Source organism: Molothrus ater, chromosome 9 (assembly GCF_012460135.2).
Source record: "Molothrus ater isolate BHLD 08-10-18 breed brown headed cowbird chromosome 9, BPBGC_Mater_1.1, whole genome shotgun sequence".
In the NCBI taxonomy this organism is placed as follows: Eukaryota; Metazoa; Chordata; class Aves; order Passeriformes; family Icteridae; genus Molothrus; species Molothrus ater.
Window position 1 is genome coordinate 2,185,758 of NC_050486.2, and position 53,208 is coordinate 2,238,965.

Here is a 53,208-nt window from a genome sequence, read left to right on the forward strand (position 1 = left end):
GAAATCTGCAGCCCAGAAAGTGTTTCCACAGCTGATGGTGGCCAGTGCTTTTTCCAGCTCAGGGAAGCTGCTGCCAAGAACAGGACAGCTGCAAAAAGCACAAATGCCTCCTAAGCAAGGCAGCAGATGCCCTGGGGCAGCTGCCAGCAGCTTTTCTACCTGCCTTCCTACTTCAGAGAAGGACATTCCCTGAAAAGCCCAACAGTTGCTTTGACTTTCAGCCTGGGCCAAGTGGGACCTTCATCAGCTTCTCACCTTGCCAGCTGCCATGAAAGCAGCCATGGCAGGTGTGAAATTGCAGGTGACTTGCTTGCTCCTGGCACTCCAGTGCTGTCATTTTTGGCTTCTGACAGCCTCTGAGTGGGCAGGATGAGGGGATCACACTGAATTCATGGCTTCTGGAGCAGGGCTTGGGCCATGGAGCACTTGGGGAGAAGGAAAAGGATTAAAGGGGAGACAGGAAACACTTTGGGCTTATTTCATAGGATGATTTCTGGGAAAGGAGGGGCTGCAATCAGGCAGGATGAATTCACTTCAGGATCTTGAGAAATCAAGCTCAGCCTGGCCCAAACCAAGGTGAAAATGCAGCAGGAGAAAGCAATGTCCCTGCTTTACCCCATGGTGTGTCAGTGCAAACAGCCCAGATAACATGAAAATCAGACATGGTGGAATGCTGTCATTGCACAACCAACCAAGATATCCATGGGGAAATGGTACAGTTTGAGCAGAAAGGCACTGGGGGTTGTCCTGGAAAGTCCCATCCTGAGGCTGAGAGCAAGGGCCCTCTCCAGTCCTCTCTGCATTTCTGCTGAAGGCAGCAGAGAAAAGCTCTGCAGGTGAGGTGGGAACTGCTGGGTCACTGTCAGAGCATGCAGAAGATCTCTGCTACTCCACAGCAGATCACTTTTGATCAATGCAACCCCTGGGAAAAAACAGATGCAGCAGAGGTTCTTCCATTCTGTCCTCTAATCCTACAACTGAGTTTAAAATCTGCATTTTTCAAACCTACCAGGCGTACAAAGTATCTTGCAAAGTAACTGCAACTGCTTACAAGTGTTGGGCTCTGCTGAAAAGAAACCAGACACAGATCCTCATTTTCTCCAGACTGCTGCTTGTCCAGTTTGGCTGCATTAAATTCAGAAGTGGTTCCTTTAGTCGCTGACAAAAGTGTTTCAAATGCTGCCAGACAAAGCTAATAACACACGCACACACCCCCATGATGATCAGTCAAAGCTTTTGTTCTGTTGCTTTTGTTTCCTGTTTCTTTGCATGTACACAGGGCACATTTTGGTTCTCAGCCCATTAAATGGTGAATGAACCCTCACAACATCCTTCCCTGCCTCCTAAGTGGGAGAAAGTCCTGCAGGTCTTTTTCAGGCAGAAATGGGTGATGGAGGCTGCACAGACATTAAAAGCACTTCATTCATGTTCCTGCATGAGCAGGGGAGATGGAGATGGTTGCAAACAGCAGGTACTCTACTTCCATGAAACTCTAGAAAGTGATTCTGCCTTAGGGAATGCACTGTGCAAGGATGAATCACCTGGAGGGGTTTTAGGAACGTGGGCTCCCGCAGATTTTAAAATGAGCAAAACTAACTCTTGTCACAGACATCTTTTATGGAAAATCTTTTCCTTAGGATTTTTCCTCCTGAGAAGCTGAGAGGCCTCAGGAACAAAATGTAACCAATGGTTATCTGCTGCTGTGGAATGCAACAGGTGCATCTGGGATTGGTCCATGTTGGATGTTTCTAATTAATGGCCAATCCCAGTCAGCTGGCTCAGACAGAGAGTCCGAGCCACAAACCTTTGTTATCATTCTTTGCTATTCTATTCTTAGCTAGCCTTCTGATGAAAACCTTTTCTTCTATTCCTTTAGTATAGTTTTAATATAATATATATCATAAAATAATAAATCAGCCTTGTGAAACATGGAGTCAGATCCTCATCTCTTCCCTGATCAGAAAACCCCTGTGAACACTGTCACAAACTCTGAAGAGCAGATTTCTCCTTGAGCTTACACCTGGGAGAGAGAGAACTTGTCAGAGGATCCCAGAAACCAGGATTTGAAGAGCCCTGAGGAGTTGGCTGCTACAAACCCCTGTCCCAGGCTGGGTTGTTCTGCAGGTGGGAGCTGCTGCTGTGCCCCCTGTGCAATAAGCAGGGGCTCTCTGACAGGAACCTGGGTGGCTCCCACTGCAGTGGCACCCCATGTCTGAAAGGATGTTCCAAAGCACACCAGGGATGTGGGAATCGGGTGCCAACTCCCACTAAACCACATCCCAAAGTGCCACATCTACACTTTTTGTAAATCCCTCCAGGGATGGTGACAGGAGGATGCAGAACTCCTTAGAGGAGAGCTCTGGGGCCTTCCCAGGAAGAGCAGAGGACCTGTCCCAGGGAATGACATGTCCTATTGTCACCCCTCTGCCTTCTCTTTCTGCTGCTTGATGGGAGGCCAGACAGGCCTTTGCTGTGATCTGGGCCAGCCATCCTTCTGTTCCCATGTCCCCAGTGGGAAAACCTAAGCTTTGAGGGTGTTTGGATGCTGTGGGAACAGGTGCAATAGGGGGACCTAAAAACAACAGATCAGAAAACATATGGGCCTGCCCCAGCCCTTAATTAACCTAATTGCTGTAGCTTCCACCAAGGTCTGCATGTTTTTCTAGTGTGGTTTCTGGTGCAGGCCAGCTCCATTCCCTGTGACAGAGAGCAGACACAGAAATGCCCTCAAGGGCATTTCCTTCCATCCCACAGGGGCCCTGTGTGGAAACCAGAGCATCAGGAATATTTCCCTGTCTGCTCTGGGGTGTCCTGACCCCCAGGGCAGCACTGACTCTGACCCTCATCCATGGAGAAAGTTTCCCAGACTTCAAGATAGACTGGAATCCACAAAAGTGTGCAATAGATTATAGAGAGCAGTGTAGGTGTATTTCTCTGGGTGAGAAATTGAGGTTTTGGGATTTTTAGTCTGCTGTGGATGGAAGCAAGATGGAGGGCACAGGGTGTCATCCTGGGTTTCTTCTTCATGCTTCTTCTTGCTTCTTCTCCATGGGTTTGGGTGGCATTTTGTAATTGGGCAGAAAAGTCTGCATTGCAGCTCTTTGGGATCAGTTATTGGTTTAAAAGGGAAAATAATCTGTTGTATTTGTGAGGTGCCCCGTGGCAGGAAGGAATGATGAATCTGACTCCATGTTCTCAGAAGGCTAATTTATTATTTTATGACACTATTTATATAAAAGAATACTAAACTAAACTATACTAAAGACTACAGAAAGGATACAGTCAGAAGGTCAAAAAGATAATAATGAAAAACTCATGACTCCTTCTAGAGTCTCAACACAGCCTGATCCTGATTGGTCATTAAGTAAAAACAATTCTCATGAAACCAATGAAACAATCACCTGTTGGTAAACAATGTCCAAAGCAGCAAAACCCAGGAAAAGCAAATGAGATAATTATTGTTTTCCTTTTTCTCTGAGGCTTCTCAGCTTCCCAGGAGAAAATCCTGGGCAAGGAGATTTTTCCAGAGAATGTGATGGTGACAATAATCCAGGTGTCAGTTCTTAATTGGACAGTTTAGTCTTAAAAGACCTTTTACCAAGAGATTGTTGGCCATTTTGTGCCTTCTAATGAAAAGCTGCTGAACTCACAGTAGTGAGACTGTTTTACTGGTAAGAAATAATAAACACGTGAGTCCAAACATGAACTATCATCTCAAGTGCCTTCAATCCAGACTCAGAGAAACCAACAACTGGTACCACCACAGCCCTGTAGGGCAGACCACCTCCCTAAAACCCAGCTGGTGGGCCCAGGGTGCAGGTTCTCCACAGCTCACCACTGCCACAAGGTGCTGTGGGCTTCTCTGGAGAGGAGTCTGGGGGCAAGGAATGGCTTTGGGGAGCTCACCAGGGTTTGGGGAGCTCCCAGGGGTTACCACAGCCCAGAGCTGGGGCTGCTCTGCGTGCCCTGTGTGAGAGGAGGAGGCTGCCTGATTGCTGCTGCAGGGCACTGACTCACTCAGCCTTATGAATGTATTGAGCCAGCTCACCTGCATCTTCCATGGCACACTGAAACCACTGGGTATTTATGGAAAGAACAAAGTGCTAAAAGAACACAAAATGGTTCAAGAGCACAGCTGGGCTGTAGCGCTTTCTTCACGACTTCAGAGCTAGAGCAAGGGTAGGCAAGAATCTTTACTAACCTCTTTTGTTGCTCAGACAACAGCAAAGGGTTTTCTCACTTCAGAGTCACTCTTCCTCACTGAAAGTATTTGGAGAACAAAATCATTGCTAGTTTGGTTAAACATTTGTCTTTCCGTGACTCTGAGTTGTAAATAAAGCCGTTGTCCTAAAAATCCTACAGATAACTAAGTTTCCTGAGGCTCAGAGATATCCCCTAACAAGAATCCTTGTGCTGGGCTGCAAACTGGAACGTGCAATTGGCTGTCCAGATGTCTGGCAGGGAGCAGCCCAGGCAGCCAGACGGCTCTTTGCAAGGGAGCAGCAATTCCCACTGATGTGCTGCACTCCAGCAGAGCCTCAGCCCTGCTGAAGCTCAAGGGCTGGGGATGTGAAGCACAGCAGAAGGAGCTGCCTTGAGAGGTGCAGAGAGAGAGAGAGAGGAGAGTGAGTGCAGTGTCTGATGCAGGCACATCTTGTCTGGCCAGCCAAGCCAAATGTTGATCACCTTTGCATTCACCGTGCTGCCCAAAAAAGCAAATCAGACGTGTAGTAGTGTTGGCAATCTCTGTAGGAACCTCCTGCCTGCCAGATTCTCTCTCCCTGCCCTCCCAGCAGGTGCCAGCTGGGTTTTTTTGCTTTCTTTCACCCTATGATTGTGTTTATCATCAAAGCCAGCCCAGTCAGGGGATGCAGAGCCTAAGGGCTTACTAAAATTAGACCTGATCTTTGGTCCTGTTTGCAAGTGGTTTCTGGGCGCGGCAATGCCTGACACACAAACTGGCCAAAATCAGGGTTTGCAAGTCCTAAGTGCAGCCAGCTCTGTTTGTGTCCCTGTTTGCAGGTGCAGCTGTGCTCGTGTCCCTGTTTTGCAGAGCCCTCTGGAGCAGCTGTGTGCCTGTTGGACAGAGCAGCAGCATGCAGGCTCGGCTCACAGAGCCCTGTGAAATAAATCTCAGCAGACAAGCAGGCTCCACTATCCAGCTACCTGACACAGGGGGAGCACAGCAGAGCACAGGGGATGCAGTTTGGACACAATCACAGCAGGCTCACACAGTCCCCACCACTCAGTGCTGGTGGCACACATGTCCACTGTGGAGATCTCTGGGAACAAGCAATGAGCGAGATGTTAAGTCCCAATTAAGTTAATGGGGCTTAAACAAATCTTTCAAGTTGAATGTAGTGGTTTGTGTTTTAGTGGATCTGTACCTTGCTAAAGCTTCCCTCCCCCCCTCCATCCCACAGAGCTACTTAAACAGGAATTATGAACAGCAGTTTCAGACCCCAAAGTGCAGCTGGAAGAGGTGTTTGGAATACCTGTACAAAATACCTTCAAAGAGGTGATGAGAAAGCAACAGAGGCAAGGAGGGAGAGTAAAAAATGTGCTTTGTGCCTGTTTTTACACTTAGCTCAGAGTGGTTTTTGAATGAAGAGGACATGTGGATGTTGGGTCTCTGGTCTGGCTGATTGCCTAAGGTGCCAGGGAAATCCATGCCCAGTTGACAGGAATGAACAGGACAGGGATGGAGCACTCTTTTAAGGATGTACTTGAGAGAGCTGAAGGGATTCAAATTAAAAATAAATAAAAAGAAGTGATTTTCCATTCTTTATTCATCTATCCTGGAGCCTGAAGCCCCAGAAGCTCCCTGTGAGTTCCAGGGACAGGCAGGGGAGATCCTGGTGTCAGCCCTGACACAGGCTGCTCCTGGACTGGTTAGAAGCTTTCTAGGCCAAACCCAACCCCTCCAATTTCACCTGACAACAAATGGACAATGAGATCTGCTGAGCACCCTTCCAGGAAGCTTTGCAGGGCAGGCTTTTGTTCCCACTCTGACTGTAAAGGTCTACAACCTCCCATTTGATGAACAGACAACAGCATTTTTTTCCCCTCCTAACAAGGTTTCCTTAGAAATGGATCCACTGCTGAATCCTGAGTCTGCCCAGCATATTCTGGAGGACATCTGGTGTAAATTCTTCATTATTAGATTACATTAGTTGCAGCAATAATCATTCACATGGGATTATTACATCCAAGCTTGTCTCATTGCCTTTATCCTTTCACACATTGTCTTTCCTGGTTCCCCTTCAAAGGGCTGCTGTGAGTCTGTGTTGGAGCAAGAAATTAACTTGTTAGTAATTTATGCATCATTTCCTCCAGCCACATGTATTAGGGCAAGATCAATAAAACAGAATAAGGAAGCAGGTGGGTATTGTCACCGTGGGGCTGAAATAATTCCTTTGGTATCACTGTAAACCCTTCCCTGGCACATGAGAACCCACAGTCCTGTCCATCTCCAGGTTGTTTGGTTGGACTGCACCAACAGGACGTTGATTCAGCTCTTTTGTGTGCTTGGAGAGTTCATGTCCTGCTACTTCTGCTCACAGCCACACCAAGTGCCTCAAGTGAAGATTTTTATTGAGAGAACTGTGTTTTTCAGCCTTTCTTATGGCTCCTGTGGTGGAATCAAAGCTGTGCCATGTCACACTGGAGATTCATTTCTGGAGCAGCTCCATGCCCTGGCAGCTGCTGTAATGTGTTGGGTCTGAGAAAGGGAAAGAGGGATCTGAGCACCACAGCTCAGGGCTCAGCAAATCTCACTGCTTGTGGGCTCTGGGGAGGAAAGCCAGAGTGGAACTGAAAGTTCACTGGCAGATTTGAGGGATCTGGAGTCCCTGAGCAGCGATCTGACTGCTGGGCAGCCCTTCCTGGCTAAAAACAAAATAAAGAAAGAAAAGAAGGAGTTTGGATCCATCTTACCCACAGCAGTGCAAGGACATAAGAGGGGCAATGCTTGTGGCTAATGGAGCACACTGAATTCCTAAAGAGGAGTCTCTTTTCTCACCTCCTGGCTTCAATCCAGACTGCCCTGCAGGGTTTCAGCTCCATGAGAACTTGAATTTGAGGAATTCCTTGCAGTTTCAGATTAAGAATTTCCTGAAAATGCAAAGCAAAACCAAAGCAGCGATTTGGCACCCTTGGTAGCTCTGCATGCCTGGACTCCTGTGGCTGCCTCTCCTGCAGGACATGTCCTGGCACTTGGCACTGATGTGGCTCACTTGGCTTTGGCAGTGCCCTGGCTGCTGATCTCAGCCCTGCAGAGGCTCCAGACCCTCAAAGTCTCTGGGGGGGGCAATATCTTGAGACCACTCTGCACTTTGGAACCTGCATGTTTTGCTGCTGCAAAGGTGGAGAAATCTAGAAGAGGGAGGGGGTTAAAACCCCCCAGCAGGTCTGGCTGGCACCAAGAGGAATTTTTGGTGGGGCTGGGCTGGGCAGCACACAGTGCACAGGATGGGGCAGTGGAGGCAGAGCAATCTCAGGTGTTGACACAGCCCGAGGGGGAGCACAAGGAGATGAGATACCAAGATTATCAGTTCAGACAGGGGAGAGGAATGTTGTTTGCCTGTAGCTCTTCTCCATCAGGACTGGCAAAATCCAAACACGAAGATGTCTATGCAGGGTTAGAGAATGTAACAGAGATAAGCGAGCACAGGAACAAAGCCAGGGGCTCTAAATTCAGCACCAGAAAAACCGGTCACAGCACAGGCTGCTTGTTTTCTGAAAGCCTCCTGGAGACAAGGGTCTGTCCAGGTCACCTGTGAGAGTGTACAGAACATTGCTGCCTTCACACCTGCCCCCATTGTCCTCAGACAGCTTTGGTGAGGCAAAACCAGCTCTGCTTGGTCTCCACGGGAGGCCAGTGGTGATGGGGCTGACACTGCCACCTCCTTGATGCTTGTTAGCAGATTGAGTTGGTGCAGATGAGAAAAAGCAGTCAACTGGCAGGGGGAAGGAGGAAGGCAGGACTGAGGCAGATGCTCAGACCGTATGGATGGCAGTTGTTGGCTCGGTTTCGTTCCTTTAGGAGCTGGGATTAGAAGAGAAGTGGCTTCCAGGAGACACTTTGTCAGCAGAGCTGCTCTGGACCGACTGCTTGGCGTGGCAGGGCCCTTCCCAGGCAGCCCAGCCCTCCCCAGCCCTCCCCCTGGCATTGCAACATCTCCTGCTTTCCAAAGAGACAGGAACCCAGAGAGCAAACACAGGAAAGCCCAGCCCCGGTCAAGGTCTGGGAGGTAAATTTGTAACTTTGGGCAGATTGGGAAGATGCTGCTCTGGAATATGTAAATACTCCTTTCTCTCTCCAACAGCCCAGAGCTGCTGAGGGAGCTGACCCCAAACCTCCCTTCATGGTTGAGTCTGCTGAGGAGACAGGACACAGGTTGGAAATGCAGCCGGGCATGCAGGCTCCTTATTCCCTGGAGACAGGATCCTTCCCTCACTTCTGTAAGTCCTGCCCTGACCCCGGGCTCAGCTGTGGGCTGGGAGGCTGCAGGGGACACCACTGAGAGCCTTGCCAGGGGCTCTGGGGTGTGCCCAGCCTCCTGGGCATGCTGCTCCTTTGGCCAGCAGGGCCAGCTGAGCAGAGCCTTTGCAGGACTGGAATTTGGGTGCAGACTCTCCACTGCAGGAGAGTCCAGACACTGGGCAAAGCTATTTAACAGGAATGGTGGAGGTGTGATGGCACAGATGGGCTCAGGAAGGAGGTGGCAGCTCTGTCCCTGAAGGTCTCTCAGTTGGGGCAGGGAGATGGGCAAGCTGAGCTTTTGTTCCTCTGTGTTTTTTCCAGACCTGTGAGTCTGTGTTCTCCTTCTGCAGCATAGGAAAAGGAAAGTTTTCAGGGTGTGGAGGGGGATACTGTGTTTATTGATGACATAGGCTAAAGGAGTTCTGGCTCATAAAGGGTAAAAAAAGCTCAGGTGGCAGCTACTCGTAGAGCTAGTCAAGAGTTTTCCATGAGAATAATACTGAATAATAGTGATGGTTCACTAAAAACTGAACCTCTCCCTAGATAAATATTGATTCTGTCAAATATATTAAATATGTGTGTGTGTGTGTACAGAGAGAGAGAGAGAATTCCACTGGAAAACTGTCTTAATGGCCTAATTAATTTCAGATCCCTTTGAACCTGCTCGGGGGTTTGACCTGATTCAATGTGTTTCACCACCTCTGCTGCATATGAGCTTTTTGGAATACATGTGTATCAATATTCTGACCAAAAGGAATATATTTACTTGCCTTTGCATATTTCCAAGTCACATGAAATATAAACCAGCTACCTCTGTTGCTGCTTTATTAGTAAATATGTCACATATCCATATCAATATCAAGCTTAATTAGGATCAGCAGGCACACTGTTTGCCTGATTCCTATATATCAGTGGAACTGATCCAGTCAGATGCAAAGTAACCTTTGCACAAGTTCTGAAACGAACCTGTGTTGGGCAGATGTGTAGTAAAGGACAGAGAGAAAATGATCCTCTTTTCTGTAGCTCTAAAAACCTGCCAGCCTACTTTCACCTCTCAGGATGAAGGAAGGCAGCACAAGATCCCTGCTTGGTGCTCAGCCCCAGTCTCAGTTTCAGGCTTAGCCCCCAGACTCTGCTGTTTGGGAGTGATCCACAGAGGATTTGTCACCAGCTGCAGCCAGCAGAGCCCAGAGATGGAGTCCAGTGTGTGCTGCCCAAACCAGCTGCAGGTACTCCCAGCCTGGCCCCTTCCACTCTGTGTCTGTCAATTAAGTGAGCATCCTTCCCATCCTGACTTTTCCCAGCTGACCTTTTTAAGCTCAGTTGCATGTTCTTCCCCCTGACAGCTCTGAAGATTCATTCTGAATGCTGCAGAGGCAGCTGGTTTAGGGGAGAGGTCTGCAACCTTTCCCTTCCTCAGAGAGCAGCTCACGCACACCCCAAACCAGGGCAGGGAGCTGGGAGATGCTGCCTGTGCCTGTCCCTACAGACAGAGAGCTGGGAGCTGCCTCTTGCACGAGAAAGAAATGTCTGTGCCAAGCTCCCAGGGAGCTGGGAGATCACAGGTGACTGTGGGAAATGGATTTGTAGAGAATTCTGAAAGCTTGGCAGAAGGCTCACATAGTGTGTATGCCATGGAATGGGACAGACAGTGCTGAGAGAGAAATGGAACTAGAAACAAGTTTCAAAGGATGGTTTTGTAAATAAGACTGATACTTTGGAGAAATAGGACTATGAAAGATGCATTGTAGTAAGACTTACAAGGGATAATTTTAGATTATTTGCTTTAAGGCATCTACAGTAAAAGCTGATACACCAAGAAATGCTTCTAGTGTATTGTAATTAAGAAATAATTGGCTTCTGATTGGGATGGTGTGAATTGTAACACCTGTATTGTCACACCCTTCTCACTGAGACTGAAAAAGGAATAAAAGTTTTTAAAACACGTCTCAGTTGCCCCATCTCTGGGTCAGAAAATGGTTCAATCTGCCATGGAACAACAGGAGCAACTCCTGCTGCAACTTTCATGTCACTCCAGTGACCTCTGAGGGAGAAGACTTTTCTCACTTGGCTACTCCTTGCAGTGGAGACAGAACATTAAAAGCACTTTAATTAGCTAATGAGAAGGTTACTCCTAGGCCAAACCTGAAGTGTTGTAGCAGGCATCACTGCAGTGACAGTGGAAAGGGTGGGAATGTGGTTTTTTGCAGATACTTTTTGCTTCAGCCAAAGCCCCAAGGACTTTTTTTACCCACAGGATGAGGCTAGAGGGTGGTTTGGAATTAGATTTCTCTCACCTTGCTGTAATGCTGGTTTCTTCCCTTGCTCCTGCTGCTTGCTGGGGTGATTCAGAAGCTGAGCTGAAAGCCTTCCCCGTGTGCCTGCTGTGATGCCTGGCTCTGTAAATCAGACTGGGACACAGTCTAGCCTGGGCTGAGCAACATCCTGCTGCCCTTGGGAGAGGCAGGAGCTGTCTGGAGCAGGTTCCTCTGTGCCCTCTCCTGTGTCCAAGGGCCAGTGCAGCAGCTCTGAAGGACCAGGATGCCAATGCCTGCTCTGTCCTTGATGTCAGTGGTTGCTGAGCACAGCTCTCCCCTCAGATGAGCCCTTCTGCCCTGTGGGAATTTTGGGAAGCTCTTAGCTCCTTGTTACAGGTTTTTAATGGGAAGCCTTTGATAGAGTTCTGGCAGAAATTGTTCTCACCTTGGCCTGCCTCTTCTGAGCTTTCTCAGAAACATGGCTGCATCCTGAGCAGCACATTTTGGGGCCAGTTTTGGATGGTCCATTTCCTACCTGTGAGGGGTGGCAGAGGTGACAGTGGCCTTGTGGGGAGGCCAGGCTGCCTCCACTCCCAACTGGCAGAAGTCCTGTGCTGTCAGTTTTACAAGGGCTTTTTCTATATTTTTTGTTATAGCTCATTTTACCCTGGTTCTGTATGCATTTCTATCTAGAGTAAAGCCTCTGTTTTGAGTGTTTGGAGGAAGAAAAACATTACACTGCAAATCCTGTAGGAGAATCTGAGTTCAGAGACTGAGACAGGCTCAGGGGTGGATTCTTCAGTCGTTGGCACCAACCCTGCTGGGCTTGAGGGCACAAAGCCGAAGTGCACAAGGAATCTCAGTCTCCTTCTAAAAACAAACAAAATCCGAGTCTGCCATCCCTCAGCACCCTGGGGACTACATGGTGGGTCTGCTGCAAACCCAGGGCACATGAAGCTGCCTGGGAGTTGGGCTGTTTTGAGGTGCAGGCTCACTCCTTTCTCCTTGGGTCCATTTCTTTGGGATCCCCGGTGGAAAGGAAGGCAAGGGAGCAAAGAGGTCTTGTCTGGGTGCTGAGGGCTGTGCTGGCTGGTCCTTTGCACAGGAGCCAGCAGGGTTACAGGAGAGCACAGCACTGTTTTGGGACTAAGGCTGCCCTGATGACAGAGGAGAGCACAGCACTGTTTGAGGGAAGGCTGCCCTGATGTTAGAGGAGAGCACAGCACTGTTCTGGGACTAAGGCTGCCCTGATGCTACAGGAGAGCACAGCATGTTTTGGGACTAAGGCTGCCCTGATGTTAGAGGAGAGCACAGCACTGTTTGAGGGAAGGCTGCCCTGATGTTAGAGGAGAGCACAGCACTGTTTGGGGGAAGGCTGCCCTGATGCTACAGGAGAGCACAGCACAGTTTTGGGACTAAGGCTGTCCTGATGTTAGAGGAGAGCACAGCACAGTTTTGGGACTAAGGCTGTCCTGATGTTAGAGGAGAGCACAGCACTGTTTGAGGGAAGGCTGTCCTGATATTAGAGGAGAGCACAGCATGTTTTGGGACTAAGGCTGCCCTGATGTTGGAGGAGAGCACAGCACAGTTTTGGGACTAAGGCTGCCCTGATGTTAGAGGAGAGCACAGCACTGTTTTGAGGGAAGGCTGTCCTGATGTTGGAGGAGAGCACAGCACAGTTTTGGGACTAAGGCTGTCCTGATGTTAGAGGAGAGCACAGCACTGTTTTGAGGGAAGGCTGTCCTGATATTAGAGGAGAGCACAGCATGTTTTGGGACTAAGGCTGCCCTGATGTTGGAGGAGAGCACAGCACAGTTTTGGGACTAAGGCTGCCCTGATGTTAGAGGAGAGCACAGCACTGTTTTGAGGGAAGGCTGTCCTGATGTTGGAGGAGAGCACAGCACAGTTTTGGGACTAAGGCTGTCCTGATGTTAGAGGAGAGCACAGCACTGTTTGAGGGAAGGCTGCCCTGATGTTAGAGGAGAGCACAGCACTGTTTTGGGACTAAGGCTGCCCTGATGTTAGAGGAGAGCACAGCACTGTTTGAGGGAAGGCTGTCCTGATGTCTGGCTGGCCCTGGAGGGCAGCGAAGGGGTTAAAGCTCAGCCGTTCTGCCCAATCAGTCTGGCTTGCCTGTAATAACCAATTAACCAAGTGTAATTGTGCAAATCCATATGTGGCAGTAATTACCAGAGAGATTAATGGATTCCTTCCTTTCGAAGCAGACCCCACCGCAGCTTGCCAGCGTCCCCCCGCCACCCCAAAGGGCTGGCAGAGGGGGCAAACAGGGAGCTGCTCCTTCCTGGACACTCTGTGATGAAGCCAAGCGGACAGGGAGGCCCTGTGGGGACTGCCCTGTGCTTGTTTAAATAACCCTTTTCATCTCCCTGCTTCCCTTAGGTCCAGCTCTGCTCCCTGCCTCCTGAGGACAGTTCGTGCCCAGCCTGTCCAAGCCCGGGCTGCCACGTCCCTGCCCTCCCCATTGTCCATTCATTCCCTGCTCCCTGTTCCCCTGTTTAGCCCTAATTGCTGCAGAATATGGAGCCTGTTTGCCCTCTTCTTTTGTAGCTTTGTTATTTTAGTTGCAATGGGTAACCCAGCAGACTGTTAAAGGCATACACGAGGCAAGGAGGGGACAGCAGGGCGCTGGGGGCAGGATTTCAGGCCAGAATGTGGGGTTGTGTTTGGGGCAATGGCAGCCTGCAGCCAGGCTGGGCCTGCAGACACATGCTCTAGGGTGGGTTTTCTTCAGGATATGTGATCAGGGAAGCCAAGAGTAACCCTGGAGCATGTGAATGTTCCCCCCTCCTTCTTGAATGTTATGGTTCTTGGCTTAGGTGTTATGATAAGGGTTATTTTTCAGTTGAGTTTTGTTGTTAGATTTGGTTTTGGTGGGGTATTACGTTTTTAAGGATATGTTTTTAAGGTTTACAGTGGTTTTTATGGGTCATAGCATGAAGTAGAGGGTAGGTTTTTAATTCTGTTTTGGTGGCTTTTATTAGTGTGAGTATGTAATGTTTGAGGTAGTGTCCTGTTTTAAAAATATTTATAATTGCATTATTGTTTATTAATGCTCCTAATGCTCTGGGGGGTGAAACAGGGCAATAAATGCTGCTGAGGGAGGAGGGGGAGCATTTGTGGACCTGTCCCCTGGCAAATCACCACCTGGGCAACACAGACCCCTCCACAGCTGCACCAGCACCTTGAGCACTTGAGATGCAAAGAGCCCTGCCCCAGCCTGGTTAGACTCAACCCCACATCATCAGAGGGAGCTGGGAAGAGCTCAGCCCCTTTGCTGGGCTGGGCCATGCTCCCTGGCCCTGACAGGGATCTCGTGCAGAGCCCCAGCCCGTGGGGAGGGCTGCTGTGCTGGCTGGCATTGTCACCATTGTCACCATTGTCACCGGCTGCACGCACAGGGCCACACGTGCCCCGGGGCTGGCTGTGCCTGCTCAGCAGGGGATGGGGCAGGTGGCTGCAGTGGGATGCCAGGGAGTGGTCACATCACATCTCATGTCAAGCATCCTCCCTGCCTTCCTCTCCAGGCTGAAAAAGGGATGCTGGGGTTTCAACCTGGGTCGGTGAGTTTATTTGTTTGGTTTTTGTTTGTTTGTTTGCCCTCTGTATGTAGGCTGGGAGTTGGATTTGGGGTAGCTCTGAGCTGTGTGGACCAAGTGAGAGCTTGTTCTGGATGTAAAAAGCACTCAGACAGAGACAGAGCCAGGCCAAAGGTCTGCCCATCTTGAAAATGATGGATGCATCCAGGGAAGACAGGAGCAGAGTGAGTCCTTCCTCCAGCAGGTACCCACCAGCAGCCTGAGCTGCTCAGCATCTCCCATCACTGATAACCTTGGGGGTCCAGGACAGCTGCCCCCAAATCTGTGAGGATATCTGCACAGACATCCCTGCAGAGCACACCTGGCTGTTCTCTGGAAGCCCTGGCCCCATCCACTGCCACACAGATGGTTGTCAGGACCCAAGACATTGCCTCTGGCTGCCCTGGGTGATTCCAGACCCTGGCAAGGGGCTCAGAGACCTTGGCAGGGAGTCACAAACACCTGTGCCTTTGATTTTAGCCCATGGAAACAATTACCAACTTTGTGTGAAGGTCTACAAGCCACAAGAGTTTGAGTAGAACGATAGTGAATTTGTCACAGGGTGAAAATGTAGAATTTTGGGGATTTAGAATGGGGGTTCAAGAGGCAAGATGGAAGAATCTGGGCATGTCCTGGTCTTCTTCTTCTTCTTCTTGCCCTCAATCTTCTGCTGTGGTGGTGACACTTTTGGATTGGTTTAGAGTAGAGACAGACTGTCTAACATAGGTGATGGGTATTGGAAAATTATTGTAAATAAAGTACACAAAGTTCTTATATAAAAAGCCAACACTACCCCAAGAACAGGGACTGTGCCACAACCCAACCTGCTGGACAGATCTCAGCGGGTCAGAGAAGAATGTGACAGATAAGAGAAAATAAACAACCTTGAGAAGCAGAGCCAATGAATCTCAACTTCTTCTTCAGTCATGGGACTGGTAAAGAAAAGACTTTCTGATACTTTGGAGATCACCTCAGCCACAGAACCCCAAGAGATGGTGACAGATGTAAATGACCTTTTTCTCACTGCTGACTTGTTGCAAAGGCCAGGAATTGGCTGCTCCCAGGGAGTGGCTGTGCAAGGTGCTCATCAGAGACACAAGCAAGGCTCTTCTCCAAGGAGGGTTCCAGATGATGGGGGAGGTTCTGGGAGATTCTTCCCTGAAGGTGATGGGAAGGCACAGAAAGGTGCAAATTCCTAGAGGAGTGGGAGAGGTGGAGAGCACTGACTGAGATTCCTCTTTTGGGTCTCCTTGCTTGGGGTTCTGGGAGCCAGGCCACACAGATTGCTTGGTTTCCACCCAGAAGAAGGCACCAGGGCTGCTCTTGGCCATTCCAAATGGGATTGTTTTGTTTGCCAGAGAGGTGTGTCTCCTGGATTCTTTCAGCTCTTCCATTTCACCTACCCATGGCTTCATCAATACTGCTCTTCCCTTGCTGCTGGCTTGTCCTGGGTCAGAGGTTATGTGTGCCAAAGCATGGCAGGTAAATGTGTTTCCTGGTCTGCTCTGCTTGTGGGATCTTTCCTTTCTGGACAGATTCCTGGGGGGATTCAGGGAAATACTCAGGCACTGAGGGGTGTATCTTGGATAGTCTGTGGAGTGCTTGAAGTGTTGGCTCCTTGCTGCCCTGGATTTCAGGTACCAGGGATGCCAGATTTAGTAGATAGGTGTGATTTAAAAGCCTCATGACTTAAATGAACCATGGAGATTAATTTGTGTGGATATGGCTTGGCTCTTAAATGCCCAGAGTTCCTGGTGGGAACACTCCTTACCCTGTGCTGACTCCCAAACTGTGCCTGGGAACTATCTGATGGGAAGTGCCAGTCTTTGCAACCATCAGGACAGACGGACATCCTGGGACTGTGCCCTAGGACTGGTGAATTCATCAGCCTTTCAGGGTGTGCTGCTGGTCTGGAAAATTTAAGGCCTGAAAAGAGACTGGGCTCCAGATCTTTCAGCTGAGATATGTCTGGCTGGCAGAGGAGGCAGCTCTGTGGAGAAGCTGATCTTCAGGGCTTGCTTTAATAAGCTGACTTAAGTCAGTGCACATCAGTGCAGTGCCAGTTCCTGACTCTGCCCACATCATCCCAGGTCATTTCTCTGCTTCTGCTGTGTAGAGGCTGCTCCTTCTGCTCAGAGGCTCAAAAGGACAGGGCCAAAATGTGTGGCTGCTGCTCTTTTCTCTCCCTCTCTTTTTCCTGAGAAGGGGTTGAGGGGCAAAGAGCAGATATTGGACAGCAAATGTCATTCCACATCCCTGCAAATTCCTCAAGTGCTCACTCCTTTCTGTCATGTGTGGTGTGGTCTGTCCCTGCCTTAATCCTGGGCTGCTCCTTTCTTTGGGGCATGGGGAATTTTGTCATGCTCCCACAGCTTTAAATACCAGTGGGTTTTCCATTTGGTACAGGGGAACTTGTGGCTTTTGAGAAGAGAGGGATTAAAACATCTTCTGCAGGGGAACCTTTCTTGCTGGAGAAGGTTCTTTCTTTCTTTCTTGGCTGAGTTTCGCGTTGTGTTTCTCCCCCTTTGGCTGCCACCAGAAGGTGAGTCCTGGGGGAATTCAGCTGCTGGGACAGATGAGAGTTGTGTGTCTGTGGCAAAGGGGAGGTTTGGTCTCTGCATCTCAGACAGACTGGGCTGGCAGAGCCTGCTGGAATTGGTTGCACCTGTAAAGAGATAACCTCAAAATGAACCTGTTGCTTTTCTGTGAAATGGAAATGTCTGCATGGCTTAGAGGACAGGCACAAACTACCAAGAGTGAGTGGTTTGGGCCACCAGTGGAGGCAGAGACAGTGAGGGCTGAGCTCTTATATCCCCCTTCTCCTCTTTTTTTCTGCCAGTTCATGAAGGGATTCTTTGGCTTTGCTCATCTTAAATACATCTTTTTATGCCTCATTGCTTGGGTTGTGCTTTATTTCTTCCACTTGCCATGCCTGGGCTGTGTCTCCAGATCCAGTGTTTGTGGAGAGGCTGTGTGGGCACATCTGCACCAGAGCATGGACATGGCTGCATCTCTGGGCAAAGATGGGCTCTGGTTTACTGGCTGGGGGGATTTGGAGTGGGGCTTTTACTCCCTGATGATTCAGAAGCATCACAGGTGTGAGCTGGGGGCTTTCACAGGCAGGGCTACTGGATTGGGGTATTTGGAGCAATGGAAACTTGTTCCAAGGCTTGCCTGAAATTCCTGAGTGGAGTTCAGGAGACTCATCCCCAGGAATCCTGTGTCATTACAGAAACAGATCTTTGTGCATGAGAGGAGACAGCAAAGCTTTAAGAAACCTGCCTCTCCCTCCTTGAGGGAAAACCACTTGGGTTTTAGTGGTATTTGACTTCCTTCCCTGCTCTCAGAGGATCCAGTGGACAGGAAGAAATCTACTGCAAAGGGGGTTAAATGTGCCAATGGCACCTGCAGAAGTGAAGTGGAGGTGGGATCCAGGTGAGCTGTGTGAGGAGCTCCAGGAGCTCCAGGATCCTGTGAGAGGGGCAGCTTCCCACTGTGGCTAACAGGAAATGCCTCAGTGACTGGAGCAAGGACTAAACTCCAAAGGCAGCTGCCTGAGAAGGGCTGACTGGAGCTGTGCTGTGGTGATTTGGTGGATGTGACTCTTGGGCCCTTGGTCCAGATCTAAAGCTCTTGTGGCCATGTGACCCATAGTGCTAATTTGGCATAAATGCCCTCTCCATCCTCAGATCTTTTCAAATTATTGTAATGAAGCCAATTTGATAAGGCAGGCTTTATCCTGGGCCAGATCTGCTGGCTGCCAGAGAGCAGACTCTGTTGGAGACATGTGAGGAGAGACAGGAGTGATTCAGAGAAAGGTGGAGCCCTCACTGTGGCATTAATGTGACAGTGTGCAGTCAGAGAGGCTCACACCTGATCCAGGCAGAGCTCAGTGCAGAACCCCACTGTCAACAAGTGTGGTATTTTTGGGGTTCCCAGATGGAGGAGGAATTGAGAATCTGACTCCATGTTCTTAGAAGGCTGATTTATTATTTTATGATGTATATTATATAAAAGAATACTATACTAAAACTATACTAAAGAATAGAGAAAGGAAACAGACAGAAGGCTACAAAGAATGATAATGAAAACTCATGACTCCTTGCTGAGTCTGACACAGCCTGACCCTGATTGGTCATTAAATAAAAACACTTCACATGTTGGATAAACAATCTCCAACCACATCCCAAAGCAGCAAAACACAGGAGAAGCAAATGAGATAATATTGTTTTCCTTTTTCTCTGAGGCTTCTCTGCTTCCCGGGAGAAGAATCCCGAGCAAAGAGGATTTTTCAGAAAATATGATGGGTGACAAACAAGCTTGAAGCTGTGGCTTTTCTTGGAGAGAACACGAATCAGAAATCCAAAAGTACCTGCTGAGCTCCCCTCTCCCCTGGCAGGACCCAGAGGGACCTGGGATTAGATGTCTTATGATAGATATCAACCTTCTGGGCTTTTGGGGCTGGCCTGCTGTGGCTGGGACCTTGGGACCCATGGCTGTGCCCTCAGCCATGTGAAGTTGTTCCTCTTGGATGCCTCCAGCCTTCCTCCCCTGAGAAAGGAGCTACTCCAAGCAGAAATAACCCCTCTTCCCTTGAACTCCAGGACAGCCACGTTTGCCTGTCAGGTATAAATAGACCATTTGAGGCAGCTGGATGTGATGGAGATTGACAGGTTGTCTCCAGAGTTTTGCACTTGCTGAAGCAGGAGGAAATGTAAAAGCATCAACGTGGGGATGCACAGCATGAGAGCAGCAAGCAAAGCCCCCCAGCTGCACAGCAGGCTGTGCCACCTGCCAGGGAGGATGCAGGTGGGGGCCCTTGGTGGCCCTGAGCAGGACACTGCTGTGACAAGACCTTCCCTAGCCTGTGGTGAGCCATGTGAGGTCCAGCAGATGCCTTTTGTGTCACCAGCTCAGCCTCTGGCTGTGGTGTTGTGAGGTTCTTAGGACGAGGTGAGAGATGAGAATTTGACTCCAAGTTCTCAGAAGGCTGATTTATCATTATATCATATCATATATTTTAAAACTATACTAAAGAAAGAGAAAGGAGATATCAGAAGGCTGGATAAGAATGAATAAGAAAAACTTGTGACTTCTCAGAGAGTCCAACACAGCTGGCTGTGATTGGCCATTAATTAAAAACAATTCACATGCTGGGTAAACAATTCTCCAAAATCACATTTTAAAGCAGCAAAACATGGAGAAGCTGAGGCTTCTCATCTTGCCAGGAGAAGAAATCCTGGGGAAAGGATTTTTCAGAAAATATCACAGTGATATCTGGCCAACAAGTCTGCTCACAGAAATCCAGGTTTCTTTTTTCCCAGCAAAAAGAGAATGAAGAATAGAGCAGGATCAAGGTGGGGAAAAAGGAGTTGATAGTTTTCCAGAAGTTCTGTAGAGACAGGTATGGGAACCAAGTTTCACTTAGGTAGTTTGTTTCTTGGTAGGCAAAGAAGCCTCTGAATCAGTATTTATTGATGGCTGAGGGTTGCCTTTTTAATTTTTTTAAAGTACTTGTCCCTACAAGCAATAATGGAGGGTTAACCTGGACAAGTGACATCTTCTGTTGAGATGCTCTGGCTGAAAAATGGTTGTGGGAAAACTGGGAAATTGCATGGGCTGTGTCTTTCAAGATTTCTCTGAGAACCCTGGTTTTGTGATTTTTTTTGGTTCAGTTTCTTTTTTCATCAGATGAGGAATTCCTGGTCAGGGTATAGTTTTCTTTGAAGGAAGATGACCTAACTGTTTTTAGGCATTTTTCAGAAATCTCAGCTTCACATCATGTGAACAACAGGGTCAAAGATGGGCTTGTGTTTAAATGACAACCTGTGTGTTCTCAGGTGTTCTGAGTGGAAAGTTTGCTTGCAGGGTGGTATCAAGGAGGTAGCAAGTGAACCTTTTTTCACCTGTCCTTTGAATATCCCTTGCTGAACACCAAATGACTTGTCAAGGTGAACTTAAGAGCTGAGCGTTCTTTTCCCAACAAAATCTTTTCTGGACACAGGGCCCTTTTGTCAGAGACCTGCTTTTGGATCTGAGCGACTTCAGCACTTGCACATAGAAATCCTCACTTCATTCACTGCTCATCCAGCCTGGAATCCTGGTTTTACAGCACAAGTTGCTGTCCTGTGGACAAGAGAAATAAGGTGCTTCCCTTCAAGTGTGAGGGATGGGGGACTCTCCAAGCTGGAATGCTGTGGTTCCTTTTTTGTCTCTCTGATCTTCATTCCAGGAAAGGTAAAAAGTTGGAGTGACCTGTCTGAAAGCAAGGAGGGAACTGTGAACTCCCAAACTCTGAGCTTCCATCCTCTCAACCCCACCACTGCTTCAGGATACAATGCATGCCCAAACCCCTTTGTGCTGCAGCACAAATCCCCTGCATCACAGGCTTGCTCATTCCCCTGCAAAAAAAAAATAAAAAAATTCCCAACCCCAAGCAGCCCATGCTTTTGGGAAAGTATTATTTTCCAGAGGATCCAAATGGCCACTTCTTTGGATCCACCTTCCCAGGAATACTTTGTGCATGCTTTTCCATGACGCTGCTGACCTTTCTGCTGGGGCAAGGGGGAGTCTCTGGGAAGCACATAGGCAGCGATTCTTCACTGGCACAAAGGCTGGGATTGTTGGCAGCTTGACGCCCCAGAAAGTGTCTAATTGACTCTGCTCTCTCTAGCTGGGCTCCCAATGGATTTTCTGCCTCAGGATATCTCATGGTTATAGTGGACCTGTTGTTTTTGCTGCCCTGATGATATTCAAAAGTGCATTGTTGGAGCAGGGAGCTCCAAGAGAGGCAGAGCCGCCTGTCGCCCCGCGAGCCGCGGCCAGCAGCGCCACAGGGCCACCTGCCAGCCTCACCCGGGGGCTCCAGCCTCTCCTGGAGCATCCCCTTGGCTCCATGGGTACAGCTGACAGGCCTAAACCTGCCCTTGCATCCCAGGGAGTGGCAGCATGGGAATATCTCTGCTGGTTTAGTGCTCTTTGTTCAGCCTGATGCCTTGGAGTGGCCACCCAGAGCAGAGGCTGGGCAAGATTAAGAGAGCAAAAGTGGGAATTTATTAAAGGCCTTCTATAGCTACACTGTCACCATCATATTTTCTGAAAAATCCCTTTGCCCAGGATTCTTCTCCTGGGAAGCTGAGAAGCCTTGGAGAAAAATGAAAACAATATTATCTGATTGCTTCTCCTGTGTTTTTCTGCTTTGGAGATTGTTTATTCCACAGGTGATTGTTTGATTGGTTTAATGTGAATTGTTTTAACTTAATGACCAATCACAGCCAGCTGTGTGGAGGCTCTGGAGAAAGTCAAGAGTTTTTCATTAGTATCTTGTTAAGCCTTTTGTAGTATCCTTTCTCTATTCTTTAGTATAGTTTAGTATAGTATTCTTTAATATAATATAGATCATAAAATAATAAATTAGCCTTCTAAGAACATGGAGTCAGATTCATCATTTCCTCCCTTTGTCGGGGGACCCTGAAAATACCACACTACACCTTGGGCAGTCAAAAGTCTCCAAGGGCCTACACCCAAGATGGACAATGGTCACAAGTTTTTCATACAGTTATAAGTTTGGTCCATTTACATATCAGGGTTTAATCCTCCAATTACAGCTTCAGGTAATGAAGACATTTACTCCAAGTTTGCCCCTCCACTTCACCATTGTTTACATCTCTCTGGGCTTGAGACAATAAGGTGTCCTTGAGTTTCAGGCCCAGAGAGGAATTGTTTTGTCTGAACAAAATGGGAGAACAGCAGCTGACAGGCTATGGGGTTTTAGAGTTATACACTAAAGCAGCCCAGGATCTGAAAAATAGAAAAGCTAAATCCTAAGGCATCAACTCCAGTGCATCTCCAGTGTGGGCTTGGCCCAGATGCCTTTGGGGTGGGCAGAGGCCTTGTCAGGTATCTCTGTCACCTTGCACAAATGCCTGGGAGTGCTTTACCTTCATCTATGTCAAAAGACCTAAGTGCCACCACCAGTGGTGCCTGTCTGAGGAGGTAATTCCCTGCAGGATTGGGCAGCTGGGCTCCGCAAGCAGCAAAGCTGCTGGAGGTGCTTAGGCAGGCGTAAGAGGATTCAGTGACACCACTGATTAGTGTCCAGGGCCTCATTAGGGTGCTGGTAATTGCAGGTCTCCCAAGGTTTAAACAGGCTTCTTTAAATCTGCCCTCAGAGGCTGCGCTTGGCTGCATGGCACGGTGCTTTCTGCAAGGTAGGCAGTGCCCTCCCTCCCTGCAGCAGCCTGGCACTGGGGATGACATCCCCTGACACCCTGGGGATGGCATCACACTGGGTGGGGCTCAGGGAGAGACAGGGAAGGCCTGGGGAGAAGCAGAGAGCAGGCTGTGCTCCTGCAGGTGTGTTCATGGTGCTGCTGTTTGAATGTGCTGCTGTCAGTAATTGCATTAGCCCGGAGGAGCTCTGGGCTTAATTTCATTAGCTTGGTGTCTGTGGTTATTGCTGGGCACAAGGAAGGGCAGGGATGGATGGGGAAGGGCTGATGCAGCAGCTCCCTTCCTCTCCATCTCCAGGGAGGCACCTTGCTTTTGGTGACTTGTGCCTGTGCCAGGCCAGTGCCATGGACCAGAGCAACACATGAGGTTGGCTCCATCCACTGTGCCAGCCTGGAGAAATCCAGTTTCAAGTCCCTGCTCTGGCACTGACTTCCTGTTTGGCCCTGAGTAGGTCACCTGGTGTCTGTGTCACCCTCAGAGGACAGCAGGGAGGAGAATGGGCATTTTGGCTCTTGGGGCACTCAGCCTGGTAGCCCTTATTGCACCTCATTAGCCATGGGAAGGGTGCCCCAGCTCCAACACCAGCACCCCACAGGAAGTGGTTTTCCCTGGAATTCTGTCACTCTGGAGCAGTGTGGCAGGAGGAAGATGAATGCTGTGGGATTATAAGAGCTGCAACCTTTTAATTTGGTCATATCTATGGCATCAGTATATACATAGACTGCCTTTGCCTTTAAACAAAGATGGGGTGGGGCTTGATGGAATTCTTGAACATATTTGGGTTTTTCCTAGTTCAAGGAAAAGGGACCATATTTACTTTCCAGCTTTCCTGGTTCTGGTGCAAGGTGAGATAAAATTATTCCCCTGTAGGCCTTTATGCAGTCAGGCTCCAGAGACCAGCATCCTAAAGGCTTGGTGGAGCAGTACTGGTGGAGGAGTTCTTTGAGATGCTGTTCCAGCACACTCAGAAATACTATCTACAGTACAGTGGCCTTGGAAAGTTACCTGGGAGGTGAGTGAGTGATCCCAAGACAACATTAGCATCTCGGCTGGCTTGAACAGTTCTGCTTTGTCAGAAGTCCTGCTCTGACTGATGCCCCCCTGTGTTGCTGCTGGATGCCCCCTGGCAGCACTGAATCCCATCTGGGTGCAGCATGGCCATGGTTTTCCTTCCTAAATTAACAGTGGCAGTCATAATGCCTTCTCCTTTTACACAACAATGAGGACAGGCAGGGGAACAAAAAGCATTTAAACTCTGAAGCTGTGAATTGTGCTATTCTACAAGAAACTGAGTGGCTGCCTCTGTAGGGTCCTGCAGTACTGCTTAAGAGAGGCTGGGCTGGCTCCTAGAGTCTGTCTGTCACAGACTGACTTGGGTGCAGGGACTGGAACTTCTCCACGCTCCAAAATCCATGGTGGCCTCCTAAATTAATTGCCTGCCACTTGATTTGCCTGAGGAAAGGGCCTGGAGGGGCTTCCTTGAAGTTGCTCTGTGTGTGCATGTGTTCTGCAGTGCTAAGCACTCACTAACCCAGATCTGCTAAAAATCAATAAAGTAATCCACTTACTGCTTGGGACTGCCAACCTTTTTAAGGAGCTCAGAGCTGTTTTGTCTTCTTTCCTCTCCCAAAGAAAGAAAAGACCTGTGGGGAAGGGGGTGCTGACAGAGCTGGTCTAAAATCAGGCTCTTTGCTCTGGGCAGATCAATAAAAATAATTCCCTACTAAAACTTCATTAGCATGGAATTAAAGCTGCTGAGATCCCGCGTGGTGGGTGAGAATAAATGGTACAGCTAAACCTCGGCACGGCTGGTGCTTAGAACACAAAGCTGCTCACACCTCCCCGTTCCCAGGGCATGCAGCTGCCTCTGCCCCTGCCTGGCAAGGGCACAAACCCTCCTGTCCAGCCTGGGGGCAAGGAACAAGCCAGGCTGGCATGGCAGGGAGGTGGGACTCTGGCAGGTGGAAGCGAAACTGGTGTGCAAGAGTGGATTTGTGTCAGAGCAGCATCTGAGTCCTGGGTGCTGGTGGGCACCTGGGGACCAGGGGGACAAGGCCACACTGCAGCTCTACATGGGTGCTGGACAGGCAGGCTTTCCATCATGCCAGAGCTTTCCCATGACACCAGATCAGAGAAACATCCCTCTGGCAGGCTGCACAAAGTCCTTCTCTCGTGTGGAAGTTTTGGGTCTTATTGAGTGTGTGTTTGTGTGTGTGTGTGTGAAAAATCACTTCTTTTGAAAGCAGGTTGTTTGCTAGACTTTTCTGATTGAAAAATGTTTCTTTCGGTCTTGTGATGGAGGGAAAAAACCTTGCCCTGCTGAGAAATCCAATTTTCCATCAGGAGATTGAAACAAGGCCCCTTGCAGCCTGCTCCTCAGCAGTGCCCTGGGTTTCTGCCTGCAGGGCATTGAGGTATCCCTGCCTGGTGCCAGGCCTTTGCTTCCTGCTCTAACAAGGATCCCCAGTGTGGCTGTTAAAGGACAGCAGTGCAGGCAAAGCCAGTGTTGTCCTGAAAAAGCAAACTTTGCCAACAGGTTAGAAATCCTTGTGGACTGGCACCACTTGGATTAGACAGGGTGGAGTGTGGGGCAGCCTCTGCTGAAACAGGAGCTGTGCCGACATCTCCTGCACCTGGATGCAGCTGTGAACACTGGAACGACTGGCCCAAGCTGGGGACATTCCCTGGGGATGGCCTTGTTGTATGTTGGGGTGGTGGCAGGGCAGGACACCAGCTCAGCTGAACAGGAGAGGGACAGGACACAGCACCACACAGTCAGATCCTGCTGTGTTGTGCTCTCGTGCTGGTCATCAAACCCTTTGGTCTCTCTTCCCCAGAGCTCAGAACCTGTGGCCAGTGAGAAGGATGTGTGCTCAGCTGCCTCTCCTCCTCTAAAAACAGTTCTGCAGTGCCATTAATGTTTGTGCAGTAAAACAAATGAGATGTGAAAGGTGGCCAGATAGAAAATACAAGAGTGATCTCTGCTGTTTGTATTCCCCCTGCAAGACCGCAGTTGCTTGGTGGTGTTTTTTTGCCTCAGTAGAACCTAAGGAGAACCTACTCTGAATACTGATCTCTTGGTTGTTTTTTGTTGGGGTTTTTTTTGTTTGTTTGTTTGTTTTTTGTTTTTTAACTGTGAGGAAAAAAGAAGGGGTGTGTAAACCTAGGCCACAGCTAATGGGCTATACAGAATGCTGATACTACTGCCTACAAACCTCCTTGCTCCTGACAGCAGGCAGGTTATCCATTTGTTCTGCTCTGTGGAGATGCACTCCCAAGTGTTAGGTTCTCATTCCCAGGTAAACTCTAAGCCCTGGAGCTGATCTGATGTACCTGCTGCCCATAAAGAGATGTGCATCCATGCCATGGTGTCCTCCCTGTACTGCACATCACCAAGCCCTCACATGCAGGTGCAGAGCAGAAATTGGAGGAAATAAAATCACCTTTTAAAAATAAAGGTTGTTAACATAAGGGAGAGGAAAAACCCTTTCCCTTGCCTAAGCTCTAGCTAGAGAAAAATGGATGTGGCAATGTCTGAGAGCAAAGGAAGGAACAGAAACAACAAGGGCAACCTTTCCTTCTCCTGCAGACTGATACCTCAGGGCTGCCTGCACCTCTGTCAGCATCTGCCTGAGCTGCTGCTGGGTGCTCTGAGCAGCTCTGGGCTGGCAGATTCCATACCCTCCCCTTCCACCATGCTTTGTGCCAAAGGGCAAAATGGGTCCTGGGGTGACCTGGAGGGAGCCATGTGCCAGAAGGCCCTTGTAGGATGCCAAACATCCTAATCTGCCCTTCCCTCTTTTTGTCTTGCTGCTTGCATGCCATGCTCCCCATGGGAAGGCAAAGCCCCTGGCCAGCCCTGAGCCCCTTTCTCTGCTGTGTGGCTGTTGGCAGTGACAGGTCTGCAAGCCACCTTCTCCTCCAGCACACATATTAATGCAGACCTCCAGCAAAATTGCTCCCTCCTCCACTCCTTTGAGGTGGCTTCATTTGGGGCTTCCCAGATCAGAGCCCAGAACCAGTGGGCTATGCTGTGTCCTTGTCTCTCCCCAGAGCTGCAGGAGCTGGGCTGGGGTTTGCCAGTCAGGGAACTGGGGCTGTTCCTGACCTGGAGCACCGAGCACTGGAGGGGACAGTGCTGGGGACCGCATGTGGCTCTGCCCTGCCTGGCAGCTGGCTGCTCGTTCCTGCTTATTGCTGCACATTTCCCTCAGAACTTCATTGTTGGGAGGGCTGGGCATTAGATGAAGTTATGGATGTGGGTTTGGGGCTGTCTGAAGCTCTGTTGTGAACTTTCCTGACTGTATGCAGTCAGTATTGAGGTATCCCTGCCTGGTGCCAGGCTTTTGCTCCCTGCTCCTGACAAGGATCCCCAGCGTGGCTGGTAAAGGCCAGCATTGCAGGCAAAGCCAGTGTTGTCCTGAAACAGCAAACTTTGCCAACAGGTTAGGAATCCTTGTGGTTGCTGGGATTGACACTCATGGATTGAGCCCCCCGGGCTCTGTCCCACGTCCTCTCACCCCACACAGCTTTAGCAACCGGTTTAATGAGGCTTTTGGTGTGGTTTGCGTGTCTTTTGTGCTCCTTTGGGTGGGGCTGGGGATGGGAGCTGAGCTGCCAGCTCCGCTAGCCCCAGGAAGGTGTTGCTGGCCCTCAGCCTTGCATTTCCCAGGGGTGGCTGCAGCCCAGCACCGCAGGGCCGTGCCGTGGTTTCGGCAGCACAGCTGAGACAGGATCTGCTGTGGGATGCGGGGTGGATGTGCAGCTCCTCCTGGCCAGGGCTGCTCCTTTGCGTGGCCACAGAGACCCTGCACATGGCCGGAGCTGCTGGCACCGACGCTGGTGGAACAGCACATCACCCCCTCCTTCCCCACGATGCTCCTCCCCTGAACAACTTAACCTCTCCCCCTGCTCCCGATTCCCGATCCATACCGGAGCCGCCGGTGCATTGATTGGCGTCTCCGCCGGGCGATTATGCTGCGTGCCCGGAGCGCCGGGAATTCGCGGGGAGCCGAGGCAGCTGAGCAGGGCAGCGGGCGCTGAGGAGCGGGGGAACGCGGGGGAACGCGGGGCTGGCCCGGGCCCGGCTGCGGCCGCGGCCGGCGTGAGGCGAGGATGGGCCCGCGGCGGGGGGAAGCTGCCCCGGCACCCTCCGAGAGCCCCCTCAGAGCCCTGCCCCGGCCCCGGCTGCGCTCCGGGCGGCTTTGAACTTTAGAGGAGGCACTTGTGTCGGGAAAGGCGAGCGATGAACTGAAGATTAAACATGTATGGGAATTATCCTCACTTCATTAAGTTTCCTGCGGGCTTTGGCAGTAAGTGTTTTACTTGCGTTTACTGGGTTAGGGGGAGGAACTGATCCCACGGTGGCGGCAAGTGGGGGTGTAAAGAGAATTTAAAAACGTGTTTAACCTAGCTGGGATGTGGCTGTAACCTGCGGTGCCCGTGTGCTTGTGATCGAAGCTGTCCTGTGGTTTTATGTGCTGTGAACTTCTGCACAGCCACACCAGGCTGCCTGAAATTCTGCAGGCTCCGCTTTTGAAGTTTAGCGGATCGTTTGGGAAATGCGTGTTTGTGTTTGTGTGTGGTGGCGTGAATCTCTTCATTGTAAGAACATCAAACCGAGTAAGCATCTTTCCAATTTAATTTTTATTCACTTGTTTGAGGGGAGGGAAAAATTACTTTTCAAACCTGAAACACCTCCCGAGAAAACCTTAAGAGGGCTAATTCCTTGCTTTGCGGGGCTATCTCCTGCCCTTGTGACACAGATCCCACCATAATCGTGTGGAGCCGTGTCAGATTAGCCAGGGGAGGCTGCCCAGGAGGCTGTGACACCCCTGTGCCCACCGAGAGCGAGCCCTGGCTGCAGGAACCGCCGCTGCTCTCGGGAAATGCACTTTGGGATCACTCTTTATGTTTTATCTGAGGTTTTTCCCCTTGCCCTGACACAGAGGGAATGGGCTGAGGAGCTGTAGGTTGGAGAGCTCGGCTGCGAGGGGCTGGGAGCACCCACTATGGACTGCTGGAAGTACTGATGGAACAGAAAGTGCATGTGTGTGCAAAGTCTTGGTGCCTCTGGAAAGCTCCTTAAGTTGTTCCCAGCCCTTCAAGGTGGGGAAATGCCTCCAGGATTCACTCTGTGTATATCAGCCTGGTATTTCTCTGCTGGAGAAGCAGTTCCTGCAGACATCACATTGCACATGGGATGTTCTCACTATGTGTGGGGTTTTTTCCCCTCCCTTTTTCACCAGATGCTCACCTCTGGTAATTCTCCAACTCCAGGAAAGTATTGCATCAAGTTATCCTCGAGTTTCACAATAGCTTGACTTTCCAAAATACCTTTTTAGGCTGTTTGTGCAGAAAGGGGATGGCTCGTTGGGAGAATCTATTGCTCACTGGTGGTTTTAAGGACCCAGCAAATTCAGCTGAACTCTCTCCTACTGCTGCAATAAGAACAAAACAATGAAAGTGTTATTTGTGTTTAATTTATTTCTATTACAAACTTGCAACAAACCAAAAGAAAAGTGACAGTCAAGCTGATCTTCATAGGAACCAGGCAGAGATCCCTGTAGGGACAAGGGTCACAACACTCAGCAGAGCCTTTGGGAGATTTCTAGGAGAGGAAATTGGTAATAGGAGCAGAGGGATTTCTGTTCCAGCAGTGAAGGTGAAGAGATTGCTCTCTAACAATTCAGTATATTGGGAGTTTAACTTCCATTTAAAGTATTAAACTGGGGTTTTAACCTGCTTCCAACTTGGTATTGGAAACAGAGGCGTTTTCTGTATGTGAATGCCTGGCAGAGATGCAAAAGCATTGGCCAAGTTTTGTTTGGGATGCTTTAAAACAGTCCCTCTGTCCTGTCTTGTGCTCCCTGGATGGAGTTTACCACTGCTGGCCACACTCCCCTCAAAGCCAGAGGGCTTCCATGTCCCTGTGGCAGCTTGGTGAGGTGGCAGCTCCCTCTCCTTGGGTGAGGGGGATTCTGGCTGGCTGAGAAAGCAGTGCCTGTTTTGGCCAGACAGCTTTGAGCCTGTGTGAGAGGGCAGCCAGGCTTTGGAGGAGGAGGAGAGATGGTGATGACCACGGGTGGAAGGGATCTTCCACTGCCTTGGGTCCTCCCCACAAAGCCTGTGCAGGCAGCCTGCATCTCCATCAGGCCCACCATCTGTTCCTGGTGTTTACTGCTCCCCATCCTTGGAAAAGCCATGAAACTCTTCCTGGAACATCAGGGTGCCAGGGCAGTGTCCACACTAAGCTGTCAGCTTGTAGCATTCATTGCAGGGTGTTGCTGGAGGGGAAGTTAAGAAGTTAAGGTGATGCAGGTTTTGCTGTTCTTCTTGCACTCAGATTTCCTTTAGCTCTGAAATTCTGGGCTTCAATTTCAGCATAATGGCAAAAAAAAAGGCATCTACTTGCTGTCTTTTTCTTTGCTTTCAGGTAGCTGTTGCATCTGCTTTACCTTAATTTTATCTGCATTCAGGTTAGAAATAAGGTGCATGTTTTTGATGGGGTGTGCAACACTCATTTTGATCTTACACATCTGAATAGCGCCACCAAATTTGTCTGAGAAATACATCCACAACTTGGTCATAAGCACATGATTTGTGATGAGAAAAGGACAATCAGACTCCAAGGTGTCACAGATGAGTTTGTAGAATAGCAGGGAAAATGTTCAGATGAATCACCCTTAGACATCTAAAGCAGGAGATGTGCTGGGCTACAGAAGCAAAGAAAGGAGCAATAAAAATGTGGTTTTAGTCTCCAGAAGGATGCATTTCACCCCGAGCCCAGCTCCCAGGGCAAGGAAAGATGCTGTGCTGGCTGTCCTCTCTCTCTGGGCACTCTCTGGCACCGTTGGTTGGGGACAAGAACTAACTTGGCTCCTCCACAAAGTCTCTTTTATTGGTACTCATGTAACTTGGCCTGTGGCCACACCACCTCCGGCTGCAATCTTGTCAGCTCTCCCAGGCAAAGCAGGGTTAGGCCAGGTCGTTTAGGGGATAGGGAGAGGAAAACCCACTTTGTGCTGGACTGGCTCTGCTGCCTGGCTGGCTGGCACCTTTTTCACATGTGATGGTCCCAGGTTTTGTGACCTGCAGGATGCTTTTTCCCCTGGATGTCATGGCTTGCTGTGTCCATTCCTGTAGTTGTGGATGTGAGGATGGAAAAGAGTCCTTTGACCCAGCAAAGGTATGAGGAAATCCAGTGACTGGGTAACTCTGGTATCTAAGAAAATGAAACTTTAAATTTTGTGAAAATTTTTCTTTTAAAGCAGGAGACACCTGCCTTCAGTTGCCTGGGGCAACCACAGGTCTTGCAATCAGTGGGATCCGTTCTCCTGGGGACCTGTAGCCTCTCCACAAATTCAAAGACAACTGTAGGAATTTGTACATGTTTATTCCTGGTGGCTGCTGGCCAAGTGGGAAATCTGATCAAACAATCATGGGAAAGCCCTTCAGGCCTCAAATTCAACGACTTTTTCCTTTTTTTTTGGAGACAAGGAGCTTTATCCAACTCTTGTGTGTTACTGTGGTCACCAGGGAGATGTGACACCTTGTTAGGGTGAGTAAATTTGGCTTGCAGTTCTGTTTTAATTACTTGATGTGTAGTTGCTAAAGGAGTCTTTCCCTGGTGCAGGCTCAGCAGCAGATGCTATTTTGAGGTCTTGGCCTGATTGGACTGAAGTTGGACAGTGGGTCAATAGCTTAGTAAGTCCAAGGACATTTGGACACGACACACAGCTTCTTGTGGCCAGGTTTTGGATGGCCCCTGTTTGCAAGGGAGGTACAGGAGCATTGCCAGAGAAGAGAGGAAGCAGCTCTTCCCACCACCTGGAGAGCTGAGGGAAACTTTCTGCTGCCCAATGTAGGTCCCTGTTGGAGAAACCCCTGCTCCCATACGTGCCACTACAGCTCCTGAGAGTTTTCCTCCTCATTTTTAGTGCTCAGGGAAGGCTGCATTATTTATTGGCATGGAGTTGAGCAGGAAGATGGAAACACAGAGGTCACTGGACCTTAAAAGCAAGGCAAACCCACTAACCTTTCTGTGGGATATTAGCAGGGCAGTTTGTACTTTCTGTGGGAATCTGCTTGGATGGTTAAAAATATCCCCAGAAAGGGAAGAGTTTTTTGGTCCATCTTCTGTGTATTAAACAAAAACAACTTCTGCAGTCCCAGCAGCAGAACTATGCTGGATTCCAGTTATGGTGGCTATCCTGCTACCATCACTGCAGCCACTTTCAGGAGTGTTTCAGGTATTTTCCCTTTCAAGGTCGTCCCCAAGGACGAGCTGTTTGCCAGGCTGCACCTCCCACGCACACTCGTGCTCCTCTCCTGAAATCAGCCCTTCTCTGCCTGTCTCTTCCCACTTCTAAGTGCTTTCTGATCTGCAGAGGATGAAGTATCTGCAAAGTCATGTGTCAGGCAGGGCAGCTCACACCTTTAAATGTTTGTGAACCTTTTCTCTGAAGCCTTGGGAGCATAAGTGTTTTTCATTGTTTGATGAGTTCCAGCTTTTTCTCTCTGATACTAAAAAGGAAACTGTGACTGTTGAGAGTATCATCATCTCTAGGCTTGCCAGGGCTCTTCAAGGATTGTTTTAGGCCTTAGATGAGCTCAGACCTCAGTGCTGAACATAGGTATTTCTCTCAAGGCTTTGCTGGGTTTTAGAGCTGAAGGAGCATTGTCCAAAACAAACCTGCAGCCTGTGGTGGTTAAACAGACAGTGTGTGCAGTACTTGGATGTTTCTGCTCTCTGCATTTTGATTCTTCTTTCTGCTCAGGTGTAACTGCTGAAGCTGGTGTTTGCTGCCATTATTTGTGTGAAAATCAAGACAGTTTTCTTGGTTGCAGCCTGGTTCCTTCTCTTCCTACTGCATTCACCGAGATATTTGGGATCACTTGTGTGCTCCTGCAGAAGAGAAGTCTTTGTTTCCACACCTTCCTCAGCTTCACCTGTGAAGTGCTTGGAGCACAGAGGTGCATCCAAAGTGCCTTTATCACAAGCTCACCTTGATTCAGTTTCTCTGTGCTAGCCCAGACCTGGTTGTCTAGAGTTGGTGTGGTGGACCTGGAGCTTTTGTGCTCTGCAGGTGCATCTGTTGGACACCTACACATCTGCTGGGATGTAGATGGTGGTGTTCTACTGCTGATTGATGAGGCCATTCATGCAAGTTTCCTATCCCTGGATTAGGATTTTGTTAAAGTTGAAGATGAAGCACAGTTGGAGTGGAGTATCAAAGCTTTGTGTATTTGCTCAGTAGCTGGTGGGTGAGGGTAATGCTGTTGCTCATGTCCTCAAGGGCAGCAATTTCAAAATGCAGAGAACTGAGTATTTCTTGGGGTCTTTCTTCATTATTTTTCCTGATGTCAGCAGAGATGCTTAAACTGATATTAGATATGATCCTTATTCTGAATGCTGAAGCAACAATGATGGACACTGTATTTGTGTGTGTGTGTGTGTGTGTGTGTGTGTGTGTGTGTGTGTGTGTGTACTTCAGCTGCTCCCTGCCACAAACAATGCTGTAATTTGCAGAGCCACTTCGAAACAGTCAAGCACCCAGAACCAAATTCTTCTTTCTTAAGCTTTGCCCCCTTCAAAGAGAAGGCTGGAGCGTGTGCTTCTGTTTAAGGCAGCTTGTGGAGAGTTGATGGAGGCACTGGGTTCTCTGGGCAGTGCATGTTTGCAGCAGAAGTACTGGAAAATCCACACAATCCTCCTGTCCTCCCTTCCCCTGCTCCTCCAGAGAGAAATAAATACAAAATTGAGCTGTCTGGACTTGGACAGGAAACTCCCTGTATTGTATTAGTGGGGTGCCCCGTGGCAGGAAGGAATGATGCATCTGACTCCATGTTCTTAGAAGGCTAAGTTATTATTTTATGATACTATGTTATAGAAAAGAATACTGTACTAAAGACTACAGAAAGGATACTTACAGAAGGCTAAAAAGATAATAATGAAAACTCGTGGCTCGACACAGCTTGACTGTAATTGGCCAATAAGTCAAAACAATTCACATGAAACCAACGAAACAATCTCCAAACACATTCAACATGTGAGCACAACACAGGAGAAGAAAATGAGATAAGAATTTGTTTTCCTTTTTCTCTGAGGCTTCTCAGGTTCCCAGGAGAAAATCCTGGGCAAAGAGATTTTTCAGAAAATATGATGGTGACATACCTGTCCAGGCATTAATTTGGAGAAGAGAACAGGGAAGAAGGACAAACAGCCCCACTTGTGGATCAGAAACAAGCCAATAGTGAATGCAGAGTGGGTGGTGAAAAGCAGCAGCCAGCCCTGATGCTCAGTGCAGGTCCCAGCTGGCCTTCCCCAGCTGTGTGGGGACATGGCCAGCGTGGTTGGTGCCCTGTGCTCGGGGCGTCCCCGTCCCTGCTGTCACCTTGCATTACCTGATGGACACTGCAGGCCTGGGTAAATGTCACCTGTGCCCCGTGCAGCGGGGGTGGCTGGCTGGGGCTGGCTGCAGGACTGACTCCTGGCTCCCCAGCCCACCCTGCTCCATCCCACAGCTGCTTCCCTGCTCCGGAGCAGCTCCTCCCCAGCTGCAGGAGCGTTGGTGGTAGGATGGTCAGGATGGATGGAGAGCAGAGATCTCTGCAGCCAGGTCTGGAACTTGTGGGTTATTGCAAAGGGCCTGGGTGCAGGGCCCTGCTGGGAGCTGCCAGCCACAGCTCAGAGCAGGCCCCAGAGAAGTAAAGAGAGAGAAGGCAAGAGCGTGGTACAGAGGATGAGAGAGAGCAAAAGAGTAAAAGAGAGTGAAGTTCCCCTTGCAATACCATAAATCTTCTGTGCTGAATATTCTAATTCTCACTAACCAATCTAATACAAGATACAAATCCTATAGCATTTACATACAGCTGTAAGAATCATTACATTACCATACTGTGTTACATGTTAAACCCTAAAAACTCCTCTTTGGGCCCCTTGTGCCAAGCCAGTAGGGTCTGCTCTGACCCTTGGAGCTGTCTGCAAGCAGAGGGTGTTGTTCATCAGAAGGGGATCACCTTCAGCTGGCCATGCCATTGTTTTCCAGTTGTTCAGTAACTGAGGGATCTCAAAGCTTGCTTTCATTTCAATCTCACTTATAGTTTCTATATTCTCAAAATCTTTTGCCAAGCAATCATATTTGTAAGGCTTTCCTGTCTCATCTTCCCCAACATCTAGCCCTGTTCCACTGGCATTTGTCTGTCTCCCAGATGATGAGAGAAAATACCTGCACTAAAGCCATTCCATCCCAGTGAACCCAAGACCTTTCTGGGTTCTGCTGGGAGATGTGGGACACAGACCATCAGTATATTCTTGCAAGTCATTTAATTTAATTATTTTCTTTCAAAACTTGGCTCTTTGCACAGTCCAAACCTCCCTGGCTTCTTTGAACTGAAACAAGTTTGAGTGTATTCAGCTGAGCGAATAATTAACCCCAGGGTCAAGGATGCTTTGGCTTGGCTCTTCCTGCACACCTTTCAGCCATGAAAATTGCTCCTCTCACAAGCTGATAGTCTGCTAACACTCATTTCTTATATCCCTCTCTGAGCACTCTAGCCTGAAAATGAGAAGCTGAGAGGAGGATTTTCCCCAGGTGCAGGAGAATGCATTTCTTCTGCTCCTGTGGTGGATGACTTAGCAGACTTATCCCAGAAAGGGACTGGAAGTCAAAGTTTTTTGTTGTTTGTGGGCTTTTTGTCATCATTGTTGTGCTTTTCTAGATGGAGGCTTTATTCCAATTTGTAACAGATGTATTAAGTTGTTGTTTGGTAAATGGAAAATAACACTGCTGGATTTGACCAAGGGTTTGTCAGAGCCTTGGCAGGACAGTGTAGCCAGACACTGTAAGAACAAGCATGTTAACTCTGGTTTGTGTCATCAGGTCCTGGCAAAGCCTGGCTTTACACCTCTGTGCTCTCCAGTAGGTATTTTCATTTATTCTTCTATCTCCACCAGCAAACACTCCTTTGTGCATTCACACTTCCTCTTTGGTATCTCATTGCTGGGATAACAGAGGTGTAACAGGGTAAAACCCTCCAGGCTTCCTGGCTTTGACCTTTGATCCCATCCTGGGGTCTAGGGGATCCCCCTGGGCACAGCCCTGAAACATTTTCCCCTTGGCAGGGTCACAGCCCACGGTGGGGCTTGGACTGGCCAGCAGCCTCCTGGTGGGAAAGCCTTGCTCTGGGTCCTTGTGCAGGCTGGAGCCTCTCTAATGGAGAAACTTGGCAGAGACAGCACTCCTGAAAGGTCTGGCATAAAAGCAAACAGTTAACTCTCCTGGGTGTCTTTCCTTATTGGTTTAAATCTTCTGCATGATACTTTCAAAATATGCCCTTTTCTGTGTTAATGGAAAAGGATGAAGAATCATTCTTCCTGCTCAGCTCTCCTAGTGTGATAGATCTCTGCCCAGGATCCCCTGCAATGACTTATTTTCCAAGCTGAGGAATCCTCAAAGGCAATGTTGTTTACCTAGTTATTTAAAGAGGCGTAAAAGCAAATTCTTTCTAGGTCTGTGCTGCAGCTGCTGGGGAGGACTGCATGTTGTGGTACCACAGGTGATGAAAAATGCATTTGATTTTCTCTGAAGCTGATAATGGCCCGAGTCAGGATGGTCCTTTTAAGCCCCAAGAAACATCTGAGGTGCCTGTGTGAGCTGAGTGCTTGCTTAGGTAAGGGAGGGTCCAGACAAACAGCACAGCTTCTGCCCAGTGCTAAAGGCACTCTGTCCCTGGGATGAAGGACTGGAGCACTTGGGATCCATTCCAAGGCAGGGATTTTGCTGTCTGCTAGCAGAAAACAGGCTGTGCGTGTCTCCCTGTTGGTGGCAGGGGGATGTGGGGTGACTCTGTGGCAGCAGGCAGAGCCCTGCTCCTGCCTCCAGAGCGCCTCGCTGCCTCTGAGGCTTCTGCTGTTGTCATTGAGCCGGCTTCCTCCTGCTGCACATCGCTTTCCCACCGGGAGAATTGATCCAAAAAGCCAAAGCAAGAATTGACAAAGACCTTTTCTCCCCCTCCCTCAGCAGAATTAAGTCTGAAGCGGGTTGATAACGGCGGATGGAGTCCTCCTTGACTCTGACAAATGTCTTTAATGTTATTCAGCAAGCTGACCTTTTCCCGTCTTTATTGTGCATCTTCCCTTTGAATCAGATTTGATTGTTACTTCAGGTAGAATAACAAACACTGTCACGTAAATAACTTTGCAGTAATGTTAAAAAGAGGGAAAAAACCACAAACAAACAAAACACCCAAGCGCTGCCTTACTTGCAAATGCAAGGGGAGAATGTATCCTCTGTGCCAGCCATGAAAAAGCAGCTGTGTGACCTTCCCACACAACATCTTTGCCTTGCTACTCCAGGGAATCATCTCCTGTGTTGAAAAACCAACAGAGAAATAATGGTTCACAGAAATGTTAATGACAGCTAATGCTAACTAGGGCTGGTAAATTCTAAGGGAGGGAGAAAAGGTCATGGAAATCCTTAAAATGCACCTAGATGCATGACCCATTGGGACTAGTGGGCATTTGATGCCTGAATATTTGAGTCTGGTCCTACAGAAGACAGTATTTAGGCCTTGGCTGAGCTGTTCAGCCTCAGAGTCTGCCCTGAAGTGGCAATGATCAGGGTTATATTGTTTTTTACACCACCTCTTCCTCAGCAGGGTTCAGGGCAGACTGATCTTGTGTGGCTCAGCTTGGTGATGTGCGCTGCAGCTCTTCAGCGTGGAGGGAGGAAACTCTCTGTCCTTGTAGCTGTGAGGGTGCCCTGGCCAAAGTGGCACCCTCACAGCTGCGTGGCCAAAGTCTCTGCTCTGATTGTACAGATGAGGAAAAGTAAAGGACAAATTGTTTTGGGGCTGCCTTGCCCTGAAACTTGCATTGCAAGCGTGTCATGAGGCATTCCTGGCTTGCTCCAGCTGCTATGGAAGATGCTGGCACCCAGCTTTGGGAGTGAACATGGGAAAAGGCACAGTGGAGACACAGTGGGTGGGGAGGGGGAAAACTGAGCCATGGGAGCACAAGGCCAGAGCCACCTCAAGGAGCAGGAATGCTTCATCATAAGACTTGTGGAGCATTCAGAGTTTCCAGGCTGGCTGGTGAGGATTTCAGGGTTTCAGAAGTGTGCTGTCCCTAGAGCTGGCTTGCACAAAAGAAATGGGACCTCAAGGAAGAGTTCAGAGCAAACTGAAAATCAGCCTGAGGCAGGCAGGCAGTGGTGCCTTCCTCCAAGTCTGCTGAGGCACTGAAGTGGAAAAGGAGTATTTTGTTATTAAGCATTATCTCCACAATAACTTTTGTTGCTGTATATTGCGGATTCTTTCGTTTCTTTCTTCTGCCAAGGTGGGGATCAAATGTGTGAGATGGTATTTCTTGTTTCAACTCAAATGTTTTTTAGTTCTTACTTGATATTACAATCTCAAAAACTGTGAGTTTTACAGCACTTCACTCTAACAAGCTAAACATGGAGTTGTATTTCTTTCTCTACAAAGCCTTTTAAGGATAAACTGTCTAATTAAGAAATGACAATTATTTGTACTTTTAACTCAATAACTAATTACCCGTGACTCACAATGCAGATGTTTAATTTTTTATATATATCTATATTTAAAATTATTATTATTATTAAATATATATTACAATATATATAATAAAATACTGCTCAAACTCATGAAGAAGAAGGTAAAGGAGAAGGACTATTTTTTACTCTAAAGCTTCTTGTTTTATATATTCTATATTAAAAAAATATATATATTATATTATATATAATTATATATAATATATTATATATAATTATATTATATATTATATATTATTATATATAATATATATATATATTATATATATTATATATATATTCTATATTCTAAAACTTTAAACTCCAAGTTTTCTACTATGTGATATTACACACTTCTATTCAAACTACACACTCATAATCTTAGTTTTAATCATTTAATTTTGGAAGTCTTCTCTGTGGTCTCAGGTTAAATGTAGTATTTTCTTGGGGAGTCAGCACAGAAAGCCTCAAATCCTCAGTAACCAGTGTTCCAACAGTATATAACTGACTTTCCTGTACTATAACCAACATTTTGTTCTTTTCTCTTTACAGTGTGCTTTGCTGCTTGGTTTTGAGGCTGGGCTGGCATTTTAAACTGACACAACCTGTGGTATATTGGTCCCCTGTGGCAGGAAGGAAATGATGAATTTGACTCCATGTTAAGGCTAATTTATTATTTTATGATCTATATTATATTAAAGAATGCTATACTAAAACTATACTAAAAAAATAGAGAAAGGATACTTACAGAAGGCTAGAAAATAATAATGAAAAACTTGTGATCTCTTCCAGAGTCCCAACACAGCTAGACCATGATTGGTCATTAAGTCAAAACAATTCACATGAAACCAATGAAACAATCACCTGTTGGATAAACAATCTCCAATCACATTCCAAAGCAGCAAAACACAGGAGAAGCAAATCAGATAACTATTGTTTGCCTTTTTCTCTGAGGCTCCTCAGCTTCCCAGGAGAAGAAATCCCAGCGCAGGGATTTTCCCAGGAAATCTGATGATGACAACAACAAGGCTGGGCAGCCGGTGGCTGTTTCACTCCATCTCTCCGTTTCTCCCTGCAGATTCCCCGGTGCACGCCAGCTCCACGTCGGTGAGCCTGTCCTCGGGGCTCTCCACGGGGAGCCCGGTGGTGGAGGGGCCCCCCAGCTTCCTGGAGCCCCCCGGGAGCGTGGCGCGGGCGCTGCCGGCGCCCATGAGCGCCCTGGGCTCGCCCTACAGGGTCATCACCTCCTCCCTGGGCTCGCACCCCGTCGCTCTGTCCTCCGCCCCCGGCGTGAATTTCGTGGCACACGCCAGCCCACAGGTGGGGATGCGATGCTTTCCTTGCTACAGTTCGGTGTTCAGGATGGGTGAAGTCCCAAAAGTTGAGGGAGAGGGTTGGGTGGTGGGGAGTTTGGCCATTCAGACCTCAGCTGGAAAGAATATTTTCTAGCACGTGAATCTGCATTAATCAGCCTTGCACAGACACGCAGGCCACACCAGTTTTAAAATACCCTACAGGATTCTTGGGTTTCTGTGGTTGAAATGGCTCTCGAGGTATTAGAAAGTCTTTGGTTCTGCTTTTCAAGGTTGTTTATTTTCTCTTATCTGTTACATTCTTTCTCTGACCTGCTGAGATCTGTCCAGTTGTGGCACACTGACTGCCCTTGGGATGTTGTTAACTTTTTATACTTTTTATACTTAGTTTTTATACTAAGAACTACGTGTACTTTATTTACAATAATTTTCCAATACCTATCACCTATGTTAGACAGTCTGTCTCTACTCTAAACCAATCCAAAAGTCTTACCATCACAGCAGAAGATGGAGGACAAGAAGAAGAAAAGAAGAAGAAGAAGAAGGACAGGACATGCCCAGATTCTTCCATCTTGCCTCTTAAACCCCCATTCTAAATCCCCAAATTCTACATTTTCACCCTGTGACAAATTCACTATCATTCTACTCAAACTCTTGTGCCTTGTAAATCTTCAACAAAGTTGGTAATTGTTTCCATGGGCTAAAATCAAAGGCACAGGTGTTTTTGACTCTGTGCCAAGGTCTCTGAGCCCCCTGCCAGGGTCTGGAATCACCCAGGGCAGCCAGAGCAATGTCCTGGGTTCCAACACAGGATGAGGGAAGAGAGCTAATTTCCAGTTTTGTTCTTGCTGTGGGTGCAGTCCAGCTCCCCTCTGCTGCAGTGTATAATTACTGTACATGGAAACACGATAGCCAAGGGCTGCAGCATGTGAAACATTGCCCTTCCTCCTGCAAAAGGATATCTGCTTCATTCGTTTATCTGGAAAGGAGACAGACTTTCTAGGGAGAGACAAATGTTAATGCTAAATGCCAGCCACCTACTGTGGCTGGCATATCAGCTTGGCCTGAAGCAAAATGAAGCACTCCCATCCTTACTGCCTGTGCTCACGTGGGTGCTGAGGTTTCCCTTCCAGACAGGTGTTAGGGCTGGTGCCTCCCCAGAGCCATGGGAGGGCTGGGAGCCTCCCAGGGTGGCTCTGTGGGATGGAGACATGCTGCTCCAAAAGCCTGGCACTGCCTCCTGCATTTCTGGTGGCAGTGTGGCATCTTGACAGAGAGCTGAAATGTTCTGGGCATCCAGATGTAAGTGAAAATTCTGCCTCTTAGGAGTGAGATTTTGTGTTTTATTAGTGGGACCTGAAGGTGGGAAGTGCTCAGAAGCCTCATGGCTCCTGCTGAGGAAAAAGCAAGGAGGTGGTCCCTGGTTCTCTGTCCCATACCCTGCTGCTACTCCTTGGAATGCCTGAACCTCTTCATAGTGCCTGGAAGGCTGGGAGAGGATGGCATGAGCTGAAGAGCTCTGAAAGAGGATGAGGTTTGGCTTACCTTTCTCCAGCATCCTCAACTCCTGTGTGGGCCTCAGCTGTCAGCAGTGGGAATGCTGGAGGATCCCTCCTCCCCTTGCAGCACCCAGCTGTTCTCCATGGATCTGATGGTATTTGTGCCCCTGACATCGAGGACAGGAGGGTTGGACAGGAAATTGTGGCAGCACTGGCTGGTTGGAAGCCTTTCCTTTGGGACTGGGGATGCTCTGGGAAGTGGTTTCCCCAGCCTGGGCCCTGTGCCAAGTTCCCAGATCTGAGGAGAAGGTTCCATTTGTGTTGCCTCTAATGCAAGGAGACAGCTGGGCCCTGGGGATTCAGCAGGGAGGCAGCTAATGGATTTGGGTTCAAGCAGTTGTCCCAGATACCATCCATGATTGCACTTCACCTGCAAGAGTCAAGCTCTAAGGACACTGATGGATAAAACTGCCCTGTGTGTCCCCCTCCCCTGTACCCTCTCTCCCTTTTATTCTTTCAAAGTGTAGGCAGGGAGGAAGAAAAGGTGGTACCCGAGTTCTGAGTAACATTTTAAACCATAAAAAGTTCCTCCTGGCTCAGCATTTTGCCAAGATGATGGACACTTGTGGGGAGGAAGGGGTTTATTTCTCCTTTCCTTAGCCTGGATTTTGAAGCATAAGGATTTACAGTTGCCAGTGCCTGGTTTGAGTCTCTGCTGGGGAGATCAAACCTCTGTTCCTCTGGGCAATTTTTCCCAATACACTTATATGTCCTAGTGGAGCAAAACAACTTGGCTCCTGATTTTTGCTGGACAATTTTTATTTTCCATGTTATTAAACCTTTGAAGCTTTGAAAATGAAGGGATAGCAGTGAGGGAAGATAAGAACAAGCTTCACCTTTTTTATTTTTCTAATGACAAGTCCAAAAATTCAAATGGGATGAACCCTTGTTCTTTACTGAAATTTACTGTGGAAATTACCACTTTTTTTTTTGTGAGAAATGTACAGTTTCTTGGAGCAAATGGAGAACTTTCAGCAGCATGCATGAAACTACTGTTTTAAATGTTACAGAGATTGCAATGAAGGCTTGAGCTGGGTCTTCATCCAAACCATTGTTTTCTATGCCTGCTTCTGCCTTCTTTGAGCTGATAAATTGGTACAACTGTTCCATACAAACCCAGGGATGGAACAACCATCCCCAGCCCTCAACCCACAGCAGTGGGGAAGGTGATTTGGTGGTGGATGGTGGGCTTGGAGAGAGATTGTTCTGCCCAGACAGCTTTTGACAAGACGTGCTCAATGGCCCTTAACCCTCCCTGCCCTGCCTGACGTGGCTCCAAAGCAAACAGCAATAAAAGGAAGCCCTGGGCAATGTCAGGCTTTGGTCTCTAATCAATGTGGGTTTGTAACCTTTAACTTCAGCAGCCAGGAGCAGCTCCTGGGGATCTCAGCTAGGGGCTCTGCATCATTTGCCTGCATCTCACAGCTGCTGATTTTTAGATGCTCAGCCTGATATCTTTTTTGTTTGTTTGTTTGTTTGTTTGTTTGTTTGTTTGTTTGTTTTAATAATCTGGTAACACCAAATCTGCCATCTATGATAGTGTTTGGGAACCTAAGTCCCAGAGAGTCACCAAATGGCCATGTTTTCATGTGTATATGCAGATACTATGAATCAGGGTAGATAACCCACTAATTTTTATTTATTTTTTCTTTTTAAGCACCATTACAGCTTCCCTAGGCATGCAGCAGTGCAGGTTTGATTGTAACAAATCACCTGTCTGCAGAGCTCTGCTTTACTAACCTGTTAGTGCTTGTGGCTGCCAGCAGCCAGCAATCAGCATCCTCTAATGAAGCAGCCAGGATCCCACCAGCCTCACGGCTTGGAGGCTGTAACTGAGCAGCTGAGGTTAGTGCCTGCCCTTTTCCAGCTCTGCTTAGTCCTGGCTTTGGTTACAACATCAGGCAGTGTCTGCTTTAGTGCCTGCTTAAACCCCTCCTGCTGGATTCAGCAGGGATGTCTGTCTGCCCAGGGCAGCCCCATGGGGATAAGCTTGTGGGACAAGCCTGGCAGGAGCAGCAAGGGAAGGGTCAGCTCCATTTGGGGATGGTTTCACTGAGATGTGAGTCTCTCCTCTCTAACCTGTCTTGTGGTTTCTGCAGCTCAATGTCCTGAACAATGTCAGCAGCTCGGAGGATGTCAAGCCCTTGCCGGGTCTCCCAGGGATAGGGAACATGAATTATCCATCCACAAGCCCAGGATCCCTAGCCAAACACATCTGTGCCATCTGTGGGGACAGGTCCTCAGGTAGGAGGCTTTCTCTCTTGGGGAAGGCTTTGTGCAGTGAGAACTCTCCTGGTGCTCCTGTGCAGCACTGAGCAGTGTGGAGGCTGCTGGGGCCACACTGCCATGGCAAGCTCATGGCTGGGCCTGGCTGGCTGTGTTGCAGATTAGTGCCCAAAAGTGAGCAAACCTAAACACTGTGCTCTTCTCCCTCGTGTGTGTAACCTCATTTTACCTTCTGTCCCTGTTTACCAAAGCTAAATCTACCAAAATCTCTGTGTTCCCATCTCCCTGTGCTTTGTGTCAGCTGGGCTCTGGCTGTGTCTGGGTTTTCTGTCATACCCCAGTGAGCCTTGCAAGCCCTCTCCATATCAGTGCACCCCTTTTGCTGCCTGTAGCTGTTGTGCAGCTCAGATGCTCCACATCACTCCACTGGCATGCAGCCCCTCCTTATCCCAGGAAAACAGTGGTCCTGTGGTTTGACTGCTGCTGCTAAGACTCACTGAAGCCAGTTCAGGCCTGCCAAGGTGATAGCCTGCAGTTTTTCCACCTTTGGATTTGCTTTGAGCTCCTCCATGCTGGAAGGAAAGGCCAAAACCTGCCTGCCCAGCCATTCCTTTGCCTCCCCAGGGAAGCACTATGGGGTGTACAGCTGTGAGGGCTGCAAAGGCTTCTTCAAGAGGACCATCAGGAAGGATCTGATCTACACCTGCCGGGATAACAAGGACTGCCTGATCGACAAGCGCCAGCGCAACCGCTGCCAGTACTGCCGCTACCAGAAGTGCCTCGCCATGGGGATGAAGAGGGAAGGTAGGGCTGCTTGGAGCAATGGCATTGGAGACATTTTCCTCCATTCATTAGGATAAATCAGGCTCTTGGTGGCCCTCCAAGGCTGGTGCATTCCAAAAGCCCCCACTGAGGGCATCAGGGGGTTTTGGACCTCATTACACAAAGGAAATGAGAATTGTGGTTTAGGTTGGAAAAGAGTTTTAAGATCAAGTGGAACCATTGGCCCAGCAATGCAGATTGCACCACTAAACCCTGTCCCTAAGTGCCACATCTACCTGTCCTTTAAATACCTCTGGGATGGTGACTCAGCCACCTCCCTGAGCAGCCTGTTCCCATGTTGGACAGGGTGCAAAAAATTCTTCCTTCTGTGAAGACTTTTTTCCTAATAAGGGCCAATAAGGGAAGAGATTGATGGGGAAGCTGTTACAGTGTATTTTTCTTCTCACCTAATCACACACACTGGTGAGTATCAAAGCTTTTAACTGATTCTGACCCAACCTTGCCTCTAGTTAGTGACTCTTAATGGCTTGGACCCTTTGGAAACCTTTAAACCTCTGCTGGGACCCAGCAGTGAGGGGTCCTGCAGACTTCTTGCCTCCTTTGTGAAGAGCAGCTTCCATTTTTTTGTTTTTAATTTGCTGGCTTCATTTGTCACCACCTAATTCTTGTACTGGAGGATAAGGGTGAATGATTTATTTCTATCTCTCATTTTATAGTTCTCTGTCATTTCCCCTCTGTCATTTCCATTCACCTGCTGAGCTGGATTGTCTCCCAAATTATCCTAACAGATGCAAGGTCAGGAAGTGACAACCAACACAGCATTTAAGCTCCTTTTTTCTAAGATAAAGTAACAGAGCTGCCCAGGAAGTAGCTGTAACACTGGTCATGAGCTGATCCTCATCCTGCAGCATCACCAAAGCTGTGCTGCCTCAGCCTCACAGGGCAGCAGGGGACTGCACAATGCCAGGCTGGAATCAAAAACTTAATCCCAGGCATAGCTCCCTCTTCCAGCCAGGTGCAAAGTGGTTCAGAGAACCAGGGTGTTAGCACAACTTCCTTTTGCAGAGAGTGAAAATTTAAACCCCAGGATCTTGGTGGATCCTGTGGGAGTTTGGCTGCAGCAATCACAGGGGCTTTTTGGGAGCTGCAGAAACTGGGGACAGAGTGCAGCTTGAGTTCAGGGGCTGAGCGATGGGACTGGTATTTCCTTGCCATGTTCTTTCTTCCACTAAGACTTTGGTGACTTCAGAAACACTTGCATGGCTTTTCCTGTCCATTGCTCTGAAGAGCACAAATGTTCCCCCCAGCAGGCTGGCAGATACTTGTGTCCTGTGTTGCCCTCCCTCACAAGCACCAGGCTGGATGCCCCACTGATCCATCTCCTTGGGTGCTGCCACTTCACCCCAGCAGTGAACTAAACAAATATAATGCCTGCTGGTCACTTCTTAAGCAGGATTGTTGTATTTCCCTTTGGGATTTCATAAAATAAAAAGTGTACCCAGGACTTTTGTTGCATACAAGGTACACAGGTCCTACACTGGCCTGTCTTACACACACTGCAGCTTTGGTAGTTAAAAACTGAGCTTTGGAGAGAATGTCATGACTCTGTGCCTTCTTTAGAAAACATACAAAGAGTGGTGAAGGGAGTGAAGGTGTTGGGGTACTGATGTAGGAGGAACTTTCTAGTGGGGAGGATCAGGAAGAGAGGTGGTGAAGGGAGAGGTGATGCCAGGGCTGGGCCAGACTGGGTAGGATTTTGCTCAGGAATGAGACAAGCAGCAGGTGTGAATCCAGCTGGGGGTTTGGGACTGTCTAGCCCTGCTGCTGGATGCTCTGGCTGCTGTGGGATTGTTGAAAACATACTGGGACTGTTGGAAGCATGCTGAGAGCACAAAAAGCCTGTGAGTGCAAGAGTGCTGTGAGTGCTGCCTCCTCCAGCACCCAGTGACAGCCGAGCCCAGGCTGCCACCTGGAGGCATCAACTCCTCTTCCCTCTGTTCTGGAGCTTCATACTTTGGAAATCACAATCTTTGGTCAAATTTGGAGGCTACTGGTCTGCAGCAACCTCAGAGTTCTTGATGTGGGAGAAGCCATTTTAATGGGTGAACATCTGAAATACCCATTTATTGTAAAATGCAGGTCCACTGATGAGGGGAGAGAATGATGCATCTGACTCCATGCTCTCAGAAGGCTAATTTATTACTTTATTATACTATATTTTATTAAAGAATATTATACTATACTATAAAGAATACAGAAAGGATACTTACAGAATGCTAAAAAGATAATAATGAAAACTCCTGACTCTCTCCAGAGTCCTGATACAGCTTGGCCCTGATTGGCCAAAGAATGAGAACAACTCACAGCAGAATCCAATGGAACAATCACCTGTGGGTAAACAATCTCCAAACACATTCCACACCAGCACAACACAGGAGAAGCAAATGAGATAAGAATTGTTTCCCTTTACTCTGAGACCTCTCTCGCTGCCTTTCAGCTTCCCAGCAGCAAAACCCTGGGTGAAGGAATTTTTCAGAGAATGTGAATGCCACCCCCATTTATTTTCTGTTGTCCCCTGCTTGAGGGGGTTTCCATAATCCCACCTGTGGGGACCCCCTGTGAGCAGGTGAGCATTGCTGTGGCTGTAGAGAGCCGTGTTTGTGTCCCACAGCTGTGCAGGAGGAGAGGCAGAGGAGCAGGGAGCGCAGTGAGACCGAGGCCGAGTCCACGAGCAGTGGCAGTGAGGACATGCCCGTGGAGAGGATCCTGGAAGCTGAGCTGGCAGTGGAGCCCAAAACAGAGGCCTACAGTGACATGGGCACTGAGAGCTCGGTAAGCGCCCCTGGCAGCACCTGCAGCCAGAGGTCGGAGCTGGGATTTGAGCAGATAAGCACCATGTGAACAACAAGCATTGTACCAAGGGGGTTTTGCTCCACTGCACCTAAAAATCACCAACAGTTTATCTTTTGGAGATAATCTGAATGACAACTATATGTTATTTTCCAAACATTTTTTCCCCAGTCTTTTTTAGTTTCAATGAGGAATCTGGATGCTGGAGAGCCTGAGCCCTGTGCTGGCTTTCACATGTGCATAGCCCTGAACACTTCTTGTCTGCCCCTGGCTGGGGTGGAGCTGAACACAGCAGGTTTACTGCTGTGGTTTTACTGGTTTGGATGGAACTGGTGCTCATGCCTGTTCAGGAGCTGCTCCCTGGCTTTTGGATATGCCCTGGAGAGCAGGACTGGAGCCAGCCACAAGGGACTTGCTTTGCAAAGGGGTAACAAGCAAACAGAAGAGTCTAGCAACCAGCTTGATGCCTTAGGATTAAGCTTTTATATTTTTCAAATCCTGTACTGCTTTAGTGTATAACTCTAAATTCCATAGAGTGTCAGCTACTGTCTTCACATTTTGGTCAGACAAAACAACACCTCTGGGCCTGAAACTCAAAGACATCCTACTGCCTCAGGGCCCAAAGAGTGTAAACAAAAGTGAAATGGGGGAAAGCAAACTGAGGGAATATGACTTCATTACGTGAAGCTGTAATTGGAGGATTAACCCCTGATATGGAAATGGACCAAACTTATAATTGTTGGAAAAACTTAGCATTGTCCATCTTGGGTGTAGCCCCTCTTTTGACTGCCCAAGGTGTGCCTATTGAAGACCTTCAATAAATACTTGCTTTTATCCTCTTAATCTGGTCTAGCCTCTGTTTTAGGTGGTCACTCCAAGGCATCAAGCTGACTTGGCTGGCTGCAGAGGGGACAGTGGTAACAAATACCTGCTCTTCCCAACAGCACCCACCTGAGATTATTGTTAGTTTGGGTGCTGTTCTTGTGGCGTTGAGTATTGTTAACTCCATTGTGATTATCAAAGACTTTCCATTGATGAATTCTCCTCTTTTCCTCTGCTCTTTTCCTTTTGGTACCCCTCTCTGTTAGACAAATGACCCTGTCACCAACATCTGCCATGCTGCTGACAAGCAGCTCTTCACTCTGGTCGAGTGGGCCAAGCGCATCCCCCACTTCTCCGACCTGACGCTGGAAGACCAAGTCATTCTCCTCCGGGCAGGTAGTGTCCCCCACCTGGGGCTGTCCCTGCTGCCCCTGTCCCTTCTCTGGGCTGTGTGAGAGCCAGCTAGGCTGGGTGGTGAATGTGCAATCCTGAGCCAATCCATTCCTGCATGTCCCATTCTGAGACACAATGAGAGGTTGGCGGAGGCTGTGGATGGGATACTAGAATCTGTTGTTTGTACAGAGATTGGAATTGCTAGGGCTAGGAATATGTTTTTTAGGAAGAAAATCCAAAATATATTCCCCGTTTTCGTTTTTGTGATTTTAATTGTTTTCCCTTTGAGCCAGTTTCTACTTCTTGCTTGCTGCTAGTCAGGGTCACTGAATCATAGAATATCCTGAGCTGGAAGGAACCTGCAAAAATCATCAAAGTCCAACTCCTGGCCCTGCCCAGAACAACCCCAAGAATCCCACCAAGCATTTTCCAAATATTTCCAAAGGATTTCCCACCTCTTGCAAGGGGTGCAGCTGGTACCTGGGGTGCCAACTCTCCCCTGAGTTTAATCCAAAGCCAGCAGGGAGAAACCAGCTCTGCTGCTGGTTGTGGAACTGCTTTGTGGCTGGACTGCCTGACGTGTCCTGCCCTCCTGTGCTTGCAGGCTGGAATGAGCTGCTCATTGCCTCTTTCTCCCATCGCTCTGTGTCGGTGCAGGATGGGATCCTGCTGGCCACGGGCCTGCACGTGCACCGCAGCAGCGCCCACAGCGCTGGCGTGGGCTCCATCTTTGACAGGTACGTGGCTGCCATCCCCCAGCAGGGCTGGCCAGGCTGGCTCTGCCTTCCCCTCTCAGTGGGAAACGTGTCCTTAAGGGGAACTGGAGCAAAGCCTTTGTGGTTTGGGGCAGAAGTAGCTTGGAATGAGCAGGGGATGTTTGACTGACTTAAAAAAAACCAAGAATGGGGCGAAAGCACAGTGGGAAGGGATTTGCAGAAGCAGATGTTGGGTTGGGTGTGCAGGGGGAGGAATGCTTCTGTCTAGAGAGTTCGCTGTGGCTGTATCTAGGCCTAATATTGCTCACCAAGGACTTTAGATGGCAAAGCCTTCAACCCCAACTTGCTTGTGTAACAAGTGCATGCATATTGTCCCTGCCATGCCTGCTCCCTGCCTGGCAGGACACTGCCTCACCACTCCTTCACACCTGGCACATGTAAGGACAGTGCCCATGTTTTGCACCACACAGCGAAAAGTGGAGAAAACCCATGTGGTTTTCCTTGAGTGAGTGCAAATTGGGAGTGCTGTGTGCTGAACAAAGCGAGAACAGGAGCAAATTTGATGCTCAGGATGTTGCTGATGCACTTGTAGAACAGCAGCGTGGGGCATGGCTGTGCCTCAAAGATGCCTCTCTTCCTGCAGAGAAGAATTGAGGGTATTCCCAGTGCCTATTTTCAGTGGAGAAACTGGTCTCTGATTGTCTGCTCACCCATGTTCCCCACATGCAGGGTTTTGACAGAGCTGGTGTCCAAAATGAAAGACATGCAGATGGATAAGTCGGAGCTGGGGTGCCTGCGAGCCATTGTCCTGTTTAACCCAGGTAAGCCCGAGGCTGGGGACAGTCCCAGGTGACAAGCACTCCCTCTGGGCCACAGCAGGTCACTGTGACAGTAAGCATCAAGGCTGCAGACAGATTTCATGCTTTGGGTTGGAAGGTTCCTTGAGGATCATATCATTCCACCCCCCTGCAATGGGCAGGGACAGCTCCCAGCAGACCAACATTTGTCCCAGTCCTCTCCTGCCCGTGCACACAGTGCAAGGACCCCCTCTGCAGAGATCCTTTCCCCACCTGTATTTCCTCCCCTGACCAGATGCCAAGGGTTTGTCCAGCCCCTCAGAAGTGGAATCTCTGCGGGAGAAGGTCTATGCCACGCTGGAAGCCTACACGAAGCAGAAGTACCCCGAGCAGCCAGGGCGGTGAGTGCCCCCGGCAGGGCAGCGGGATGCCCACCCTGCAGAGAGGAGCCTGGCTGTGCTGGCTCTGCCTGAGCCGCACTGCCCAAATCCCCAGCCCTGAGGGTGCCGTGGAGATGGAATTCTGTTGCTTTCCAATCCAATCCTACCCTCTGCTGGCCGAACTCTTGAAGCACCGGCAGCCGGATCGGTGCCGGCGGGATCTTCTGCTGGTCTTGGCTCTGGCTGTCGCCACAGACACTGCCAGTGGGCTCTGGCTGTCACCACAGACACTGCCAGTGGGCTCTGGGCAGGGGGAACAGGGAACAGGCTGCCAGCTGCACCCCCTTCCAGCTGTGCCTCCAAACCAGAGGCAGTGCCTGGCAGCTGAGGGGTGCACACCCTCTGGGAGCCTGGGGAGTTTTTGAAGGTAGATTTAAATGGTACCATGGAGATACAGGTTGTGTTAAGATGTTCAAATCTGGATGTATCTTTTTTTTTTGTTTGCTTTCTTTTAAGTTTAAAAAATGCCGAATTCCATTTTGGAAAGCTACATATTCCCACCATACGAGACAACAAATGCTTATATTGAAAGCTTAAGGGAATCTAAGTCTGAGAATGCCCCAAAGCATTTTTGGGGGAGAATCTGGGCTGGTGCAGGTTTGGAAACAGGTGGGAGAGGGCAGGCAGTGCCTCCCTTGTGCCTCTGACTCTGCTCTTTCCCAGGTTTGCCAAGCTCCTCCTGCGCCTGCCGGCACTGCGCTCCATCGGGCTGAAGTGCCTGGAGCACCTCTTCTTCTTCAAGCTGATTGGAGACACCCCCATTGACACCTTTCTCATGGAGATGCTGGAGACACCCCTGCAGGTCACTTGAGGGTCTGTCTGGCCAGAGCCTGGCCCCCCTGTGCCCCTGCAGAGCCTCCTGCCCCTGTGCTCTGAGCCTGTGAGAGCTCCAGAGCTGTCCTTGGCCCTCCGCTCCTCCTCGCTGGGATTGTGGTTTTGGACAGCTGTAAATCACCCCCTTGAGCCCTCCCTGGCCTGTCTGGAGGGGTCACAGATCCTCTACCCAGCTAACCACCCCCCTGCCCCCCTGTACAGATAATTGCTTTAAATTATTTTTTCATTCTCAATAAAAGTCAACAAAACAAATAAAATATTACGAGTGAGGCACTGATTGGAGCTGGCAGAGCAGTGTCTTCTTTTGCTGTGGTCACAGGTCCAGCTTGAGGTGGGGCTGAGGGTTCCTCCTGACACTCTTGGGCTGCCCAAATCAGGGCAGGAATGTCACTTGGGATATCTCTGCTTGTGCTGATGGACACAGTCCTCTGGCTGAGAGAGGACAGGTATTGCTCCTTCTGGTTTCTGCTAAAGAAAGACCAAGAGAAACTTGCTGCTGTGAATCAAAACTTTTCATTCCACCATCTTAAAAAAAGAAACTCTTGGACTCCTTGAATTCTTTGAAGTTCTAAAATAATATTTAAAGTAAGTTTTTAATCTGTGAGAGGGTGGTTGTCTGGTTTTGGTTGGTTGGTTGGTTGGTTAGCTTGGTGTTTTGTTTTTCTTTTCTGAGCTACTCTAGCCACTGACAAAAGAACCAAAATGTTTCATTTTGGTCCAGGTGGAGCATTTTGAAGTGAAGCAGACCTTGTGTGCTCATGGATAACTTTCCATTTTCCTGATTTTCCTGAAGCTTCACGCGTCCTAGTCTTTTTTTTTCTCCCCCTCCATATTTCTGCTCTGGAAACAACTTCACAAACCCCAAAATTTATAATCTCCCATGAGTGAAACTTGCAGGGAAGGAAAGAACAAAACCCTCTAACAAACCACCCTCCAAGGCTTGCCTGCTCTTTCCCCTGCTCCAACAGCACCGCTGGAGCTCCCCATTGCAGCCGAGCTAACCAGAGTCAAACGAGTTAAAGACATTAATTTGTTCAATATGCAGCGCTTATCCTGGTGGGAAAATGTCCTCCCAGGAACCCAGTGAAACTGTCTGTATTATTATTCATAAAACAGGTGTAGTGTTAAGTGATCTGCCCCTCCTGACCCTCTCAGCAGACAGTGGGGTGAGATGCAGCTTTGGCTGTCCGCGTGACAGATTGCGACGCTGCCGGCTCGGGGAGGTTGCAGGGAGAGGAGGGCTGACAACAGAAAAGGAAGGAGGATGAAAATGAAACGTTTTGTTAAAGCTCCCACACGGGGACATGATTCATTTTCCAGTTTTTCACTGAGAGGAGGAAAAGGAGAATTTAAAAGAGCGGAGAAAAAGAGGGAAAACCCCAACACCACGAAAACGCTTTAATTTTTTCTTTTCCTCCTGAGAAAAACTCAGGGAGAATTTCAAAACCTGCGAAAAGCACTGACCAAGAAGATACTTTTTAAGTGAAAAGGCAGTTTTTTGGTTAAAAGAGAAGTGTTTAAATACAGAAAATACACAGCCTGCTCATTGTAAAGGTGTTGCTGGAATTTGAGATGCTGCACACAGGCTCTGCTGGGATGGTGCCACACCACACTGCTAGTTAGATGAAGCAGGAGGCCACCTCCAGCCTGGGCTGCTCAGGCTTCTCCCCTAAGAGATGTAAACTTCTAAGAGCTGGCCCCCAGCTGGCTGGGTTGGATTTCTCTTCTGATTGATGCTGATCTCAATCCACTGTTTGTAAACAAACCCAGGCCGCTGCCTGTGATATTTTGGAAGTGATGAATATGGTAACCAAAATGGGGCAGGAAGCCTCAAAGTGGCTGCTGGACACACTCACTCTTACCAGTCTGGAAGGGTGGTCTCTGGGTTCTGGGCCACAAGGTCTGCAGGCTGCAGTTTGAGCAGGGCTTTGTCCTGTTTCTCCAGATGACTACTGGGTTTTTGGAAAAAAGAATTAACACACAGCACAGCACAGACTCCCCCACCCTGTGTCTGGCAGGGCAGAGAGACCATGACTCTCCACGTGGCCTCTGTGAGTGAGACACCACTTGCTCATCTGAAAGTGCCACTAGCAAACCAGTGTCCTCTGCAGAGGAAACAAGGCATGGAGCAACCCAGCTCTGTCTGCAGTCACTGGGGACCTGAGGGTTGATGCAATCTCCTGGATTTGGTCCCAACCCTTGGATTCCTCATTCATACTGTAGACCTCTCTACAGGGGTGTTGTCCAAGAGCTGTGCCTCCCCAAGCCTTGCAAAGCATAGGAGTGAGTCTTTGGACACCCCAAGGAACAAATCCCATAGCAGCTGGCAATAACTCACTGCTGTGGTTAT

The 53,208-nt window shown here is 48.8% G+C and overlaps 1 protein-coding gene across 1 annotated transcript; it reads left to right on the plus strand.

Annotated features, from left to right (window-relative positions):
- The first annotated feature begins 27,497 nt into the window (after positions 1 to 27,497).
- RXRG (retinoid X receptor gamma) lies at positions 27,498 to 51,135 on the plus strand. Its single transcript, XM_036387812.2, has 10 exons — positions 27,498 to 27,883; positions 39,204 to 39,445; positions 43,097 to 43,241; positions 43,848 to 44,027; positions 46,678 to 46,838; positions 47,945 to 48,074; positions 48,676 to 48,808; positions 49,517 to 49,608; positions 49,880 to 49,985; positions 50,688 to 51,135. Exons 1-10 carry the CDS (start codon positions 27,835 to 27,837, stop codon positions 50,833 to 50,835), a joined length of 1,386 nt encoding a protein of 461 aa, XP_036243705.1. The 5' UTR covers positions 27,498 to 27,834; the 3' UTR covers positions 50,836 to 51,135.
- Positions 51,136 to 53,208: the final 2,073 nt, after the last annotated feature.

Coding starts and splice junctions, on each gene's coding strand:
- RXRG (XM_036387812.2), top strand. CDS start 27,835: ATGTATGGGAATTATCCTCACTTCATTAAGTTTCCTGCGGGCTTTGGC. Junction 44,028..46,677: donor CATGGGGATGAAGAGGGAAG/GTAGGGCTGCTT, acceptor TGTGTCCCACAG/CTGTGCAGGAGGAGAGGCAG. Junction 48,809..49,516: donor GTGGGCTCCATCTTTGACAG/GTACGTGGCTGC, acceptor CCCCACATGCAG/GGTTTTGACAGAGCTGGTGT.